The sequence below is a fragment of the Heptranchias perlo genome, chromosome 4, assembly GCF_035084215.1.
Source record: "Heptranchias perlo isolate sHepPer1 chromosome 4, sHepPer1.hap1, whole genome shotgun sequence".
NCBI lineage: Eukaryota > Metazoa > Chordata > Chondrichthyes > Hexanchiformes > Hexanchidae > Heptranchias > Heptranchias perlo.
Genome location: NC_090328.1, coordinates 83,342,114 through 83,414,202, shown reverse-complemented (window position 1 = coordinate 83,414,202; position 72,089 = coordinate 83,342,114).

Below are 72,089 nucleotides of genomic sequence, written 5' to 3'. Positions count from 1 at the left end.
ATTCTCAGCATGTTCCCGTGCTGTGGGAAACACTCCATGTTGCAACAGACGTGTTTCAGCCAGCAGCCAGTGAGACATTCAAATGCTTCTTTAACAGATGGGGAGAAAAGGTCACTTATTGCAGCAGAGCACTCAGTTCTTTCAGACAAAGTTTTGGCTGCGAGATCTTTGTGGTTTCACTGAAAATTCTTACTTTCCACTCAAAATTCTTCTGTTCACACATATTTAACTACTTTGCAAACCCCCTCAAACTCACACTGTCAGGATGGGGGGGCGCCATGGCTGCATTCACCACTACATCTGAGGACAAGCAAGATCACCAGCCTCGCCAGGCACGGTGTCCACCTCCGCCACTTGGAGCTCCACAACACAGTGCTGTGCCACAGGCACCTGCACAACAGCACAGAGGGCAACAACAGAGAGGGGTGCAGCTTGAGGAGGCCCCATCCACATGGAGGAGGAAGAGGAACCCATGGGCAGAGCAACGGCTCACCTGGCTGTTCGTGAGGCCATGGAGTCACTGATATGTGAACAGTTCTCCTAACATCAGAAAGTGTGAACAGTCCAGTCCTCACACCACCTGGATAGAGCAGCGCCCACACCAGGCCGCCCACCCCTCCCTGCCCAAAACAGTCCTGAAACTACACATACACCCACTGTAATGTGACCCAATGAGTGGCATCATGTGTCGTCATTCATATGAGCCTCATGAAAGGGCCCTATCACAAAATCCAGTCAAGAATGGGCCAGACGTGGCAGCAGTGGTGACAATCATAAAATTTAATGTCACTTTAACAAAAACTAAATATAAACGAAAAACATGACAGTCTGTCAAACACCCTTGTGCATACCCTTTGTGCTCACAAAACCTTCGCCTTTCTCTTCCGATACTTCGACGTGGTGCATCCCCTGTGGCTGTAGCAGAGGTAGTGGCAGGTGGCTCATGTTCATGCCCTGACTGCTTAGATGCTTTGGGCCTACGCCCTCTGGCTTTTGAGCCCATGAGGGCCTCTCCAAAGACTGCTCCACCTGCACCTGTGCAGGGGCAGACTCGGCCACCCGGAGAGGAGGCAGCATGTTGGGTACTGGTTGAGAGGGGGGCAACGGGCGAGACGCGGGACGCTTTGAGTGGCGTCCCCACTTCCATGTCCCCTTTCGCCATCATCCCTCCCTTGGGCCAGGGCCACATCACTCCTACCACTCTGCTGGACGACAGTTTGGAGGACATGTGTGATGCCTTGTAAGGCCAGTGCTAGTGTATCTGTCTGCCTGTTTAAGGCGGCAGAACGTTGTTCAGCCTGAGTCTGAACAGCCATTGTCAGGGCCTGAATGGACTCATTTGTGAGCCGTGCTTGAAGCTCAATGAAGGCTAGCCTTCTCTCCCGCACATACCTGTGACATTATCTCAGAGATTCCCTCATGTCCCTGTGACAGTATCTCAGAGATTCCCTCCCGTACCTGTGCCACCATTCCGCTCATGCAGGAGTTGGACTCCTCCATCCTCTGTGCTATTGTGGAGAGTGCACGTGGCACCTGTTCCAGCACCTCGCAAATGTTCTGCTGTCCCTCAATCATTCTCCTTTTAAAGAATGGCCCCCAGGGTTCCACATCTGCGTCCAGCTGAGCAGAGCCTGGAGAGGAGTGCTCCCACTGACGCGGACTCTCCGCAGCTGCCCCTGCCACCAGTGTTTGCTCGTGCTCGCATGTGTGTGGTAACTCACCAGGTGCCAACCCAACTAACTGAGGACTACGACCCACCGAGGTGTGAGTATCTGCGCTGGTGGATGGCTCACTAAGATGTGACGGTGCATCCTCAGAAGCCGGCAGGCCCTCTGAGGAATTGCCCTCTGCCATCACAGCGGTCGCTGAAGGCCCTCTAAGAGAACAGAAGGCAAGATTAAGCATCGTCAGAGATGTGTCATGTTGCGATGAGCATACTGAGGTGCTGAAGATGGCAAGGCATGTTAAAATCAATTCATATTGTGTGTGTGATGAATGTTAAAGTTGTGTCACCAGATGTCTGTGGGTTGCCGGTCTTGGCGTTCCCAACGGACAGGCACTCGAGGGTTTGGCTGAGCTCCAGCGCCTCCTGCTCCGCGTCTGTAAGGAAGACGATTTGATGCGCCCCCCCCCCCCCCTCCAGTCCTCGCCCTCTCCCGTGCATTTTGTGCTCTCTTCTCCTAGAAGGGGAGAAAGAACAGACGTGTGAGTGAGTGATGGTGACATGGCCAACCGATGAATGCATTGGTTTGGGTGCGGCTGACCGTGAAAGGGATGCATCAGAGGGTGAGTATGAGACAGAGCCATGACATTATATGAGGATTGGGTTGAGTGGTAGTGATGGGGTGAGTAATGGGGAGGTGAGGAAGTGCTGAGGAAGTGCAGGTAAGTTGAGGATGAGCCACAAGTGGGTGTGAGGAGTGATGTGATAGAGTAGTGTTGGCAGTGCAGAATGAGTTGGAGGGTGGGGGCGGTGCTGTGGAACATGGAATGTAGGAGAATCAATAAGTGTACTCACTTTGGCTGACCTAGTTAGGTCATTGAAGCGCTTCCTGCACTGGATCCAGGTGCGGGAGATGTTGCTGCTGCTGGTGACTTCCTCTGCCATCTCGAGCCAGGCCTTCTTGGTGGCAGAGGCAAGCCACTTCCTCCCGTCCGCCGGGTAAAACAGATCCCTCCTCCTCCTCACCCCATCCAGTATCACCTGGAGCGAGGCATCTTTGAATCTTGGAGCAGCCTTGCCCCTGTGCTGCTCCATTGTGGTGTGTGGGTGTTTGCTCCAGCCATTGGAGGACTGCCCCTTTAAATAGAGCTCCTCAAGCTGACAGCCTGTGATGCGGGTGCGCAGTCCGCCCTCTGCGCAGCTTTCGGACGGCAAACCCGGAAGCCACATTGAGTGGCACCAATTGAATCGCGATCGCATGAAAAATGGACATTTTTTTCTTGGGCGGGTTACCCACGCACCCATTCACCGCCCCACCTCCCCCCACCCCCGCAGCTATCCCGCTTCCACGCTAATATCGGGGCCATAATCTCTGGATTATTACCCCGAACCGGGTTGGGGATAAGCAGATTAGGGAGGTGAACATGTGACTGAAGGAGTGGTGTGGGATAGAGGGGAGGCATTTGAAAGGATGCTGGCACCAGCACTGGGCCAGGAAGGAACCGTACCGTTGGGATGGACTCCACCTGTACCGGGCTGGGACCAGGGTCCTAATCGGAAAGGATAAATAGGGCGGTCAAAAGGACTTTAAACTAATAAATGGGGGGGGAGGGCTCAGGTGGAAAAGGTAGTATAAATAATAATTCCAAAACAAACAAAAAGGAAGAGAGTAGAGTAATAGTCAGAAACAATGCTTTAGGCACTACAGGTAAAGGGGAAACTAAAAGATGTAAAGTAATTAAATCAGGAGAGAGAAATAAGAAATGTGTGAGAAAAACAATATTTAAGCAGAAGGACAGGTTAGGGTGTGTGGCCCAAATAAGCATCTTTATACAAATGCACTGAGTGTAAGGAACAAATTCAGGATGAAAGTACTTCAGTGATAAGAGAGGATATAACGAGAGGTAAGTAGACAGTGGAGACTTTATGGGTAGAATTAAAAAATAGAAAAGGATTTAAAACTGTAGTGGGAGTTGTGTATAAGCCCCCTGGTAGCAGCTGTGAAGTGCCAAAATGTATAAATGCAGAAATCAAACAAGCATGTAGCAAAGTCAGAGTGGTTTTAATGGGGGGGGGTTTAACTATCATATAGATTGGGATAAGCAGATGAGCTCATGTCAGAAAGGTAGTTAGTTTCTTGAGTGTTTTCAGGACAACTTTCTGCAATAATATGTCCTAGAACCAACAAGGGGGCAGGCCAAATTAGAGTTAATAATGAGTAACGAGCCAGATTTAGTAAACAGCCTAACGGTACCTGAACATTTATCTAATAGCGATCATAATATGGTCGAGTTCAACGTTGTGTTTGAAAGGGAGAAACCCGAATCAGCTACTAAGATTCTAAATTTAGGTAAGTCCGACTTCAAAGGGATGAGACAGAGATTGTCCACTGTAAATTGGGCAAATCTATTAATGGGTAAAACCTCAGAAGATCAATGGGAGGTGTTCAAAAAATAATTTAACGTGATACAGAACCAGTTTATACCCCGAAGCTCTACTTGCCAAAAAAAAAACAGCCATGGATGACAAAAGAGGTAAGGGACAATATAAAACTAAAAGAAAAAACATACAAAAATGCAAAACATAGCACAGATCCTGGTGACTGGGAGAGATATAAAGAATAGCAAAGGATGACAAAACAGACAATAAGAGCTAAAAAAAGGGAATATGAAAAGAAACTTGTAAGGGATCAAAATCAACACAAAAAATTTTACAATTATATTAGGAATAAGAAGGTGATCAAGAGCAAAGTAGGGCCCTTAAAAACTGATAATGGTGATAGTGTGAATGAAAATAAGAACATGTTAAATAATTACTTTGCATCAGTATTTACAGTAGAGGAAGAGGATAGCAGGCCGGAAGCCCCAAGGAAACTAATTTTGAATCAGGAATGGGGACTCACCATAATTAACGTAAGCAAATTAACAGTAATGAAGAAAATAATGGCATTAAAGAGTGACAAATCTCCAGGACCGTATGGTTTCCATCCCAGGATTTTAAAGGGAGTAGGTGAGAACATTGCGGATGCCCTAACTATAATCTTCCAAAGATCTCTCTATTTAGGAACTGTTCCTTTAGATTGGAAAATTGCACATTTCACTCCACTATTTAAGACAGGTGAGAGAGGAAAAACAGGGAATTATAGACCAGTTAGCCTAACATCTGTTATCAGGAAATTACTAGAGTCGATATTTAAGGATAGAGTGACTGAACACCTTGAAAATTTTCAGCTGATCAGAGAGAGTCAGCATGGATTTGCAAACTGTAGGTCATGCCTGATGAACCTGATTGAATTTTTTGAAGAAGTGACTAAAGTAGTGGACAGGGGAATGTCTATGGCTGTTGTTTATATGGACTTCCAGTAGGCATTCGATAAAATCCCTCATAAGAGATTGTTAGCTAAAGTTGAAGCTCATGGCATTGAGGGCAAATTATTGACCTGGTTAGGAAATTGGCTGAGCAGCAGGAGACAAAGAGTAGGGATAATAGGCAGGTACTCAAATTGGCAGGATGTGACTAGTGGTGTCCCACAGCGGTCTGTGTTGGGGTCTCAACTATTCACTGTATTTATTAATGAATTAGATGACGGGATAGAGAGCCACATATCCAAGTTTACAGATGACACAAAGATAGAACATAAGAACATAAGAAATAGGAGCAGGAGTAGGCCATATGGCCCCTCGAGCCTGCTCCGTCATTCATGGCTGATCGTCGACCTCAACTCCACTTTCCCTACCAATCCCCATATCCCTTGATTCCCCTACAGTCCAAAAATCTATCGATCTTTGCCTCAGAATATACTCAATGACTGAGCATCCACAGCCCTCTGGGGTAGAGAATTCCAAAGATTCACAACCCTCTGATTGAAGAAATTTCTCCTCATCTCAGTCCTAAATGGCTGATCCCCTATTCTGAGACTATGCCGCGTAGTTCTAGGCTCTCCAGCCAGGGGAAACAGCCTCTTAGCTTCTACCCTGTCAAGCCCTCTCAGAATCTTATATGTTTCAATGAGATCACCTCTCATTCTTTTAAACCCCAAAGAGTATAGGCTCATTCTACTCAATCTCTTCCTCATAGGACAACCCTCTCATCCCAGGAATCAATCTAGGGAACCTTCGTTTTTTGTTTATTCGTTCATGCGATGTGGGCATCACTGGCAAAGCCAACATTTATTGCCCATCCCTAATTGCCCTTGAGAAGGTGGTGGTGAGCCGCCTTCTTGAACCGCTGAAGTCCGTATGGTGACGGTTCTCCCACAGTGCTGTTAGGTAGGGAGTTCCAGGATTTTGACCCAGCGACGATGAAACATAGGCAATATATTTCCAGGTCGGTATGGTGTGTGACTTGGAGGTCACATACCATCCAAGAGCAGGTCAGAGGTTGCGTATTCTGCGGCGAGAGACTCACCTTCTGACTCCCCAAAGCCTTTCCACCATCTACAAGGCACTGTGCAGGTGGTGTTGTTCCATGTGCCTGCTGCCCTTGTCCTTCTAGGTGGTAGAGGTCGCGGGTTTGGGAGGTGCTGTCAAAGAAGCCTTGGCGAGTTGCTGCAGTGCATCCTGTGGATGGTCCACACTGCAGCCACGTTGCACTGGAGGTGAAGGGAGTGAATGTTTCGGGTGGTGGATGTGGTGCCAATCAAGCAGGCTGCTTTGTCCTGGATGGCGTCGAGCTTCTTAAGCGTTGTTGGAGCTGCACTCATCCAGGGAAGTGGAGAGTATTCCACCTCACCCCTGACTTGTGCCTTTAGATGGTGGAAAGGCTTTGGGGAGTCAGGAGGTGAGTCACTCGCCGCAGAATACACAGCCTCTGACTTGCTCTTGTAGCCACAATGTTTATGTGGCTGGTCCAATTAAGTTTTTGGTCAATAGTGGCCACCAGGATGTTGATGGTGGGGGATTCGGCGATGGTAATGCTGTTGAATGTCAAGGGAAGGTGGTTAAACTCTCTCTTGTTGGAGTTGGTCATTGCCTGGCACTTGTCTGGCACAAATGTTACTTGCCAATTATCAGCCCAAGCCTGGATGTTGTCCAGGTGTTGCTGCATGCGGGCATGGACTGCTTCATTATCTGAGGGATTGCGAATGGAATTGAACACTGTGCAATCATCAGCGAACATCCCCATTTCTGACCTTATAATGGAGGGAAGGTCATTGATGAAGCAGCTGAAGATGGTTGGGCCTTGGATACTGCCCTGAGGAACTCCTGCAGCAATGTCCTGGGGCTGAGATGCTTGGCCTCCAACAACCACTACCATCTTCCTTTGTGCTAGGTATGACTCCAGCCACTGGAGAGTTTTCCCCCTGATTCCCATTGACTTCGATTTCACTAGGGCTCCTTGGTGCCACACTTGGTCAAATGCTGCCTTGATGTCAAGGGCAGTCACTCTCACCTCACCTCTGGAATTCAGCTCTTTTGTCCATGTTTGGACCAAGGCTGTAATGAGGTCTGGAGCCGTGTGGTCCTGGTGGAATCCAAACTGAGCATTGGTGAGCAGGATATTGGTGAGTAAATGTCGCTTGATAGCACTGTCGACGACACCTTCCATCACTTTGCTGATGATGGAGAGTAGACTGATGTGGCGGTAATTGGCCGGATTGGATTTGTCCTGGTTTTTGTGGACAGGACATACCTGGGCAATTTTCCACATTGTCGGGTAGATGCCAGTGTTGTAGCTGTACTGGAACAGTTTGGCTCAAGGCGCGGCTAGTTCTGGAGCACAAGTCTTCAGCACTACAGCTGGGATGTTGTCGCGGCCCATAGCCTTTGCTGTATCCAGTGCACTCAGCCGTTTCTTCATACCATGTGGAGTGAATGGAATTGGCTGAACACTGGCTTCTGTGATGGTGGGGACATCGGGAGGAGGCTGAGATGGATCATCCACTCGGCACTTCTGGCTGAAGATGGTTGCAAATGCTTCAGCCTTGTCTTTTGCACTCACGTGCTGGACTCTGCCATCATTGAGGATGGGGATCTATTCAAAGCCTCCTCCTCCCGTTAGTTGTTCAATCGTCCACCGCCATTCACGACTGGATGTGGCAGGACTGCCTCTAAGACAAGTATATCCTTCCTTAGGTAAGGAGAGCAAAACTGTACTCGGTACTCCAGGTGAGGTCTCACCAAAGCCCTATACAATTGCAGCAAGACTTCCTTACTCGTGTACTCCAACCTCCTTGCAATTAAGGCCAACTTATCATTTACTTTCTTAATTGCTTGCTCTACCTGCATATTAACTTTCTGTGTTTTGTGTACAAGGACACCCAAATCCGTCTGAACACCAACATTTAATAGTTTCTCACCATTTAAAAAATATTCTGTTTTTCTGTTCTCCCTCCCAAAGTGAATAACCTCACATTTCCTCACATTATACTCCATCTGCCACCTTCTTGCCCACTCACTTAACCTGTCTATATCCCTTTGCAGACTCTTTGTGTCCTCCTCACAGCTTACTTTCCCACCTAGCTTTGTAACGTCAGCAAACTTGGATACATTGCACTCAGTCCCTCCATCTAAGTCATTAATACAGATTGTAAATATCTGAGGCCCCAGCACCGATCCTTGCGGCACCCCATTAGTTACTACCTGCCAACCTGAAAATGACTTGTTTATTCCTACTCTCTGTTTTCTGTCCCTTAACCAATCCTCTATCCATGCTAATATATTACCCATGAGCCCTTATCTTGTGTAACAACCTTTTGTGCGGCACCTTATCGAATACTTTTTGAAAATCCAAATGTACTACATCCAATGGCCCCCCTTTAAATACCCTGCTTGTCACATCCTCAAAAAACTCTAATAGGTTTGTCATACATGATTTCCCTTTCATAAAACGATGTTAACTCGTCCTAATCATATTATGATTTTCTAAGTGCCCTGTTACCGAGCCCTTAGTAATGGATTCCAGCATTTTCACAACAACTGATTTCGGGCTAACTGGTCTGTAGTTCCCTGTTTTCTCTCTCCCTCCTTTCTTGAATAGCGGTGTTACATTTGCCACCTTCCAATCCATTGGGACCATTCTAGAATCTAGGGAATTTTGGAAGATCATAACCAATGCATCCACTATCTCTGTAATCACGTCTTTTAGAACCCTAGGACATAGGCCATCAGGTCCAGGGGACTTGTCGGCTTTTAGTCCCTTTAATTTCTCGAGATCTTTTTCTTTACTAACATTAATTACTTTAAGTTCCTCACTCTCATTAGACCCTTGGTTCCCCACTATTTCTGGTAAATTTTTTGTGTCTTCTACTTTACTTTCGCTACTCTCTTTCTTTTTAGATACTTGTAGAAGCTCTTACAATCTGATTTTGTATTTCTTGCTACTTTACTCTCACATTCTATTTTCTCCCTCTTTATCAATGTTTTGGTCATCCTTTGCAGGTTTCTAAAACTCTCCCAATCCTCAGACTTACTACTCTTCTTGGCAACATTATAAGCCTCTTCTTTTAACCTAATACCATCCTTAACTTCTTTAGTTAGCCACAGGTGGATCACTTTTCCCATGGAGTTTTTATTTCTCAATGGAATGTATATTCATTGAAAATTATGAATTATTTCTTTAAATGTTTGCCATTGCTTATCTACCATCATATCTTTTAATCTAATTTCCCAATCTACCTTAGCCATCTTGCCCCTCATACCTATGTAATTGGCTTTGTTTAAGTTTAAGACTCTAGTTTCGGACTTAAGTACGTCACTGTCGTACTCAATGTGAAATTCTATCATATTATGATTACTCGTCCCCAGAGGATCCCTTACCATGAGATTACTAATTAACTCTGTCTCAATACAACAAGACAAGATCTAAAATAACCTGTTCCCTGGTTGGTTCCACAAAGTATTTGTTCTAGGAAACTGTCTCAAATGCATTCCATGAACTTGTCCTCCAAACTACCTTTGCCAATTTGATTTGCCCTATCTATATGAAGATTAAAGTACCCCACGATTACTACATTGCCTTTGTTACAAGCTCCTCTTATTTCTTGATTAATACACTGTCCAATAGTATAAATACTGTTAGGGGCCTATAAACTGCTCCCACCAGCGTTTTCTGCCCCTTGTTGTTTCTTACCTCCATCCCGACTGATTCTACTTCCTGATCTTCTGAGCCAAGATCCTTTCTCACTACTGTCCTTATGTCATCCTTTATTATCAGGGCTACCCCCACCCCTCTCCTTTTCCATTTTGTCTGTCTTTTTGAAAAGTCAAGTACTCTGGAATATTTGGTCACCTTGCAACCAAGTCTCAATAATGGCTGCTATAACAAATCCATTTATCTCTAGTTGAGCCATTAATTCATCTAGCTTGTTACTAATGCTTCATGATTCAGATAAAACACCTTTAATTTTAACTTTTTACTATCTTTCCTTGACTTAACCTTATTCACTGATGCACTATTACCATAAAACTCTCTGTCCCTTCCTGCCACACTTTGCTTACCTTTACCTAAATTGCTAACTGCTCTATTACTTTTCTCTTTAGGTTTATAAATTTCCCCTTACCATTAGATAAATTTAAAACAGAAATAGACAGTTTCCTAGAAGTAAAGGGAATTAGGGGTTATGGGGAGCGGGCAGGAAATTGGACATGAAGCTGAGTTCGGATCGGTCAATGCCCTGTGGGTGGCGGAGAGGGCCCAGGGGCTATGTGGCCGGGTCCTGCTCCGACTTCTTGTGTTCTTTAGATTTGTGGTTGGGATCAGATCAGCCATGATCTTATTGAATGGCGGAGCAGGCTCGAGGGGCCGATTGGCCTACTCCTGCTCCAATTTCTTATGTTCTTATGTTCTTAACCCTACCCCCGCCTTTTTAGTTTAAAGCCCTATCTACTTCCCTACTTCTTCAATTCGCCAAACACAGGTTCCAGCCCGGTTTAAGTGGAGCCTATCCCAACAGAACAGCTCCCTCTTTCCCCAGTACTGGTGCCAGTGCTAGGGAATCGAAACCCTGTCTCCCACATCACTCTTTGAGCCACGCATTTAACTCTCTGATCTGTTTGACCCTATGTCAATTTGCGCGTGGCTCAGCTGGTAATCCAGTGATTATTACCTTTGAGATTCTGCTTATTAATTTGGTCCCTAGCTCCTCAAATTCCCTCAGGAGAACCTCATTCCTTGTTCTATCTATGTCGTTGGTTCCTACGTAGGCCACGGCAACTGGATCCTCCCCCTTACATTCCAAGTTCTTTTCCAGCCGCGAGGAGATATCCTTAACCCTGGCACTGGGCAGGCAATACAGTCTTCGGGACTTCTGGGGGCGGCTGCAGGAAACAGTATCTATCCCTCTGACTATACTATCTCCTACCATTACCACATTCCTTTTTACTCCACCCACTTGAATGGTTTCCTGTACCACGGTGCCATGGTCAGTTTGCCCATCCTCCCTGCAGTCATTGTTCTTATCCATACAGGTAGCAAGTACCTCGTACCTGTTGGACAAAGTCCAGGGCTAAGGCTCCTCCATCACTGTATCCTGGATCCCCACACCTGCCTGTCTCGCAGTCACACTCTCCTGTCTCTGACCACTAACCAACTCTAAGCTACTATCTAACCTAAGGGGTGTGACTGCCTCCTGGGTATCGTCCCCCACCGCTCTCAGACGCTTCCTTGCCTTCCCCCTGATCTTCCCCACCCAGTGAGGATTGCTGCTGCAGCTGCTCTGCCTTCTGCAAATGCAGGCCTCTCTGCATGGCAAGGTTGTACATGATGCAGCACCACTATGATGCGGGACACTCTTTGTGGGGCATATTGGAGGGAGCCCCCAGACCTGTCAAGACACCTAAACCTCTGCTTCAGCGTCCCAATGGTGTGCTCAATAACGATCCTGGTCCCCGGCTTTGATTATACCTGCGCTGCTTAGTGTGGTGGGGTTGTGGAGGGGTTTCATGAGCCTCATGTGTAGCGGGTACCTCTTGTCCCCCAGCAGCCATCCTGCCACGTTCCTGGGAAGGTCGCATTTTGGGGGGATGGGAGAGCTTCTCAGGATAAATGCTGTCCAAAACCTGAATGTAATGTATAACGGCTTACAGAATCCAATAAGTCAGTGACGTAATGTCTGACAGAATGTAAGCTCACCAGCTTTAAAAAGTTACATAGTAGAGAAGATGTTGCCTCATTACTTTACAGATGTCTCTCTTCCTATGAAATGTTAATATAACCCTTAGACAGCAATAGAATTTCTCTCAGCATAAGTATTACCATTAAATTGTCAAAACAACGCCTTTTACATTTAATCCAACATGACTTGCACACAATTACTTAATGCTAATCAACACTGGAAGAACGCTGGGCTTCGGATTCCTAACAAATATATGCCAAGAAATCAGACAAATCCTTAACCTCCTCGCTTTACTCCTTACTAAGGAACCCTCGCCGAACTGTCCTTACATTAACCAGTTCAGATTGAAATGAGTTTATTTTAACAACCCTCAATTAAGATACCCACAAGCTATTGAGTGAATGATTTAACTCTTTCTTGCCAAATCATCGATAAGAGTCATCTAATGACTATTTATTGGTTACAATACAACTTAAAGTTGGGTACACGAGCACTTGAATAGATGTAGTCAGAGTTACTTAGCAGTTTGAACAGCAACTCATTAATGGACAGAGTTATGTAGCAAAAAAGTAACAGAGGTTACACAGGCAGCTCAGTGTATGGAGTGACACACTGAACTCTGTAATGGCTGGTATAGCCATACAATTTCTCTGTTACTCTCTGTTCTTAATATACTCATACTTGTAAAAGTGCCTTCGAAAATCTGCTAGGTAGAAGTTTTAAAGAAGAAAACAAGACAATCTTCTTCTAATTACAAATAGAACTTAAGAGAGTCTTACAAAGAGAAGCTACCCTTGTTATTCTACTGACTACAGACTATAGGCTGCTACTACTACTGGTACAATGTCTACTGACTAATAACTGACTACCACTGGAGGGGTGCAAAGCCCTCTATTTTTATATCTTAATTTCAAAGCAAAGCTTCTTACATTCAATGAACCAAACAGAGCAACACATGTGCAAGAAACTTTCGCACCCCTCCCTCCCCCCACAATCATCCCTGATAAATGTGGAGTTCTTGTGAATATCACTGATCCATTGGAGCATGGCCTTACACAAGCAGGACAAAGTTCATGTTTGCACTTTACAAGCACTCTCTCTATCCATCTTGTATTTCTTAAGAATTGTCCCACACAAATGGGGCAATGCGACATCTTTATGTCCCACTAGGTATTATTCCAAATGGTTTGAATTTTCTAAGTGGTTTTATGACACCATTAAGGAATGCTTTGTATATACACAAAGCTTCCTGGTGTCATTAACTTACAGATTTTAAGGCTTGATTACCTGGGAACATCCAATGCTTTAAACTAGCTGAAAAAGCTTGTTAGCTTAACCACTTTCCAGCATTGAGTACAATGGCTGAACTCCGTTTTAAGGGCCGCTTTCAACCTAAATCTCCATTTTAGGCACATTCTAGGCAGTTTGCAGGACATTTCCTCTACAAACTTCAAAGGCACCCTTCGGACAATTTACAGGCCATTATTTCTACAACATGGTCTTCATGCTGTTTCTTTTATTCTGTTAAGTTCAAAACCCATGACTTTGCAACGGGAATTCCCTGCCCCCTCCATCGCATTCTCTAACATTGGGCAGGATTTTAACTGCAAGGGTTCGGGGCAGGGGGGGAAACAAAATAGCATTTTTATGGAGCAGGAGAGAATCCCGGCTCCAACCCGCCGAAAAATGCGTACGACCCAGACGCATCTGGGTGTGCATGGATCAGGAAGCCGGAAGTCCAGCCGGCAATTAAAGCCGATATTTAAACAATGAATTAAAGTACTTTAACTAGTTTATATTTTGTGTATTGAGGCAGGGACATGATTTTAATACTGCCTCAACGTGTTTCCCATGGTGTCTGAAAGACGCCATGGAAACGAAGGCGGATTGCAGCCGGCAGCCATTTAGCCATTTAAATCACTGTTTGACAGATGGGGATAAAAGGTGAGTTTTTGCAATAGGGCAATCAGTTCTCTCAGACAAAACTTTGACTGGGAGTTCTTTGTGTTTGGACTGAGATTTCTTTGTTAACACTAAGAATTCTTGTGTTTAGACATATTTACCTACTTTTTGGACCCCTTCAAACTGACAACATCAGGATGGGGGGGGGCGCAATGGCTCATTCGCCAGTATATCTGAGGAGGAGGAACATCAGCATCCTCGCCAGGCAAGGCATGCAGTTCCAGCACTTGCAGCTCCACAAGACGTAGGTGTGCCACAGGGACCTGCACAAGAGCAGAGAGGGGAACAACCGAGGGCCCAAAGTCACAAGAGGCACTACCCACGTGAGAGGGTCTACAGACAGAGGCTCAGCTTCCTGGACCTCTCTGAGGAGCAGTGCCATTGAAGGCTCAGAGTGAGATGCCAGGTGGTTGCAGACATGTGCGCGCTTCTTCGTGGCAAGCTGCTCCTGGCTGGGCCTGGTGGCATCGCATTGCCCGTGGCAGTTAAATTCACCGCTGCCCTCAACTTCTTCACCTCCGGATCCTTCCAGGGCGCCACCGGTGACATCATTGGGGTCTCTCAGTTGTCTGCTCACAAGTGCATATGACAGGTGACGGATGGATTGTTTCACAGGGCATCCCAATATGTCAACTTCCCCATGGACAACACCAGCCAGACTGAGAGGGCAGTGGGGTTCCACTCTCTAGCTGGCTTCCCACAGGTACAGGGTGCAAGTGATTGCACACATGTGGCAATCTGAGAACCTCCACATGAGCCAGGACTGTTCATAAACCAAAAGAGATATCACGCCATCAATGTGCAACTCGTTTGTGACCACCAGAAAAGATTTCTGCGGGTGTGTGCCAGATTCCCTGGCAGCTGCCATGACTCCTTCATTCTGTGAGAATCCAACACCCTGGAATCCAACACCCTGGAATCCAACACCCTGGAATCCAACACCCTGGAATCCAACACCCTGGAATCCAACACCCTGGAATCCAACACCCTGGAATCCAACACCCTGGAATCCAACACCCTGGAATCCAACACCCTGGAATCCAACACCCTGGAATCCAACACCCTGGAATCCAACACCCTGGAATCCAACACCCTGGAATCCAACACCCTGGAATCCAACACCCTGGAATCCAACACCCTGGAATCCAACACCCTGGAATCCAACACCCTGGAATCCAACACCCTGGAATCCAACACCCTGGAATCCAACACCCTGGAATCCAACACCCTGGAATCCAACACCCTGGAATCCAACACCCTGGAATCCAACACCCTGGAATCCAACACCCTGGAATCCAACACCCTGGAATCCAACACCCTGGAATCCAACACCCTGGAATCCAACACCCTGGAATCCAACACCCTGGAATCCAACATCCTGGCCTTCTTCCACTCACCGAACAGACTTAAGGGCTGGCTCCTTGGAGACAAGAGATACCCCCTACAGATGTGGCTCATGACATCTCTGAGAAACCCCACCAGTGAGGCACAGCTGTGGTACAATGACAGTCATATCACCACCAGGTGTGTAATTGAACAAGCCATAGGAATGCTGAAGATGCTACTTCGGTGCCTGGATCGATCTGGGGGAGCCCTTCAGTATGCACCAGCTAGAGAGGGTACAATTATAGTCGTCTGTTAGGTCCTGCATAACATCGCTCAACAGAGCGGGTTACCAGTGCATGAGGGCCCATACCTTCATGAAGCATCCACATCTGCCATTAACATTGTGGAGGAGGCAAAGGACGAGGATGAGGGGGAGGAGGAGGAGGAGGACGAGGCAGAGGAGAAGGAAGAGGAAGAGGAGGAAAAGGAGGAACAACCCATCGGCAGAGCAGCGGCTCTGCTGGCTGCTCGTCATGCCAGGGAGGCACTAATATTTGATAGGTTCTCCTAAGGAGATATGCAAAGTGAGGATAGTTAAGTTTTATGATCACCTGGAATGAGCACGGCCAACACCAGATCCCACCCCCCCCCCCCTCCACTGCACAAAACATTCCTACAACCACACATACAGCTACTGTAAACACACCCATTGGATGGCATCAAGGTTCGTTGTTCACAATGAAGCACATGAAAATGCGTTATTACTAAATGGACTCAAGAATGGGCAAGACATGGCAGTGGTGGTGAGAATAATAAGATTTAATGTGCATGGAACAAAAAACAAAGGGAAATGAGAAACATGACGAGCAGTCAAACACCTTTGTGCGTACCCTTTGTGATTACAAAAACTTTGCCTTTCGATTCCTACTACTACTACTTCCTCTGTGGCTGCAGCAGAGGTAGTGTCAGGTTGCTCATGTTCATGCCCTGACTGTTGAGATGCTTTGGGCCTACCCCTGGGTTTTGGAGCCCATGAGGGCCCCTCCAAAAACTCCGCTCCACCTGCACCTGTGCAGAGCCAGACTCGGCCACCAGGAGAGGAGGCAGCGTTGCAGGTACTGGTTGGGGGGGTCAACTGGTGAGACATGGGAGAGCTTTGAGTGGCGTCCCCACTTATGTCCCCTTTCGCCATCATCCATCTCCTGGGCCAGGGCCACATCACTCCTACCATCCTGCTGGACAACAGTTTGGAGGACATGTGTGATGCCTTGGAAGGCCACTTCTAAAGTATCTGTCAGCCTGTTTAAGGCGGCAGAATGTTGTTCACCCTGAGTCCAAACGACTGTTGTCAGGGCCTGAATGGATTCATTTGTGAGCCATGCTTCAAGCTCAACGGAGGCTGTCATTTTCTCCATCGCAGACATTCCCACACTTACCTGCGCCACCAATCCACTAATGATGAAGGTAGACTCCTCCATGCTCTCCGCTATTGTGGATTGTGTGCGTGGCACCTGTTCCAGTACCTCGCAAATGTGCTGCTGTCCCTCGATCATTCTCCTTTTAAAGGATGGCCCCCGGAGTTCAGCATCTACATCCAGCTGAGCAGAGCCTGGAGAGGAGTGCGCCCACCGACGTGGACTCTCCACAGCTGCCCCGCCACCAGCGTCTGCTCGTGCTCACTTGTGTGTGGTGACTCATCAGGTGCTAACCCAACTAATGGACTAATATAGGACCCATCGAGGTGTGAGTATCTGCGCTGGTGAATGGCTCACTAAGATGTGACGGTGCGCCCTCAGAGGCCGGGAACTCCTCTGAGGAATCACCCTCTCCCATCACTTCAGGCCTTGAAGGCCCTGGAAGAGAACAGAAGGCAATATTAAGATTCATAAGCTGTAACTTTGCAATGAGCATACTGAGGTGTGCAACATGTCAATCATTAATAACGTCAATTCATGTTGTGAATGATGAATGTTAAAGTTCCGGCGACCCTGAGGGACAGGCACTCGACCCTGTGGGTAAGTTCCAAGGCCTCCTCCTCCACCTCTGTGAGGATCACTATTTGTTATGGCCCCCCCTTCCAGTCCTCGCACTCTCCCGTGCATTTTGAGCTCTCTTCTCCTACAAAGGAGAAAGTACAGAGGTGTGAGTGAGTGAGGGTGAAGTGGTCAGCTGATGGATGAATTGCTTTGGGCGAGGCTGACAATGAAAAAAAGATGCATCAGAAGGTGACTACAGACAGATTACATCACATTGCATCAGGATTGGGGTGAGTGGTAGTGGTGGGTGCACAAATGGGGAGGTGAGGAAGTGCTCAGAATGTGAAGGTAAGTTGATGATGAGCCTTAAGTGGGTGTGAGGCATGATGTGATGGAGTATGCTTCACAGGGCAGAATGTGAGGGGCGGTGGTGATATGCACCACAGAATGCAGGTGAATCAGTAAGTACTTACATTTGCTGACCTAGTTAGGTCATTGAAGTGCTTCCTGCACTGCACCCAACTGTGGGAGGCGTTGCCATTGCTGGTCGCCTCCTCTGCCACCTCGAGCCAGGCCCTCTTGGTGGCAGAGGCAGAGTGCTTCATCCTGTCCAACTCCTCAACCCGGCCAACAGCACCTCAAGTGAGGAGTCACTAAAATTGGGGGCAGGCTTGCTCCTTTAGGAACATAGGAACATAGGAACAGGAGTAGGCCATTCAGCCCCTCGTGCCTGCTCCGCCATTTGATAAGATCATGGCTGATCTGTGATCTAACTCCATATACCCACCTTTGGCCCATATCCCTTAATACCTTTGATTGCCAAAAAGCTATCTATCTCAGATTTAAATTTAGCAATTGAGCTAGTATCAATTGCCATTTGCGGAAGAGAGTTCCAAACTTCTACAACCCTTTGTGTGTAGAAATGTTTTCTAATCTCGCTCCTGAAAGATCTGGCTCTAATTTTTAGACTGTGCCCCCTACTCCTAGAATGCCCAACCAGCGGAAATAGTTTCTCTCTATCCACCCTATCCATTCCCCTTAATATCTTATAAACTTCGATCAGATCACCCCTTAACCTTCGAAACTCCAGAGAATACGATCCCAATTTGTGCAATCTCTCCTCGTAACTTTCCCTTGAAGTCCGGGTATCATTCTAGTAAACCTACGCTGCACTCCCTCCAAAGCCAATATGTCCTTCCGAAGGTGCGGTGCCCAGAACTGCTCACAGTACTCCAGGTGCGGTCTAACCAGGGTTTTGTATAGCTGCAGCATAACTTCTGCCCCCTTGTACTCCAGTCCTCTAGATATAAAGGCCAGCATTCCATTAGCCTAATTGATTATTATCTGCACCTGTTCATGACACTTCAACGATCTTTGAATCTGAACCCCAAAGTCCCTTTGGACATCCACTGTTTTTAACTTTTTACCATTTAGAAAGTACCCTGTTCTATCCTTTTTTGATCCAAAGTGGATGACCTCACACTTGTCTACATTGAATTCCATCTGCCACAGTTTTGCCCATTCACCTAATCTATCAATATCGCTTTGTAATTTTATGTTTTCATCTTCACTGCTTACAATGCCACCAATCTTTGTGTCATCGGCAAACTTAGATATGAGACTTTCTTTGCCTTCATCTAAGTCGTTAATAAATATTGTGAATAATTGAGGCCCCAAGACAGATCTCTGCGGGACTCAACTAGTCACATCCTGCCAATGTGAGTACCTTCCCATTATCCCTACTCTCTGTCACCTTTCGCTCAGCCAACTTCCTAACCAAGTCCGTACTTTTCCCTCGATTCCATGGGCTTCTATCTTAGCTAACAGTCTCTTATGTGGGACCTTATCAAATGCCTTCTGGAAGTCCATATAAATAACATTCATTGACATTCCCCTGTCCACTACTTTAGTCATCTCTTCAAAAAATTCAATCAGGTTTATCAGGCACGACCTACCTTTCACAAATCCATGCTGGCTCTCTCTGATTAACTGAAAATTCTCGAGGTGTTCAGTCACCTTATCCTTAATTATAGACTCCAGCATTTTCCCCACAACAGATGTTAGGCTAACTGGTCTATAATTCCTTGGTTTCCCTCTCTCTCCTTTCTTAAAAAGCGGAGTGACATGTGCAATTTTCCAATCCAGAGGGACAGTTCCTGATTCTAGAGAACTTTGAAAGATTATAGTTAGGGTATCTGCAATGTGCTCACCTACTTCCTTTAAAACCCTGGGATGGAAACCATCTTGTCCTGGGGATTTGTCACTCTTCAGTGCTATTATTTTCTTCTTTACTGTTGCTTTACTTATATTAATTTTATTGAGTCCCTGTCCCCGATTCAATATTAGTTTTCTTTGGATTTCCGGCATGCTATCCTCTTTTTCTACCGTAAATACTGATGCAAAGTAATTGTTCAACATGTCCTCCATTTCCCCATTGTCAATGACAATATCCCCACTTTCAGTTTTTAAGGGGCCAACACTGCTCCTGACCACTCTCTTTTTCCTAATGTAACTATAAAAGTTCTTCATATTGGTTTTGATATCCCTTGCAAGTTTCTTTTCATACTCTCTTTTTGTAGCTCTTACTATCTGTTTTGTGATCCTTTGTTGATCTTTGTATCTTTCCCATTTGCCAGGATATGTGCCATTTTTTGCCTTTTTGCATGCCCTTTCCTTATGTCTTGTACTGTCCCATACCTCTTTAGTTGTCCATGGCTGTTTCTTTTGGCAAGTAGAGTTCTTGCCCCTCAGGGGTATAAACCGATTCTGTATCACGTTAAATGTTTCTCTAAACATTTCCCACTGATCATCAGTCATTTTACCCATTAACAGATTTGCCCAGTTTACTGTGGACAGTCTCTGTCTCATCCCTTTGAAGTCGGCCTTACCCAAGTCTAGAATCTTAGCAGCTGACTCACTTTTTTCCCTTTCGAACACTACATTGAACTCGATCATGTTATGATCGCTATTGGATAGATGTTCACGTACAGTTAAGCCGTTAACTAAATCTGGTTCATTACTCATAACTAAATCTAATATGGCTTGCCCCCTTGCTGCCTCCAGGACATACTGCTGTAGAAAACTATCCTGAACACACTCAAGAAATTCACTACCTTCTGACAGTTGCTCGTCTGCTTTTCCCAATCTATGTGAAGGTCCCCCATTAAGAATACTATGCCTTTCTTACACGCTTGTCTAATCTCTGCATTTATACAATCGAGCACTTCAGAGCTGCTGTCCACTATAGTCTTAGATCCTTTCCTATTTTTCAATTCAACCCATAAGGTCTCTGTTGGCTGCTTACCTCTCGTTACATCCTCCTTTATTATTGGAGTGATTTCATCTCTAAGCATTAAGGCTACTCCTCCCCCTCTTCCATTTTCCCTGTCTCTCCTGTAGACCTTATAACTCGGTATATTTAGTTTCCAATCCTGACCATCCTGCAGCCATGCCTCAGTGATAGCTATCATGTCATACCCTCCAATTTGAATTTGAACCTGTTGTTCATTTAATTTATTCCTTATACTCCGTGCATTTGTATATAGAACTCTTAGTTGGGCCACACACCGTAGCCTGACCTTCAGCTTTGATGCTGGGTTAATCACCTTATGCCTTCTAGTGTTCACTTTATCTGTAGTGTCTAAAGTACACTTTCTTTCTGCTGCTCTACGCTTTTCCCTTTCACTTGTTCTTGAACAACTGTTTGTACTATTTGTATTGTAAATTTCCCCTGGGTCTTCCCCTCTCGTGCTGCTCTCAACTTTACTCCCTTCTGACTCCCCTCTCAGGTTCCTATCCCCCTGCCACTCTAGTTTAAACCTTCCCCAACAGCACTAGCAAACACCCCCACGAGGACATTGGTCCCGGTCCTGCTCGGGTGTAACCCGTCACGCTTGTACAGGTCCCACCTTCCCCAGAACCGGTCCCAATGTCCCAGGAATCTAAATCCCTCCCTCCTACACCATCCCTGCAGCCACGCATTCATCCGGTCTATTTTCCTGTTCCTATACTCACTAGCACGTGGCACTGGTAGTAATCCTGAGATCACTACCTTTGAAGTCCTGCTTTTTAATTTATCTCCTAACTCCTTAAATTCACTTTGCAGGACCTCATCCCTTTTTTTACCTATGTCATTGGTGCCGATATGGACCATGATGCTCCATTATTTGCAAATTCTTCTTTATCCAACAAAAGCCATTGCATTAATGGACCTTTAAATATTCCAGCTGACAGCAAGTCATGCGGGTGCGCAGTCTGCTCGCTGCGCAGCTTTCAGATGGCAAACCTGGAAGCCATGTTAAGGGCCACCAATTAACTCACGATCGCGTGGGGAAAGGTAGGGATTTTTTTCGGCTTTCCCACCTGCCCATTGACCCCCGCGCTGACATCCCGCCGGCATATTAAAATCCTGGTCATTGTATGAAGTGCATCCTAAAACTACAACTAAAGTGAAATAAGACCCTTTTCTAATGCATTATACTTGTCCAGACATTAAATCACCTTTTTACATATAGGAATTTTGCTGCCATGCTGAGTTTAAGCGATTGAAGGCACTCAGTAGTGTGGAAACACCAGAAGAAACAGCAAAGTTGTTTCAAACAGATGACTTTCTCAAAAATATATATTGCATTCTTACTCATGCTCGACACTGGCGCCGCTCCTGTTTATCACCAGGTTTCGTTGGCGATCCTAGCACTTAGTGCAACTTGCGCGATCCTTCAATAGCATCGCATCGGGGTCCTAATTGCGTCATTATACATATTAATGAAGCCGAGGCCTTCCTGCCACGAGTTCCTCCGATGCTTCACAAAACCCAGGGGTTAAAATGGCGGTGGGCTGGGGTGGGGCGAGAGAGGGGCAGTAAGTATTTTACCACCATTTTAACATTCCCACCTGTCCCATTCTCATTGGGTGCAGGAAGTTAAAATCAGAGCTTAAGTTTCTGCTTATTGTGGCTCACATCGTTTTGGTATCCATCTTTTAGTTATAGAGCTTTTTCTTATCTGCTGTCCACAAATATGCATGTGTAAACATACAACAGCCAATATTCTGATGGTGTTTGGTGGTTGTGTTAGCAAGGACCATGAAAAGATGAGGCAGGAGATCAGGCGTGTAGGCCTTAGGTTTTTTTCTCACCTGATGCAAAGTGCACATTATTTGAACATTAGGGTTATCTCACAAAATGTGCTAGAGGGCCAAAAATTATGCAAATCTGCTTAAATGGAGAGAATGCAAGATTTCCGAAAGCGCTCACTGGGAATGACCTGTCTGCTTTCTAATGTATGAAATCAGCGATGCTGAAAGATGCGTTCTGGACTTTGAGAGTTTGTGCTTTTAAAGTTATGTGCTGGTATTGGTAGCTGCAATTTTGATTCTTGGACCTGCATTTTCTGCATTACTTTTTCCAAATCATTTGCTGTCGACTTGTTTTTCATTTTGTTTTTCCTTTAGCTTTTGTTTGCCTCTGCATTTCCCATCTCTGGTTTTTTGGAGCTGTAAGAATTATAAATTATAATTGCCCGTAACTTGCTCTGAGCAGTGAAGCAACAGTGCTCGCCACTAATTAGATTTAAATTCATGCACTAAGTTACCGCATTCTTTTTGGCAGCAATTTCCTTGGAATGCGATTTCAAAAAACAGCAACGTTCTTTCCCGGGCTGTGTGAGCGGGGAAAGGATCTCTATGTCCCCTCAACCAATCAGCTTGAAGCAAGCTATGTTGTGAGAACCAGGAAGTGAAACTCATTGACAAACCGCGCAGACTAAAAATCAGGAAGTGCCCGATAAGGTCAGTAAATGTATTATAATATGAGGTAGAGAAAGCAAAATAAAGAGAGGGTAAGATTAAAAGACTGAGATCAAAGAGACAGAAAGAAACAGTAAAAAAATTAAAATTTCATAATATTTTTGAAAAATTATTTTAAAATTTAAATCCAAAAACTATTAAAATCTGTAGAAATGAGACTCCACATTTTTAAAAGTTAATTTTCAATGCCAGAGAGGTTGTTTGGCAGTCATTAATATTTACCACACCATTAAAACTTAGTTTAGACCTAAAAAACTCAGCATACCTTTTTTGTGGGGAGATTAGTTAGTTTCCAGCTGGGCAGGAGAGCAAGTTCGCACTGGTTCAGTGATTGCAGCCACGAGGTCCCTTTAACGTGAAGCTTTCAGATCACCAATGAGCCTGGAACAGCAAGTTCTGGGTTTCTGCTATTGACTTGCTCTTTGATTTGCCCATCAATGATGGAAAGTGCTGTTAGGCTCACTGTTATTTAACCAGCAATTTCCAGCCCATTATGATAACTCCTCTGGTTATTCTTTCAAAGGGGTCATTTCTGCTTTTTGTGGAGAAGAAAGAGAATGATCTGTGGAGAGACAAACAGTAGGAAGGTTTAAACCTGATGTTATTGACTGAACCCATAGTTAGCCAATTATCTATGTCTAAAGATCAAGGCACTGCTGCCTAAGGATATCTGAGGAAGTCTGCTGTCACCAGCTATGCTATGCCAAGGAGGCAGTCACGGAGTTATCAATTCCCCTCCAGCCTGACATTCAGACAGGATGAATGACAGCTCAGTTGGTGACTGCAAAGGTGACCGCAATGCTGAACTTTTATGCTACAGGGTCATTAGTCAAACAGCAGTGTACCATGCATACTGAAGATGATAGATGGCTTTTTTCAGGGTGAAATCTTTCATAATTTTTCCATACAAAGTCACCAGCAGCATGAGAGGTAACTGCATTTTTTTTTCAGCTGACAGGTTTCCTCAAAGTTCAGGGCATTCTAGAGCGTACACATTCGGCCCTGTGACCTCTCACCGTGAATCCCAAGGCTCTCAGGAACAGAAAAGAATTCCTTTAGATTAATGTGCAGATGACGTGTGACCATATGCACAAAATTCAGTAAGTGAATGCACGCCAGGCTAATAGCAGTGACAACGCCTTCCATTTACAGCAATCCATCATACCACAATATTTGTAGAAGGATACCATCCCTAGCCATCGCTCTTGACCCCTATGAAACAGCCATGAACAGCGATATAATGAGGGACATGTGGCCACCAGAATCATGGTGGAATTTATTACTGCATGTTGAAAGAGAGGTTCAAACAGCTGGCCAGAGATTGCGGGGGGAGGGGTCTTACAAATCATAGTAATGTGTTGCAAGTTGCACATTCAGCACAGAGGAAGACATTACTTTGGAGCAGCTGGACAAGGAGACCCAGCCTCATCCTTTTGCAGAGGAGGACACTGAGGCCAAGCTTCCTGCCTGCTGAGCCCCACATGCAGCCAGGATGTGTTGTACAGCAGGCTGTAATCAATGACACATCAGCTAAGTGCCTGATCTTCCCAATGCACAAACAATCCTGTCCACAATGAAGTGGTTCAATACACAACCATTGTCCTCCGGCCTACCTGAATTACCATGGATACCAATCCATTAATCCACTGCTACCTTTTTATGCCCCATCAGAATTGAACTTTCTGGACAGAGTTGAATTAAAGTACACCCAATTTATTTCCATTCAAGTGAGCAGTGTATGTAACATTCATGCTTTTGATTCTGGCGCCTTCTCTTGGTGTGGTGTGGTTCATCTAGAACCTGATCCACTGTTCCTCCCAAGTGCTTCCCCTGTGGGAGGAATAAGTGAGGCTACCAGGTGTCAGTCGCTGCCTCTTGGGACGGAGGTGGTCCAGTACCTCCTTGTGCTGGTTCAGTAGATGGACCTGAGACTTCTGGTGCCACATCTGGTGCTGCGGTGGGAGCTTGGTCTTGCCCATTGTTGGCACATCTTGGTGCTAAAAATCCCCTGGGCAGGATCCCAATAATTTTGCCAGGGTCACACGCACTGTGACCTCTGCTGTTGATCTCACTGCAGTATGTGGAGTCAGTAGGAGGTTACCTAATCTGCATACAGTTGTGGGGGGGTGGGGTGCACTAAGAACGCATTTTGGTGTTTACCTGCCCCCATAAACTGGAAGGTCTGGTGGAGTGTGTCAGGTCCTGAGGGCTGCTTGGGTACCTGCTGGAAAATTCCCACTTTGTCTAATCAGTTTACAGGTGGTGGTGGGAGTGGGGGGGCAAATAATTCTCCTCAGGCCTGGACCACCAACGTCTCCACTTCCACCAGGGAAGAAGTCGGTATGCCTATCCTCACTGGGCGTACTGGCCTCTGAAAATGACCCGACCTTCTGCAATACCAAGGGCACAGGGTCTCCATTGCAGGGAGTCCCTGTCACTGACCTCACCCCCTCTGTGCCATTGGCTTTGTTAGGGACAGGAGGAAGCATGGTGGCAGTGCACCAGAACAGCCAAGGACTTTTGGTCCTCTTTTATCTTTCAGCAGGGCAACTGGGTACAACAGATGTAATGTTGCCCTGAAATATAGCTTCCTCATTCATGCCAACTCCTGCCATTCCCCTGCTACTGGTCAGTCTTTTAGCATTTCCAGTGATTTGTGTGGGAACAGACCATTGGGTAGCAATGAAGTTTATGAAGCCCTACCTCAAGGTTCTATCAATCTGCTCCCCCAGTAAGTTGAATCTGGACAAGAGGAACTCCTGTACATTGAAGCTCAAGGTTTCTGTAACCGCAATTCAAGAGAGAAACTGCAACTGGGCTTAGGACCTTTATCACTGAGGGCTCCACTGCAGATGGCCTTGGAGTTGTCACACTCTCCATGGTGGACTGCAGTACCAACGCACACCAGTACACACTTGCAGCAGTGAACTCCTCAATAGTTGCCAACAAATCTTGCCAAATGCTTTTCACACTTTCTATTCCTTTCTGCTCCATTCCTACCTGAGTCCTGCTGCTAATGAAAGTGATTCAAACCACTGGATGTAGATGGAAATTCCAGCTCTCATGAGAATTCCTGCCTACAGAATGCAGAGCCCATTCACAGTCAGAGCTGGGGTGAAAGGGATCCAGTCAACACTGATTTCCATCAGCAAATGCTGACACATAACCCAGGTCCTCAAAACGCTGACCGCTGGCATCAAACACTGATGGTTAGCATGCATGATAATAAGCAAAGGATGATAGTAGTGCTGAGTTTGAGGGAGGCCTCCAAACTCTCCTTCCCCACTCCCCCTATTGATTCCAGCCCCTAGATTTTCTCCTTAAAGTAACTTATGGCCCAGAAATTATGATGTCCTCCTTCAGTACACCTCTTGCTCACATCTGTATGTGTCTCATTCTCTTGCAAGCGGATACAAAATAGAGAGTTGTTGGAGGTTTATGGTGAAACTAAAGCTTTTTGCCATGCTATTATGAATTTTATTTCATTTCCTTTTGTTCAGTTTCCAAGAACCAACAAAAAGCAGGTAACTTACTCCTTGGCCTCTGCTTACTCAGGTCAGTAATACGCTACTGGAAAATCTCTACAAGGGATCCAGGGTGACTGCCTTCCCTGTGGGGAAATGTTTGACTTTGGCTCAGTGCTTCCACCTGATGGTTTAGCTGACATTAGAAACTTGTTTAGTGGGAAGTTGTGAGCCTGAATCCATATCCTATCAATGTACTGCAGATGGAACTTGAGGAGCAATTACACCATGATGTTACTAATTGCTTCACTACATAATTTCTTTGACTACAACTTGGTAAAGTATCTGGCAGGACATTTTACCAAATGAAATTGCCCGTGGAAGTTTGACACTGGTTTGTATTTTTCTTTGCCATACATGCTCACTTGGGCCACTTACTTAGAGAATGAGGCCACAAAAATGTTTGTGCCGCGATCCCAGCAGCTGTACTGAGATCGCACCCTCTGTTTCCTCCCAGCGCTGATCCTGTTGGAGTTTGCAAAGTCAGTGGGAGGGCACCCCACTAGCATGGCGCCGGTGGGCACAAGCACCACTGTGGGCACAGCTCAAGCACCTGCTATGCTGCCAGAAACTCCAGCACCTGATTGTCATGGGGTGGATCAGCACCCCTCTCCCCAGCAACCTCATGCATTGCACCCCCTCAAGTCCCTGTGTAAGAGGCTGGTCCATAATTTTTTTAAAGCAATTACATGATCTTCAAGGGACCAGGCCACTTCTCTGGCCTGGCCTTAGATATTCTAATGTAACATCTTTGAAATCTACATATTCTCTCCCTATCGTCCTAAAGGCTCTTGTGGCAAAGCCACTACCATTCATCTGTAATTTCCAATGTGAATAATTTGTATTTTCAGTTCCCATGCCAATTTTGTTTCCTTTATCCTCATACTGCAATTTCATGACTACAAAGTACTAATTGTGCTCACTCTAATGTTAATAATATCATGTAGCTATTAGTATTTTTTCTGTCGGACGTCCTGAAAGCTCTAGTCTGTAACAACTTGAAATGGCATTGGGTATGTGAAAATCCTGACATTTGACTAGAACTGTTTAGACTTGACTGTTGAGTCAAGTATCTAGACCAGAAATTCAACTGTAATAAAAACAGAAAATCCTAGAAACACTCAGCAGATCAGGCAGCAGGTGTGCAGAAAGGAAGTTGGGGTTAACGTTTCAGGTCTATAACCTTTCATCAGGAGATTTTGCAGATGAACAGCTTATGAGGAGGAACAGAGGGGGTTGGGGAGAAAAAGAGAGAATGGTCTGTGCTTGAAGTCGAGGACAGGAGATGATTAAATGTAGAACGGTGTGAAAAATGAGGCAATAACAATATTGTCTCCTTTTTTTTCTCCCGCCCCCTTTTCCCTGGCTCTGTTCCTCTGTTCATGCCACCCTGATCCCTAGTAACCTGATTTGAATAACTAATTAACATGTGATTCATCTCTTTAGGGCATTTCAAGCTCAGAATTTAGTTCAGTTTTTACTCCCACCAATTACAGAATTAAAAGATTGGAACCTTGCTGCCTACTTCAATTGGAAGAATTTCACATGGCTTCAGCCAGCCAATTAGATTTATCACTGCAAGGCACAATCATGTTCCATTGCAAGGCCTCACAGAAGCTTACCTCAGCTAATTAACTATGAGAGAATTGTTGCAGCAAAGATCCAGCATACCTTGAAACTGAGGAACGAGGGAGGCAGACATAAGGGAACCTAGATGAAGGAAATATAAATTCAAAAATAATTAGTTCATGTCCAAATTTTTTGCAACTTCATTGTCTATTTGTTTTTCACTTGTGTAGGTATTTACATGACTTGGCCTATGTTTAAAGTGGGTGCTTGCCAAAGAATGTGCCTAGTATAGCTGTACGGTTCTGGTTCTGTTTTCATTTCTTTCTACAAGAACTGTATGGGGGTTAAGAATTTAAAATCCCTGTATTCCATGTGACTATTATAACTTTTTCTTATTTTTAATTCCTAATTTTTTCATTGAAATTTTGAGAGTATATCAACTTGTGATGTTGTTGCATGCGATGCATACAGCCCTGTTATTCTCCTATCGTACTACCTCACTTGCAAAACTCTCTTAACTATTGCGTTTGTCAAACTGTTCTGTCTTTCTAATTTCATAAAATTAATTATACTAAGCATCTTATTGTTGTCTTGTTAATTTACTTCTAAACATACCTGCAGACAATTGTGATATATAAGTTCTAATCCTGATCCCTTTCTACAGAAATCTGACATTTTCAGAAGGTATGTGATATCTCATCACCTTCACCTGTTCCAAGTAGCAAATCATAGCATTTAATACAGCATTAAGTAATTTTCTGCTGACTTGCTGGTTCATGCCTGGCCACAGACAGCTATTTCTCACTTTTGCCTATCTCCTACGGTTAGGACATGTGATTGGCCTCTTGATGAGGAAAATAAAAGTATGAAGGAGATGGGAAGCATATGAAGCTTGGACAGATGTGTAACTTAGCTGAACGTCTCATCTATGACATCCTGCCTTATAGCTTTTGCTGCCCACAACAGGGTTTCGGCAGAAATGTCTTCTGGCTGATTGACAGAGTCCTTCTTTGCATTTTGTTGTGGGTTGGACTCAACCTTCACCACTTGCTCCATGATTAGGCCTCGCTCGATGACAAAATTATGTAGTCTACAGCAGATTACGATAATATTGGAGACTGCATTGTAAGACACCCCCTTAAAGGTCCAAACATAACAGCAACAAATTGCATTTATATAGCACCTTTAATGTAGAAAAATGTTCAAACGCACTTCATACAGTCATAATCAGACACAAATGTACTCAAGACACAAAGGTGATGATATTAGGAAGGGATACCAAATGCTTGGTCAAAGAAGTGCATTTTAAGGAGGGCCTTAAAGGAGGAGAGGGAGGTGGAGAGGCAGAGTGGTTTAGAGAGGGAATACCAGAGCATGGGGCTTAGATAGCTGAAGGCATGACTGACAATGGTGACGCAAAGGGCGGAGGGGTTGCACAAAAGGACAGAATTAGAGGAATGGACAGTTTGGGTGGGGTTGTGGGGCTAGACCGGGATGCCTGAAAAATGAGCACCATGAATTTAGCAGTAGGACCAATGTCTGCGCAGATTGGGCGCAGCACATCCCACTGCTAAATTGGTATGTTTTGCACCCGTTTTAAGCCAGAAATACGGGTGCAATGCATACCAATTTCTACCCCTTTCTCTCGAGTGCTAAACTGTGTTCTTTCTCAGGATAAAGATGCAGGTGCTCTTCTTAAATAAGGCTCCAAGGCCTTTCTTCTAATGAAGGAGTCTTACTCTCTCTACCTCTCTAGTTTTGGTGCAAAGGGTGCTTTCCTGCCTGTCCTGTATCTGTGCGCTGAAGTTAGTAATCCTTTCTTACCCATGTCTCCTTACAGAAGGATGCAAAGAAGAGTCAGAAGATCAGAGGGAAAAGGAAGAGATGTAAGGCTGGAGAATGTTGCTGAGGTAGAATGGATGGGATGAGGCCATGGATGGAGTCGAAGACATGGATGAGGATTTTAAATTCAATACTTTGGGGACCAAGGAGCCATTATAGGTCAGAAAGGACTGGCTGATGGGCAAAAAGGGCTTGTTGCAGAACAGGATGTGGCTGTTGGATAGATTGTTTGTGGAGGATGGAGGCCAGGAAATCAACAAGAAGAAAATGGACAGAAAATTACAGGATGTGAAATGAAAGTGACCATTGTGGAAGCACCTCCCACATTTTTTCATGAAAACTTTTATTTTTCAGACACAAAAAAAGTAAAACTGAAAGGTATATTTTGCTCTCGATATAACATTCATTGGAGTATACAGAAATTTAATTTATTTCATTCATATCTAAAATATGCCAAAACACAAGTTCATCAGTCCTAGATGCCAAGAGACTTCATGTTAAGAGTGGCACAGATTTCAGCTGTAGGTTCATTCAGTTCAGTGCGAACTGACATCGGGAGTTGACTTGGCTGTGAATGGCTGACAACGGGAGTGGTTGAGGTCCGAAAGGCTGACATCAAGAGTTTGGGTTGACATGTGAAGTCAGTGAGGAGGGCTGAGGTCAGGAGTTGGGTCATGTCAGAAAGGCTGATATCAGAAGTTGGATTTGAGACAGCAGGGCTGACTTTGAAAATCCGAACAAGTCAGAAGTGCAGCTCACTAGCTTTAGGTGAGTTAATTCAAAAACGGGAAAGCACTATGCATACAAACAAAGCTCCACTTATTCAAAGTTTAATCCACCAAATAAGGTGAAATACTTACAAAACCAAGCAAACTTGATTCTGGGAAACGAGGTCTATCAAGTATATAACGCTTTCAGCTCAAACTTCCCGGGTCGCATCCAAAGTCACATTATAATTCGCCACTTTTTGTATCTTTCTGAGCTACGAATCACTAATCTAAATGTCCTTATAAGGCATGCAACTACCTCTCTAAACTATATATATAAAACCAATGGTTAAAGTTATACCATTGATTGATATGGGTGCGATGATTTCATCTTATAATGCTTTGCTTAACTTTCCCATAACATCTTAACTTCCTCCTTCGAGGTCACTGGACCCACTGCAGTGGGTTTTTTTTTATTCGTCCACGGGATGTGGGCGTCGCTGGCGAGGCCGGCATTTATTGCCCATCCCTAATTGCCCTTGAGAAGGTGGTGGTGAGCCGCCTTCTTGAACCGCTGCAGTCCGTGTGGTGAAGGTTCTCCCACAGTGCTGTCAGGAAGGGAGTTCCAGGATTTTGACCCAGCGACGATGAAGGAACGGCGATATATTTCCAAGTCGGGATGGTGTGTGACTTGGAGGGGAACGTGCAGGTGGTGTTGTTCCCATGTACCTGCTGCCCTTGTCCTTCTAGATGGTAGAGGTCGCGGGTTTGGGAGGTGCTGTCGAAGAAGTCTTGGCGAGTTGCTGCAGTGCACCCTGTGGATGGTATACACTGCAGCCACTGTGCGCCGGTGGTGAAGGGAGTGAATGTTTAGGGTGGTGGATGGGGTGCCAATCAAGCGGGGTGCTTTGTCCTGAATGGTGTTAAGCTTCTTGAGTGTTGTTGGAGCTGCACTCATCCAGGCAAGTGGAGAGTATTCCATCACACTCCTGACTTGTGCCTTGTAGATGGTGGAAAGGCTTTGGGGAGTCAGGAGGTGAGTCACTCGCCACAGAATACCCAGCCTCTGACCTGCTCTCATAGCCACATTATTTATGTGGCTGGTCCAGTTAAATTTCTGGTCAATGGTGACCCCCAGGATGTTGATGGTGGGGGATTCGGCGATGGTAATGCAGTTGAATGTCAAGGGGAGGTGGTTAGACTCTCTCTTGTTGGAGATAGTCATTGCCTGGCACTTGTCTGGCGCGAATGTTACTTGCCACTTATCAGCCCAAGTCTGGATGCTGTCTGGGTCTTGCTGCATGCGGGCTCGGACTGCTTCATTATTTGAAGGGTTGTGAATGGAACTGAACACTGTGCAATCTTCAGCGAACATCCCCATTTCTGACCTTATGAAGGAGGGAAGGTTATTGATGAAGCAGCTGAAGATGATTGGGCCTAGGACACTGCCCTGAGGAACTCCTGCAGCAATGTCCTGGGGCTGAGATGATTGGCCTCCAACAACCACTACCATCTTCCTTTGTGCTAGGTATGACTCCAGCCACTGGAGAGTTTTCCCCCTGATTCCCATTGACTTCAATTTTACTAGGGCTCCTTGGTGCCACACTCGGTCAAATGCTGCCTTGATGTCAAGGGCAGTCATTCTCACCTCACCTCTGGAATTCACCTCTTTTGTCCATGTTTGGACCAATGTTGTAATGAGGTCTGGAGCCGAGTGGTCCTAGCGGAACCCAAACTGAACATTGGTGAGCAGGTTATTGGTGAGTAAGTGCCGCTTGATAGCACTGTCGACGACACCTTCCATAACTTTGCTGATGATTGAGAGTAGACTGATGGGGCGGTAATTGGCCGAATTGGATTTGTCCTGCTTTTTGTGGACAGGACATACCTGGGCAATTTTCCACATTGTCGGGTAGATGCCAGTGTTGTAGCTGTACTGGAACAGCTTGGCCAGAGGCGCAGCTAGTTCTGGAGCACAAGTCTTCAGCACTACAGCCGGGATGTTTTCGGGGCACATAGCCTTTTCTGTATCCAGTGCACTCAGCCGTTTCTTGATATCACGTGGAGTGAATCGAATTGGCTGAAGACTGGCTTCTGTGATGGTGGGGATATAGGGAGGAGGCCGAGATGGATCATCCACTCAGCACTTCTGGCTGAAGATGGTTGCAAACACTTCAGCCTTGTCTTTTGCACTCACGTGCTGGACTCCGCCATCGTTGAGGATGAGGATGTTTGCAGAGCCCCCTCCTCCCGTTAGTTGTTTAATTGTCCACCACCATTCACGACTGGATGTGGCAGGACTGCAGAGCTTTAATCTGATCCGTTGGTTGTGGAATCGCTTAGCTCTGTCTATAGCATGTTGCTTCCACTGTTTAGCATGCATATAGTCCTGAATTGTAGCTTCACCAGGTTGGCACTTCATTTTTAGGTACACCTGTTGCTGCTCCTGGCATGCTCTTCTACACTCCTCATTGAACCAGGGTTGATCCCCTAGCTTGTTGGTAATGGTAGAGTGAGGAATATGCCAGGGCTATGAGGTTACAGATTGTGCTGGAATACAATTCTGCTGTTGCTGATGGCCCACAGCACCTCATGGATGCCCAGTTTTGAGCTGCTAGATCTGTACTGAATCTATCCCATTTAGCACGGTGGTAGTGCCACACAACACGTTGGATGGTGTCCTCAGTATGAAGCCGGGACTTCATCTCCACGAGGACTGAGCGGTGGTCACTCCTACCAATACCATCATGGACAGATGCATTTGTGACAGGTAGATTGGTGAGGACAAAGTCAAGTAGGTTTTTCCCTCGTGTTGGTTCGCTCACCACCTGCTGCAGGCCCAGTCTGGCAGCTGTTTCCTTCAGGACTCAGCCAGCTCAGTCAGTAGTGGTGCTACCGAGCCACTCTTGGTGATGGACATTGAAGTCCCCCACCCAGAGTACATTCTGTGCCCTTGCTACCCTCAGTGCTTCCTCCAAGTGGTGTTCAACATGGAGGAGGACTGATTCATCAGCTGAGGGAGGACGGTAGGTGGTAATCAGCAGGAGGTTTCCTTGCCCATGTTTGACCTGATGCCATGAGATTTCATGGGGTCCAGAGTCAATGTTGAGGACTCCCAGGGCCACTCCCTCCTTACTGTATATCACTGTACCGCCACCTCTGGTCGGTCTGTCCTGCCGGTGGGACAGGACATACCCAGGGATGGTGATGGAAGATTCTGGGACATTGGCTGAAAGGTATGATTCTGTGAGTATGGCTATGTCAGACTTTTGCTTGACTAGTCTGTGGGACAGCTCTCCCAATTTTGGCACAAATCCCCAGATGTTAGTGAGGAGGACTTTGCAGAGTCGACTGGGCTTGGTTTGCTTTTGTCGTGTCCGGTGCCTAGTGGTCCGATGCCGGGTGGTCCGTCCAGTTTTATTCTTCTTATGACTTTTTTTAGCGAGATTTTACAACTGAGTGGCTTGCTAGGCCTTTTCAGAGGGCAATTAAGAATCAACCACATTGCTGTGTGTCTGGAGTCACAGGTTTTCACAGTATGATGTCGTATCATGTATGGACCCTTTCATACCAGACAAGATAAGCATGCAGGTGTTTATCTCTTTCTTGAGGTCCATTCCAGAGGAAAATTAAAGCTTGAAATTCTCTGTTCACTTCTTATGTACTTTTGAAAAATACATTTAAAAATGCATTTAACCCTTTTTCTGCCCATGTCTGCTAACAGAAGCACGAACATCAGGAGTTGGTTGAGTCAGGAGAGCTGACAGTAGGAGTCAGTTCGATTGAACAGGGCTGATGTTGGGATTCAACATCAGCCCATGGGAAGATGTGGGCAGTGTGCCCATGATTTGCTGAAATGCACTTGCGGTAGGCCAGGCACCTTGCTGTCGACAAGGATGTGAAAAATCTACCCTCAGCAGTCAGTTTGAGTCAGGACAGTTGACACTGGGAGTAAGTCAAGCCTGCTATCATAAGTCGGATCGGGTGACTTCAGGATTCAGATTAGGTTGCAACTTTACAAAATCTTTGCTTGGCCATTCCCAAGTGTTTTGCTCATTCCACGGCCTATAATTTTATCAGTTTTATCATTTATTACAATTTTAGCAGTTTTCCCAGTTAAGTGCCAATTTAAGTGCTTAAGAAACCTAGAAACAGCAGTACTTCTGGAGAACGGTTGGCTTGTTTTTTGCTATCACCGCTATCAAACTTATATTTTATAAATTCATTGGGAGCGAAATGCCGTTTTGATTGCCAGCTGTTAAAATGTCAAAATAATCACATTAGGAAACTTTTCTTTCTAAAATATACCCTTTAAATATTTACCCTAAAAATGTATTACATCAAGGGACAATGGAGATAAATGATCTGCTTTGTGTTTTTATAACACAAGGGAATTCAGGATGTATTTATCATTCAGTTTCCTCTCAGGGCAGAGTTAGTCATTCAATTTTTATGCTTAAAATTTTACAACTTGCTATGATGATGCTGCAGAACAAGCTGCAGTTGACTGTAGAAATACTTTTCCAGCATGCAGCCATTTGTTTTATTTTTGTATGACCCCTGGCGGTGGAGCTCATGCAGAAATGCTGCCTATGTATTAAACCAGACTGGTATGGGAGATCTGAGGCACCATTTGACATTCTTTTCCTCTTTACATATTATTCCTAAAGATCATTTTTTATTGAGTGTGTTCAGCAGAACCATTGTTTTGTCATTGTCCGACAGACCCTACAACTAACGTGTAGTGTTGGAAGAGCAGAGCCAAAGTGGCTCATTCCATCTGCATTGCCTCCGAAGCTGTCACATGATTACATCAACATTAGACATTTGCACAAAAAGTTTATTAAATATTTTATTCTCTGAAAGTAAATAGGTATAAATGAAGATCAATTGATATTCTTCAAGCATAATATTCAAAATAATATTTTCACTGATGGGTTGACTAATATAATAATGCAAACTCAAGTTTCAGTTAATGATGCAACCTTACTTGACTTTTCATGAAGTACTTGTTGTTATTCACTTATGAAACGAAAGTCAGGATTCTCTAAGCTATCTTAGCCATGAAAGCCTCATAGTACAGAAACCTGGCTGTATAGGCAGAGATCCATATCAGCTGAACATGCAGCAGTGACAGAACCATAGCCACAGTTGTCCAATAATGGGGAAAATGACCCATAACACAGGCTTGCCTGTACCTGCAGCAGAGTGGGATGGCCTGGCCCAATTTTCTTATGGGAGTCCCTCCCTCTAATTTGAATAGGCTACAGGCACAGAAAAAGCTTGCCCAAAGCGCATTCTGCACCACACACGGCTGTCGAATGGAAAATCCATTAAAACTGCAGCCCTTAAAAGGGCTAAAGCTAGTCATTGAAGGGACAGTTATGACTGACAACAAAATAGAGCAATTAACCACAATGACACAGTCGAGACATGTGGGCATTGCTCCCTTTGATACCAAAGAGTTGGAGGTCCTGCTGCAGGAGATGCACCACTGGAGGATGGGCCTATTTGGGGCTGAAGGCCACCCTTCAGTAAAAGCACAGGTGGAATCTGCATGGAGGGAAATTGCTGACCAAGTTCATTTAGTCACCAGGTCCCTTGCACTTGTGTGCAACTGAGGAAGAAGCTTGCTGGTATTTGGAGGAAGACAATGGTAAGTGTATTTCTCACTGTTTCTTGTGAGGCACATCAAGCAAGCCGTGAATCTAGGTGGAGAACTACCACACCCTCTGTGAGGTAGCATTTCAAACATTGTACACAATCATTGCCCTTTTGCACATACTCCTTCATTCTACCAGTTAATGGCAAACTTGGTGTTAGGTAAGGAATTCCAGGATATTGGCCCAGCAATGACAAAGGAACAGGATGGTGTGTAACTTGGAAGGGAACTTGGAGGTGACGTCTGTGTACAAGTTGCTGAATTTCACGAAAACAGACGTATCTCCTTGCTATAATTGGGACTTTGCTGTGTGCAATTTGGCTGCCGTGTTTCCCTATATTACAACAATGACTACACTTCAAAAACTACTTCATTGGTTGTAAAGTGCTTTCGGATGCCCTGAAGTTGTGAAAGGTGATTTATAAATGGAAGTCCTTTCCTTTTCCTTGCCACTTGTCAACCCAAAGCCTGAATGTTGTCCAGATCCTGCGGTTGGCCAATAAAAGCTGCTTCATTATCAGAAGAGTTGTGAATTGAGCTGAACATTGTAGAATCATCAAATAACAGCCCAACTCCTTCTGATAGAGGGACGGTCATTGATAAAGTAATAACAATTACTGGTCATCACTGCAGCTCATGGTGGACATTTCATGTTAGATATTACATAAAGTCATAGATGTAAAAAAAATGCAAAAAATCAGTACAGAGAAACATTGACAACCATGTAGCAAGAAACTTAATAGAGGTGAAAACAGCAGGCATTGTTGCTTCTGAACACTGAAAATCTCCTCCACTTGGCACATAACTTGGTTCTGCATGTCAGCACATAAAATATAAGTCCATGTCTTACACTTTTTAACGGGTGGAAATTGAGGAATTGTGACGGGGCAGGACTTCCGCCTGCCGGTTTCTCTAGAGTTGACCCTTTCCCAAATCCCAGGGATGGGTAATTAGTATAAAGGAGGAGGATGCCCATACCATTTACAACACTGTCTGGGCGTCTGCCCCATGTCCGGGGTGGGGGGAGGGCATGAGGAATTTTGGAGCACACCCTGCCATTCTGTGAGGGCGGAGCCATATTTTTTGTTAAAGATCCTGGACATGAGATTTAATGGTATATGAACGGCAATCACTTGCTCTGTAATGTGGGCCCCAGTTCTGCTTTTTGGCTTTTATCCTGTCATCCTGGCAAGTAATGTACACCCACTTCATGCAGATGTACATTATGCTGGGAGCAAAGGAGGCGGAACGGGGATATTCTGGCGATTATGTCATCTTGCAAGTTCCGACTCCTCTTATGATGTGAGCATGGAGTGGGACAGACACAAGAAGTACTCATCCTCCTCCCATCCCTTCATGATTTCAAAATCAGTTAAAAAAAGTGGCAAAAATTTAGCGGAAACCAGTCCTGTTGGAAATTGCTTCCCTGCCCGTTCAAGTAACAGTTACTTTATGTTGCCAGAGGGCAGAAATTTCTAACCCTAAAACTTTAGTTTTAAAAACAGTTTTCCGGATCCTACTGGCTCTACAGGCCTCTGCCCTGAAAAAATAATTAGCAATGCCACTCCACTCTTCAGTCTCTGGCCTTGAATACAAAAATTTTCATGCAGCCCTGGTTCCTGACCTTCTCCCAGCTATTCAAGACACTTGCCCAGAAAAACAAATTAAAATGTGGCCCAATTCCCCGCTTTTTAGCCTTGGGCCACATTGCCAGCTGCAAAATTAATTTTAAAATCTTCCCTTCTCTGCTATTAGGCCTCATACTCTACTCCAGGCTGCAGCAAATTTAACTTTTAAAGGATCTTACAAACCCAGCTCTGCCCCAGTAAATAAAAATATCCATCTGCCTTGCCCCAAACTTTAAATGTATGCCAGCCTGCACCTGGATTCTCCTCTTGACTCTGCTCTGGACTCTAACCCCATTCCTCTCCCAGATCTGCCTGTGACTAGACTGACATTAGGTCCGACCATGCCTCCTCTTAGACCCGATAGGCCTTGACCCCCGCCTCACCTGTGTGCAATGTCATGGGAGATCAACTCGTAATATATTAAAAATGTTACTTCATTTGTCACCTTTTTCGAGAAATGTTTTTAACGTCAACACTTGCAATGGAAAGCTACTACTTCAAAATTTTATAATGGATAGACACTGGGGTAAATTTTAACTTGGGCCACCCGGTGTAAACGGGGCAGTAGCGGCCCGAAAATGGCTTACCGCCCGCTTACGCCAGCGCTCAAGCTGCCGCCATCCACAAGGGGGCCTTCCGCTAGGCGACCAGTGCACCCACCTGATTCAGGCAGTAGTCCCTTTTAATATGCAAATCGGGGACCTATGACGTACATAGGACCCCGATTGCAATTTTTTGACAGACAACTGGGCGGAGCTTGCAGTGTGCACAGTCCGCCCAGTTTTACTTGGTGGTACCGCAGAAGCAGCAGCAAAAAGGTACGTTTAAAATTATTTTTGTGGGGCCAGGAGGAGCAGGAATGAAAATCAGGTGGGTTGTAGAAAGGACGATCCACTGTTTAAAATCAATAGATTTATGCTTCCATTAACCTGCTAAAGAGAGGAATGTCATACGAATGCATTAAGTGTTGGCTATTATTACCAATGGTAATTTCTAACCTATTATACAGGAGGAAATTGCATTCTATCCAACTATTTTGGAAAATTAACTGGCACAAGGCAAGTCAACTTTTACATGTACAGATTAAGGAAATGAGGACCCAGACTATAAAGGCACAACGCAATTACCAGAGTAACAACCACAACAACTTGCATTTATATAGCACCTTTAACATACTAAAACGTCCCAAGGTGCTTCACAGGAGCGTTACCAAACAAAATTTGACACCAAGCCTCATAAGGAGATATTAGGACAGGTGACCAAAAGCTTGGTCAAAGGACTAGGTTTTAAAGGAGCATCTTAAAGGAGGAGAAAGAGGTAGAGAGGTGGAGAGGAGTATGGAGGGAATTCCAGTGCTTAGGGCCTAGGCAACTGAAGGGACGGCCACCAATGGTGGAGTGATTAAAATTGGGGATGTGCAAGAGGCAAGAATTGGAGGAGCACAGAGATCTTGGAGGGTTTTTGGGGCTGGAGGAGGATTACAGAGATAGGGAGGGGTGAGGCCGTGGAAGGATTTAAAACAAGGATGAGAATTTTAAAATTGAGGTGTTCCCGGACCAGGAGCCAATGTAGGTCAACGGGCACAGGGGTGATGGGAGAACGGGACTTGGTGCGAGTTAAGAGACAGGCAGCAGAGTTTTGGATGAGTTCAAGTTTATGGAGGGTGGTAGATGGGAGGCCAGACAGGAGAGCATTGGAATAGTCGAATAGTCGAGTCTAGAGGCAACAAAGGTATTGATGAGGGTTTCAGCAGCAGATGAGCTGAGGCAGGGGTGAAGACAGGTAATGTTATGGAGGTGAAAGTAGGCACTCTTGGTGATGGAGCAGATATGTGGTCAGAAGCTCATCTCAGGGTCAAGTAGGACGCCAAGGTTGCAAACAGTCTGGTTCAGCCTCAGACCGTGATCAGTGAGAGGGATGGAGTCAGTGGCTAGGGAATGGAGTTTGTGGTGGGGATGGAAGACAATGGCTTCGGTCTTCCCAATATTTAGTTGGAGAAATTTTTTGCTCATCCAGTATCGGACAAGCAGTGTGACAAACGAGAGGTGGTGGTGAGGTAGAGCTGGGTGTCGTCAGTTTACACGTGGAATCCGACGTCGTGTTTTCGGATGATGTCACCAAGGCACAGCATGTAGATGAGAAATAGGAGGGGCCAAGGATAGATCCTTGGGGGACTCCAGAGTAACAGTGCAGGAGCGGGAAGAGAAGCCATTGAAGGTGATTCTCTGGCTACGACTAGATAGCTAAGAATGGAACCAGGTGAGCGCAGTCCCACCCAGCTGGACGACGGAGGAGAGTCTTTGGAGGAGGATGGTGTGGACAACCAAGTCAAAGGCTGCAGACAGGTCGAAAAGGATGAGGAGGGTTAGTTTACCACGGTTACAGTCACATAGGATGTCAGTTGTAACTATGATAAGGGCCGTTTCAGTACTGTGGTTGGGGCAGAAACCTGATTGGAGGGATTCAAACATGGAATTGAGGGAAAGATGGGCAGGGATTTGGGAGGCGACAACACGTTCAAAGACTTTGGAGAGGAAAGGGAGGTTGGAGATGGGGTGGTAGTTTGCAAGGACAGAGGGGTCAAGGGTGGTTTTTTTTGAGGAGGGGTGTGATGACGACAGATTTGAAGGGGAGGGGGACAGTACCTGAGGACAGGGAACTGTTAATATCAGCTAACATGGGGGCCAGGAAGGGAAGTTGGGTGGTCAGCAATTTGGTGGGAATAGGGTCGAGGGAGCAGGAGGTGGGTCTCATGGTCAAGATGAGCTCGGAGAGGGCATTGGGGAGGTAGAGGAGAAGCTAGAGAAAGATATGAGTTCAGGACTAAGGCAGGGGGTACATTAGAGGAATTTTGGCTTGGTCGGCTAGGGGAAGGGATGGAAGTAGCAAAGCCGGCTGAACGGATGGTCTCAATCTTAGTGACAAAGAAGTCCATGAGCTCCTCGCACGTGTTGGGGGTGAGGGTGGAGGAGGCAGGGGAGAGGGGTTTAAGGAGACAGTGTGTGGTGGAGGAGAGAAGCCGCAGGTTATCTTTACATTCCAGAATGACCCTGGAATAGTAAGCCGTTTTGACAAAGGAGAGCAGGACCCGATAGTGCTTTATGTGGTCCAGCCAGATCTGGCGATGAATGACTAAACCAGTTGACCGCCATAAACGTTCAAGTCTGCGTCCCTTGGACTTAAGGGAGCAGAGATGAGGGTCGTACCAGGGGGAATGACCAGTGTGAGAGAGAGTAATGTTTTTAAAGGGGACAAAGGGATCAAAGGTGGAGGTGAGGGTGTGATTAAGCATATTAGTAGCTGCAGAAATGTCGTGGTGATTGGTGGGCCAAAGGCTAGACAGTTGGGAATTTGAAAGTGCAGTTGCAAGTGACTTAGGGAAGAGTTTTTTTTTACAGGGGCAGACCCAGAAGGAAGTGGGGTTGGGAGGGGGAAGGGGGATATGGGTGGAGATGGATACAAGGAAGTGACCAGAGATGGCCGCAGAACATGAAAGTAACACCTTGCACAACTGCTTCTGTAATATTTAATAGAATTGATAGCCAGCTTTGTGGCATTAAAGAAAAAGCATTTGGGCAGAGAAGTATTAAAAAGGTTTTGTTAAAAAAAAAGTAAAAAAGTTAGCAGTTGATTATATAAGCCAGATTTATAGAAAATCTGAACACATTTCTAAAGTTGAACTTTTTAGCAGGAGGAACTTATCAATTAAGACTGTTGTTTTATGGGAACATGAAGGAATGCCTTAGCCACAATGGTATTCAAAGACTACTCAACGATATTGCTATATTGGACATCAGGCAACTAAAAGTGGCCGGACTGGTAATCCCCGAATTGAACAGAGGAGAATGCCAGGTGATGGCAAATTAATGAGCGAGCCAGGTTGTTGAACTGATTATATCCAGGCAATTTTTACAATATGATGCGAGGATGTAATGTTCTAATACAACAGGTGTAAGTCAGTCTGTACAATATCCAAATACTTTGTCTTCTATTGTTTTGAGGATTGAGGGGACAATTGTTAATCCCTGTGCTTCCTTTTCAATTGGAACCAAAAATGGCTTAATCCTTTTGCAGTGTAGCCTTACAGCTAATGCTAGCAATAAGGTTACAGGCTTCCTGTGTTACAAGCCTTTGAAATTGGGTGGTATTCCTGTTGTCATTGGCGTTCACCCTTTCCACTCCCACTGTGTCTCTTCTTGTTGCTCAGACCTGATGATGTCAGCTTCTTCAGAGGGAACGGCTTTGTTGTGAGACGTAGACGAAACACCTGTAAAAGGAATAAAAGGAGGAGTTCTGAATGTGTTACTTTGGACTCTGGGCCACCTGAGGAGGTGTTTTTAATCACTGCTCCATAAGACCTTGCACTTAAGAAATATTAGTGGACAACAAATCTTATTTGTCCTGTTTTTGTAATTCTACTTTTTGGATGTATGGTAGCCTAAATTATGTGAGATTTATATTTTAAACACCAAATAGCACAATATTAGGACTCAGTGGATGTGCTGTTCTCCTTGCTCATGAGGTGGAAAAGTATGACCGTTTTTCTTTCTATCAAGAAAGTAATTATCTCCCCTGGCACGGCTTCCCATTTGCCCTTGTATTGTGCACATTATGGCTCACTTTACCTTGCCAACTGTTAGAGATCATTAAGCCACTTTGTACACTCTTCTACTAGAAGTTGCTAAATTATAAGTATTTTATGGGGACAGGGGCCCCAACCACATAAGCATTGACTTGCTGTAGCCGTATGGCTCTTGAGTCAATATGAGTTTCTTCAATAACATCCTTAACTAAAACAAAACTGAGGATCTCTGATTTGTTGCTTGCATCTCAGTGGGGTTTTTGCAGCCATTTTTTCCTGCTGTCACCAGCAGAAATTAGATTTGCCTTGCTAACTAGGGTCATGTGGTTCAAGTCCAGTTTTTAAACAGTTTAATTCACATAATTACATCCACCATTCAAATGGATGACTGAAGTCACAGTCTGTGTATAAAAAAGTGGTAAATCGTATTTTAGCACAGGGGCAGTAATTGCAGCTAGTTATTTGCATTTAATGCACAAATTGCCTTAATGATTGCAGACTACATCACAGCTGTTTTTTGGCAGTCACTTGTATGATTCCAGGAGTCCAGGCAAACAGTACTTATCCCATGTGAACTCTAATCATTAACTTCACTCAAAAATGGATGTTCTTTGAGATTGTAAAAACAGTTTAGAAATTAGAAAAGTCTGCTTCTAAGCGTATCATTACATAAGACATTAAGTATTGACGGAAGCCACAGATTAGCCTATTGAATTTACAGACCTTTGGTATCACTCTAACGCAATTGTTTACATAAATGGAAACTGTAGAATAAATCAGGTGAAATTGAGCTCTTCATGGACTTGTCAAAAATATTAAGTATTTCCCTTGTTACAATTTATACATCCTTGACCTAGTCAAGTTTGATTGTGTTCTTGGCAATTTGCCACAGGCCTTGCTGACTACAGTGAGAGTGATCAGAGGACCTCATTAAATCATCTCGTCAGTAATATTGATGGGCCTTTTGTGTGAACTTCAGAGACTTAATCAACTTGAGCTTCTGATCCAATTCACTGGGAACTCCTCATTTACAGGAAATAGTTCCAATCAATAATCCTTCTCACTTCTCACAATCGCTTTTCAACAAACCTTTTTAATGGGTGCCTTTTTAAAGAAAAAAGTTTAATTTCTGCAGAGCCGTCACAATACTCTTGTAGACCCGCTGGGATGGATTATCCGGGTGGGAGGCCCGGTCCATTTTGAGCACTGGGCCTCATTACCATCTGGCCAGCAGGTTATGGCCAGAGATTAAGCACCCCTGGGCAGCCCACCGACTCTGGGCCATCATAATATCAGGTGGCCTGTCTGGCCTCTGAGCCGCAAGAAGGTAGGTCTTCTAGGGTGGGATCCCGATCTCTGCCAGGGGAAAGGTCGAGAAACAGCAGCTCAAGCGTTCCTGCTCCTCCCGGCTTCACGACAATGAAGAGGAACTTAGCTTTGGAATCCCCTTTGGCAGGACTGTCAGCTGATACTGGTCAGAGCCGGATTACCATTTAAATGGGCCTACCGTCTGACTGAGAGGGTCACTCCGGCCACCCACTGGTAGGTCCCAGTGAACATTGCCATAGCCACAGTGACACTGGCAATGGAGCAGTAGGTCATAGCACCCTGATGATGGTGGGCAATCTGTCCATTTCCGCCGGGCTTGAAAATTCAGCCCATTCTTCTAAATCCACTAGGGAAGAAAAAATACATCAGGAGTGTCTCAGTTTCTTGTCATCATGGCCACTTAGGTGCATATTACGGAGCCCTGTGAGTCCTATGTAAAGGCCAATTTTATCAACGCACACTGCCAGTGGGGAGCTGAACCTACTGCATATCAGAGAACCACTAGGAGCGCAGCCACAATTACACAATATGCATTCCCAGCAGGCACGGCTCCCTGCCGGCAGGACAATATCAAAGTATCATAGTAGGTACAGAACAGGAGGTGGCTATTCAGCCCATTGTGCCTGTGCCAGCTCTTTGAATGAGCTATCCAATTAATCCCATTCCCTTGCTCTTTCCCCATAGACCTGTACATCTTTTCCCTTCAAATCCCTTTTGAAAGATACTACTGAATCTGCTGCAACACCCTTTCAGACAGTGCATTCCAGATCATTACAACTTGCTGCATAAAAAAATATTTCCTCATATCACCTCTGGCTCTTTTGCCGATCACCTTAAATCTGTGTCCTCTGGTTACCAATCCTTCTGCCACTGGAAACAGTTTCTCCTTATTTACTCTATCAAAACCGTTCATGATTTTGAACACCTCTATCAAATCTCCCCTAACCTTCTCTGTTCTAAGAAGAATAACCCCAGCTTCTCCAATCTCTCCACATAATTGAAGTCCCTCATCCCTGGTACCATTCTAGTAAATCTCTTTTGCACCCTCTCCAAGGTCTCGATATTCTTCCTAAAGTGTGGTGCCCAGAATTGAACACAATACTCCAGCTGAGGCCTATCCAGCGTTTTATAAAGATTTAGCATAACTTCCTTGCTTTTGTACACTATGCCTCTATTAGTAATGCCCAGGATCCCATATACTTTTTAAAAAAAAAACAGCCTTCTCAACTTGCCCTGCCACCTTCAAAGATTTGTGTATGTGCACTCCCAGGTCTCTCTGTTCCTGTACCCCCTTTAAAATTGTACCATTTAGTTTATATTCCCTCTCCTCATTCTTCCTACCAAAATGTATCACTTCACACTTCTCTGCGTTAAATTTTAATTGCCATGTGTCTGCCCATTTCACCAGTCTGTCTACGTCCTCCTGAAGTCTGTTCCTATCCTCCAAATTGTTTACTACATTTCTGAGTTTTGTGTCATCTGCAAACTTTGAAATTATACCCTCGATACCCAAGTCCAAGTCATTAATATATGTCAAAAAGAGCAGAGGCCCTAATACTGACCCTTGGGGAACACCACTGTATACTTCCCTCCAGTCTGAGAAACAACCATTCACCACGACTCTCTGCTTTCTGTCCCCAAGCCAATTTTGTATGCCACTGTCCCTTTAATCCCATGGGCATTAATTTTGCTAACATGCCTATTATGTGGTACTTTATCAAATGCCCTTTGAAAGTCCACATACACCACATCAACTGCACCACCCTCATCAACCATCTCCGTTACTTCATCAAAGAACCCAATCAAGTTAGTCGAACACGATTTTCCTTTAACAAATCTGTGCTGACTTTCATTTATTAGCCTATACTTTTCCAAGTGCCAATTAATTTTGTCCTGGATTATTGTCTCTAAAAGTTTCCCCACCACTGACAGGCTGACTGGCCTGTAATTGCCGGGTTTATCCCTCTCCCCTTTTGTGAACAGGGATGTGACATTTGCAATCCTCCAGTCCTCTGGCACCATCCCCATATCAAAAGAGGATTGGAAGATTGTGGCCAGAGCCTCCGCAATTTCCACCCTTACTTCCCTCAGTAACCAAGGATGCATCCCATCTGGACTGGGTGAATTTTGAACTGTGAATACTGCTAATCTTTTAAGTACCTCCTCTTAAAGGTTTAAACCAAGGCTCTAAAAGGTTTAAACCAATGCTTCCATCATTTACATCTACCTCAAACTGCAGATACTAACAAATTTCAGTCTTCTAACTCAGCAGGGGAAACTCAGCGCTCCTGCCCTCACAGCAGGGAGCTATGCTCAAAGCGATCGTGGGTCAGAGAATTAGGCCTATGCTGTTGCAACCCCATCTCTGACCCACATTCCCTTCGAGTGCAGCTCCCTACTGGGAGTGCAGGTACAATGGATTTACCCCACAATTTCTCCACCAATAAAGCAAGGACGTTAAGGAACATCGGGCTAGAAATTCGGCCATGTAGCGCCCGTTGTTACGTGGCCTCCCAAAGTTCCAAAATGGCATCCGGGATGCACGTCCGTGCACCGGACGCCATCTTGGTAAAGGGGTTTGCGCAGGTGCAGATAATGAACGCCGGCAGCATGTAAAGTAGAGAATATGCATTAGATCAGTGTGCAATGCTGATTTAAAGGCATAGACACCATTTTGGCACTTAACGCTGCAGCCAACACACTGTCTTAACCACAACCAGCTAAACATGTCCTAGAGGGTCTGTAGGCCCCCCCACCACTGCTGTTTAAAGGTACTTTGGAGGATTTACAGGTTAGTTGCTGGATTATTGCTTCTGGCTGCTGATGCATTTGTACCTGTTTTGGAGGTCTCCTATACTTGAATACTAGGACAAGGGAACATAGCTTAACATTTAGAGCCAGGCCGTGCAGGAGTGAAGTTAGAAAACGCTTCTACGCACAAAGGGTGGTAGAAGTTTGGAACACTCTTCTGCAAACAGTAGGTGATGCTAGCTCAATTGTTAATTTTAAGTCTGTGATTGATGGATCTTTGTTAACCAAGGGTATTAAGGGGTATGGGGCTAAAGCGTGTATATGGAATTAGGTCACAGACCATGATCATATTGAATAGCGGAACAGGCTCAAGGGGCTAAATGCCACTGACAGTCGCTGCCTCCAGTTATGCGCCACCTTCTCCTGCAAGAAAGCGGGACATGTGTCGATGAGTATCCTGAAGGATGTTTGGGTGATATGCCTGTCACGGTTGAATAGCTGCCAGTGTGTCTGAACTGTAACTTGTGGGTGTGCGGCTTGTAACAGTGGTAATGTGTGAGGGTGAGAGGAAGCATCTGATTGGAATATTTGAGTACTGATTGAAAGAGTTTGTTGGTAGATGGGTGATGGGGGGGGGTGGGGGGGTGGTGGTGTAGTGTGTGGAGCAGTGGATGCGGCTAGTGGTGCAGTTGGTAGGAGATACCACCTGACAGTTGACCTCACTCACCTTGACCACTCATGTCAAAGCATTGAACTTCTCCCTGTACTGCATCCATGTTTGTGCTGCTATGCGCCTGGCATTGATTTTGCCCCCTACTGCCTCGGGATCATATGTCTGGAGGGCCTCTTGCCCTCCTGTGGATATAGGATGCCCCTCCTGCTGTCCAAGAGCACCAAGGACTCTAGTGCATCAGCAGAGAACCTTGGTGCACGCTCTCTCGCAGGCCTGGTACAAACTCAGATCGGCAGATTGGGGAGGTCTGGCATGCAGATTGGAGGATGAGGGATTTAGTATTGCGTAACCTTTATTCAATGTTTTAACATAACTCAACAGTTTGTAAACATAGGGACAGGACCTGCATCTGTGTTTTACATGTGCGATGTCTGATCTCCGTTCAGACTCCATGCGGACCCGTATCTTATATTTTGCAAATAAGAGTTGCAGGCTGTCATTAAGAGGTGCGAGCCACTCACCTGAGATTTGCCCCCCCCCCCCCCCCCCTTGCTGGTGAGAAATGGCGAAAATGGAGAGACGAACGCAGTTAGGGCTCCACGCTGCGCATCTATCAGGTAAATGAAGTTGCAGCACCGATTGAACGTGCTGGTTGCATACATACCCCCGGGCACGGGCTAATTGTTCACCGCAATGCCCATGCCCGGATTCGGGGATTCACCAATTTAACCCCCATCTTTTCCATACCTCGAGGCCCACAAAATTCAAAGGACAAAAAAGAAATATAAGCACAAGCAGAAAATGAGCTGCTAGACTAAGTGGGCTTGGTTGCCAAGGCTCGTGAGCTGCAAATGACTCGAGCCATGGCTTGAATTCGCTCGACTAGATTGTTCATGTAAATTGAAGTTGGATTCTCTCCGAGTTTCTCCTTGCACATATTTAAACTGTATTCTAAAACATCTCTGCCAAAACAGTTACAATGCAAAGTTTACCCATAAAATATGAAAATGCAGATCCTTCCCAGTCTCATATATACAACCCTGATTATCCTGGAATTTGCCCAGCCAATGACTGTCAGACTGGAGTCAAGTAAATAAACTTGGATAATGTTGAATTGAATTAATTTGATGTGCGGCTCATAGGCAAATCTTGTACTCCAATGAGTTTCATTGGAGTACAAACCATTTCATTGTTCAGGAGAAATCTGAATTCTTAGTTCTCTTCCTCATCCTTTTAAATCTATGAGCTTTTTATAATCAAATGACAGAGCATATTTATGCCCTGCTGGTTAAATGCTCCTTCTCAATATATTGCTAAGACTTCACAAAGCATTTTGCACTTAGCAGCCCCTCAGTGTGTTGTGGGTTCCAGTACAGTACAAGGGAATTTTAAATTCTCAACTTCTTGTTTGTTGTTTACAGGTGAAAACCTACCATGTGGGACTATTTTTGGATAATCAGATGTTAAGACACTTTAGACAGTTTTGCAGCAGTAAACTCATGCACTTACCATCCAGCTACTAATACTGCACATTCCAATATACAGCCGGGCAGATAATCTAATCCTGCTGCAGTACTGCAAGGACCATGCTCCTCATGTATTGCATTTGCACACACCGCACTGAGCTAAACACTCCCAATATTACGAAGTCAGCTCTTTAGCACGTTTTATGCCCCACCTAATGTATAGTGCATGAAGCGCTGGGAGAATCCCGAAGTCTTGGGCAAGTCTCTTGCTGCAATGAACTGAGGCCAAATTGAATCAGCATTATGTAAGCTAGGTGGCCTATTAGAAGATCGGGGCCACCTAGAAAATAATATTTAACTATACAATACAGCCCTCTCTTGCTGCACTCATTTGTAATGGCTGCTGAGCAACTGGGGCAGCCACATTATGGGGAGCAGGCCTCATTTAAATTTATAAATAGTGCTTAATGAGTTTTGCACACTTTTACTGCACTGGCTCCATGCAGCGACTATGCAGTTGGCATGCATTATGAAGCACTGAGCACATCGATTGTTGAACAGGCCTCAAGCATCAGTGTCTGATATTACTGGCATCCAAAGCAAGTTAATGATCACATTATTAACTTCAGCATCTTCACTTGAAATTGCCAGTAAGTTAAGATACCAGTCAGATCGTAGTTGAAATTATTCAAATTTGCCACCTCAATGAGTTTGAACTATGTCATTGAACATGATGTGTTATGGTAAAGGCCTGAAAATGGAGGCTCAAGTAAAAGTCCAAAGCTATTCATTAGCTGAACTTTCTATACAAGTCAAACAATTTATTAAATATAAAGATTACGTCTCGAGTTCAAAACTGCATTGCAATTCACAAAACACAAGATGCAGTGGGGTACGATTACAAACAGTTAACAAAACTAAAAACATTTCATGTGCTCAGAATTACTGAAATGTACACCAATGTTTGCAACTCAAAGTCTCCAAAATGCAATAATAATCCATATCAGACAAAATAATCCACAAAGCCAGGAAAAATGGCTTATTTGGCCAAAGCAGATAATCAGAAAACACTTCCAAATATTAAACAAGACAGCGTCTCCTCACATTCAGAACAATCTGCGAAGTGTGAAATACATTTTTAACTTTTGTTCCATACTATAGTAGTACGGTTTAATATCTTTTATAATCAGCTGGTTAACAGCATTTTGTAAAGTTCTGAAACTACATGTAGATTGTGGTCATATTGCTCTTTGCCACTTGACTAAAGTAAATAATTGTATGCATCTCTGGCATCTGCAGTATTCCTTCAGCGTTTCCAAAGCATGATTAGTCCAACGTACCTAAAAGGGAAGAAATATCTAGGAGAAGTATTTTTGTTCAAAGCACTCTTCCTTGATATAGAAGAAAATGACTCTTACCTCATTTTTAAAAAATGTTAATTTTGTTGCTAACATGGAGACACTGGGCTAGAATCTCCTTCCCTTCTAGGCCATTCTAGTGACCTTAATTACAGGGAGAGAAAAGGATGGGGCAGTTAGGGTTGCTGTTCATAAGGAGGCAGTGACGGGGGCCTCGATGGACCCTTCGGAGAATGCAGAGAGGCACTGATAGCAGCTGTGGGCTTATTCAAGGGAAATGGCGGCAGAAGAATAGGAAGCCAGAGGAATAGTGAAAGGTTGGATTTGGGATGGCTGTAAGTCTTGGAGCGGCTCCATAGCAAACAGCAAAGAAGTTTTCTTATGGACTGCAAATTGTTCCAGAGTTTTCCAGGAGCTAAGCCTGCCTTAATACAGCTGTACGGATTTTTTTAATATCAGGCCATTAACGGGTGGATTATTTGGTACAAGTAACAAGAAGAAATCAAACCTAAATCTCCAGATGAACGATTTCAATATTGCATTCCAAGCAAAATTGTTTCTTGGCAAACTCCTGAGAAGGTTTTTACTCTTATATTTATGGTGAGAATGCCATCAGGAAAATAGCTGATTAGTAGGTTGCAGTCAATTACATTATTTAAAATCTTAATTACACAATGTTTAATTATTCATTAAGAAAGAGATTTATGCAATGTGTTTTCTGATTCTTTTTCACTTTCCTGCAGTACAATATGCTGGTTTTCAGGCAACCTGTGTACATAAATACAATATACAGAAATATGTAACTGTTATTTTTAACTATATTAACTTGCAAATCCTACAATGATGGTATTGTTCAATATTCATTTTAGTCGTGTTGACGTCTTGAATTTCAATAAATAGAAACAGTGCATTACTTTATATTTTTACATAAATTATGTAGTGCAAAAAAACAGCCCGTCAGTTCCAACAATTTCTGTTTTGCAAACCGTCTGTTCCCAGGCAACAGCAAATCAGTTAATTGAAGCTCTGAGGTAACTAGGTGACATTCTAGCATATAGCTCTAACCCATACGTTTAAATGCAGTATTCTAATTAATGAGAATTGGCAAAGTGGATATTTGACACGTAATAGTTAATATCGTGAAAATACTGCAGAATGCAGCCTGATACAGCAGATTATGTCAGTGTTTTTATCTTAGTTCAGTTGAATAGCAGACTGCCAATCTGGGACGATTAACTGTTAGTACAAATGGACCCTCTATTTGGACTGGCAAGCGTAAGGGTACTTTGGACAGCTTTGTGGCAATAAGGCAAACATTCTCTGATGAGTCATTAATGCTGTAGAGCCCAGTCAACTGCCCTTGGCAGTAAGTTAAAACATGAATCAGTAGCATTTCTCAAAAAATATTCAAGTTTAATGCTCTAATAAATGGAAACAAGAACAAAAGGAAAATCGAGGATGAGAAAAGGCCACTGGTCAGATCTAGTGATGGATGGCTAAACCAGTTGTACAACAGGTACATTCAAGTCTCCAACCCTTGGTCTTGAGAGAGTGAAGATAGGGATAGGGAATGACAAGGGTGGGAGCGAGTAAAGGTATTGCTGGGGACAAAGGCATCAAAGGCAGATGTCAGGGAATGACTGAGCAGATGGACAGCTGCAGAATTATCACAGTGACTGAAGGGCTAAAAGTAGACAGTTGCAAGTTTGGAAGTGTAGTTGTGACGTGGGGGAGTTTTTTCCAGGGATAGCTGCAGAAGAAAGTGGGGTTGGAAGGGGTAGGGGGATGTGAGTGGTGAAGTGATACAAAAGTGATCAGAGATGCCTTGTCTGTGATCGAGACAATGGGAGTAGAGAGGCCATATGAGATGGCAAGGTCAAGGGGGTGGCTGAGACTATGGGTAAGACAGCTTATATGGAGAGAAAAGTTAAGAGAGGACAGAAGGGCAGTGAAATCACAGGAGAGAGGGCAAGATGAGTTGAAATAGAGATCAAGATCACTAAGGATGAGGAGTCATGAGTGCAGAGGGTAAGGGAGGAAAGGAGTGAAGATATTTCAGTGAGAAACTTGGGGTGGGGCTTGGGGGATGGTAGAGAATGAGGATGTTAAAGGAGAGGCGAGAGATGTGGAACAAGGTGAAGTGTTTAAAGGAAGTGAAAGTGCCAGAGGAGTAGTGGGAGAGACCAAGGTGAAATTTGGTGATGCGGCCACACCGCCACCACAATGGTTTGGGCGGGGCAAGTAGTGGAAGATATAGCAAGAGAGGCTTCAGTAAGGGGATAGGTATCACCGAACCGGAGCCAAATTTCAGCCAAAGCCATAATGTCAATGCAATTATCCACAATAAGGTCATGGATGGCAAGGGCCTTGTTTGCCATTGCAATTGAATGGACATTCTGGAGGGAAATGCTGAGAGGGGGAATGATTGTTGAACCACTGGTGGGGTCCAAGGGGACAATAGTGGGAGGGGTAAGCAGGATGGAAGCAGGTTGGTGAGATTAGTCCCCAGCAGGCTTGCTGGGCAGGAAGGTCGGCGAGAGAAGAGGATGGGGCATTTAGGCTTCCTGCTCATAAGGAGGTAGTGACGGGGGCCTCAATGGACCCTTAGAAGAATGCCAAGAGGCACAGATGGTAGCTATGCAAATTCAAGGGAAATGGGGGCAGGAGAGTAGGAAGGCAGAGGAATAGTGAAAGGTTGGAGTTGGGATTGGGAGAACAAAGTACCCAAGAGGGGAACAATGAAAGGTGGCCTGATTGGGTTGACAGGAAGATGAAGAGACAGGAGAGAAGGGCTCAAGAAGAATCAAGAGAAGAGAAAGAAATGGATCTAGAAGTAATGGTCGTGGGCCTGAAGCAGCAGCCAAAATGCATACACGAATGGATACAGAAGGAATTCAGGTTACATAGGCATGGCAAAAATTAGGATAGTCATGTCCTGATTATAAATAGAGGATAGGGAGGAGATGATATGAGAGGGTCCAAAGTGAAAGTCAAAGGTCCTGTGGTGGGATGAAGTTGGCCTGTAGGCAAAGTGGAGAGTGTTTCCTGATCATCACCTTACAAGTTTTAGAATAATCTCTCACACATGGTACGCTCGTTCGTACCTGTGGGTCTTACGGTTATGATATTGTGTGGATGGTTTGGTTTATGCCAGCTGCAGCATTTAAATCACATCCTCCATATGTATGTTACGCTTTTATAATGTGTCCTTTCAGAATAATGCATCTATATAATGTAAATAGGTTAGCTGGTATATGTTGGAACAGGGAAAACTGATTAGTAGTGTTACATAATGACATAGTGCATCAGTATGGTTTAAATACCCTGTGTTATATTGCAAATTGTCAGGTGGTTTAGGTCTGCCAGATGACTTTGGTCTACAATCTTTCAAAGTTCAGATTGCGCAACATTATACGTTAATTGGATCTGTTCCGTAATAAATGATTCATTGTTGTTTTCAGTTCATCAAACATCATTTACCTCCATGTCAAACACTTGGGGCCTGATATTTATGGGGAGGCGGGAGGAAGCAGAGTGAGGGAGGGGGTCATAACGGCCGGGAAACCCGGAAATCCGGGTAATGCGGAGGTCCTGCCGAATTTAACAGCAGGATCTCATTTACATTTTTTTTCTCCGTTTCCCAGATTGAGAGGCTGGCTGGCTGGCTAGACCTGCGCTGGTAGGCCGCAGCCGGGGAGAGTGGAGAGGAGGGAGAGATCGTAGAGACTGGGTGGGAAATTGGAAGTCGGGGGTAAATTGGAAAGGCCAGAGGTGAGATCAGAAAGGCCGGGGTGTGGGGGGGGTGGGGTGCAGATCGGAAAGGCCGGGGGGATATGGTTGTCAATTCTAGTTGGAGGCCTTCCCGGAGGTTTGATCATGTGACATTTGATCACATGATGTTTGATCACATGACTCCTATAAATGTTATTGCACTTACCTTATAAAGGTTGGGTTCTCTGTAGTTGACTATTTTTGGTCGTGGGTTTTGCGCCAGCACCAGTGGTGCGAGAAGTTCCAAGAGCCACTAGGCCACCCACGAGGTGGGGAGGAGGGCGAACCAAGGACCCCCCCTCCATTTCATGGAACCCCTCCATTTCAGAGACCATCTCCATTTCAGAAAACCCTCCGTTTCAGAGACCACCCCCATTTAGGACCCGCCCCTCTTGTCGAGACTCCCCATTTGCCGAGACTCGCCGCCCGATTGCCGAGACTCCCCAAATGCCGAGCCCTCCTGATTCCCGACTCTCCAGCCCCATCCTGATGGCCCTCTATGCGGTCGAGGCTCTCTGCGGGTGACGTCACTGAGCCCGAAGCCTTCTCCAACAGCAGCCGGTGATGTCACAGAGCGGGGTGCGGGGGGGGGGGGGGGGCACTGCAGTGGGAAATTTAAATCGCTGATCTCCCGGGCTGCACTCGGGGGAGGAACCCCCGATCCAGGAAACTTCCGGTCATTCCGGGATGGTTGGGAACCCCACAGGGGGAGAGCGAGAAAGCCATGGGGAGATTGAGAAAGCCATGGGGAGATCCGAAAGGCCGGGTGGGGGCGTTCGGAAAGGCTGGGGGGGAGGGGCGAGACCCAAAAGGCCGGGGGGAGATCGGAGAGGTCAGGAGTGAGATCGTAGATGCATGGGTGGGGCTGAGATTGTGGGTCGGGGGTGGGGCGCATCGGATCGCAGGGAGGGGTGGGTCCGATCATGGTGGGGGGGGGGGGGGGGGGTCCGATTGCAGGAAGCGAGGCAGGTTCGCTTGAGGTCGGGGGGGGAAGCACTCCTGCACCTCCTGGCCCACAATCAGTGCTGAAAAAACACTTACCTGCTGGATCCAGCCGTTCTCGCCTCCCTTCAGCTGCCGGGCTTCCCGAGCCCCGGCCCACAGCCACTACATTTAAAACCGTGCTAAAATTTGAGGCATACAGCCTCATTACAATCTTTAAATTTCAGAACCGTCTCTGGAGAGCAGGTTAGTCACCTGCCCCCAACCCGCCTCTGTTAAAACTGGAAGTGGGCGCGTTGGAGGCGGATTGAGGTCGGGTTTCCGATTTTTGGAAATTTTAACAACCACCCCACTCCTCTCCTGTCCGTTCTGGGGGGTTAGAATTCCCCTCAGAGCAATCAAAACGCCCTTAACCCACTTGCTGCTAATTAAATGCCAAAGTTATCAACATCCTCAATATCTGAACTACACAAGCTAATGGGTGGAACAAATGGTAAGAAAAGAGCAGAATAAGAACCTATAAAAATTCATTGCACTGTAGCCCAATGATTGTGGGCTTTATATTTAAAAAATCAATATATAACAATTAAAATCACTAAAAGTTTAACTGTTAAGGAGCTGAAATATTACCATCCAATTACTGAGAGGCAGAATAATGCTAACTATGTGATAAAAGGACTTTAGTGGTGTTTACTTCACACTGCAATTTCTGATTTAGGTTTAACACAGCAATAACTGGTTATCCTCAATAAAGTAAAAACACCACATCAGCCAATTATTAGGGCACAGATCCAATTAACTTAAGTACGTCTTAAGTATAAATATATTGAAATATATTCCAATATTTCAGGCCTCGTACACCACCAGCGCTATAAGTCACAGCTGGAATGAATCTTATTACTGCTGAGACCTAGGGCAATGCATTTAAAGACTTTTTTAAAACATGGCAGAATTTTCATTATTAAAAAATCATTATTTAAACCCTACTGTCACGATATGACTCATGAAGCAATGCTAATGAGTTTCCCAATATTACTATTTAGCCCATCATAAATCCATTAGCATAACGTTGTACTACAGCTAAGTTCTGAAGGGACACTTAAGAAGATTTTCCAACTGCAATATATTTATGAAGAAAATAATGTATACGTTTCAAATGGCAAGACTCGAGTCGTGTGTGACCCTGAAATAGTCTATTTTTGGGCTAGGCTCAGATCGTTTTCCCAAAGCTTCCTTTTATGTCTGAGGAGGCCTACGTGCACCAGGTGGGTCTCCTGGGAAAACTTAAAAGTGCTCTTGGCCAGGGAATATGGGGTAGACTTTTGTCTTTACCACCTGGACATTAAGAATCACCTGGCTCAGCAAAGCTCAGAGAGGAAAATCAGAGAGGATAGGATGCCCTTTTAGGAACTCGCCTAATTTTCCTCACATTTAAATTCATGAAAGGAAAATCGAGCAGGCTCCATTACAGGGGTGCTATTCTCCCTACCCAATTTCCTCCCTGCATTCCATCCAGGCGATGCTTAATACCAGACAGTATTCAGTGCCACTCAAATGGTAATCAGGAAGTATTCTAGTGGGACACTGACACTTAACAGCCTTGCAATCAAACTAGGCTGCATATAGTGACACCACTATTCCCAGCCAGAATGGAAATGATTGGGTAATTCCCCCATCAATCAAGCCCGGAGACCGCACTGCTGTAAGAGATTGGGATTGATTTTATGGACATAATTTGTATGTAACTATCCTCCACTCACTAAATCAGAAGCAAAATACTGTGGATGCTGGAACTCTGAAATAAAAACAGAAAATGCTGGAGAAGCTCAGCAAATGAGGCAGCATCTGTGGAGGAAGAAACAGAGTTAATGTTTCAGGTCGATGACCTTTCGTCAGAATTGGAAGATGTTAAAGAGTTAACGTTTTTTAACAAATACAGAGCCAGGGAAAGGCGGGAGGAGGGTGGGGAGGGGAGGAGAGGAAAGAACAAAAGGGAAGGTCTGTGATAGGGTAGAGGGCAGGAGTGATCAAATGACAAAAGGGATGATGGTGCAAGGAAAGGAGGGTGGTAATGGGACAAGTAAAGAAACAAAAGATGGGTCAGGAGTGGCTGTAAATGACAACAGCTGAACCATTACCAGCACTCGCTCACTGCTCACAATGCGATCTCCTCTCCATTGGGAGACCAAACAGAGTGGGTGATCGCTTTGCTGAACATCTCCGCTCTGTCCACAACTGTGACCCTAACCTGCCGGTCGCTTGCCATTTTAATTCCCCGTCCCACCCCCACTCTGACCTCTGTCTTCGGCCTCTTACACTGTTCCAATGAAGCTCAACGGAAGCTCGAGGAACAGCACCTCATCTTTAAATTAGGCACTTTACAACCTTCCAGACTCAACGTTGATTTCAATAACTTCAGACCATAACCACTACTCCCATTTTTTCGGACAGTTAGTGCTGGTAATGGTTCTGCTGTTGCTATTTACAGCTACTCCTGACCAATCTTTTGTTTCTTTACTTGTCCCATTACCACCCTCCTTGCCCTGAACCATCATCCCTTTTGTCATTTAATCTCTTTTGCCTTCTACCCTAACACAGATCTTCCCTTTTGTTCCTTCCTCCCCTCCCCTCCCCCACCTTTCCCTGGCTCTGTACTTGCTTTAAAACTTTAACTCTTTAATATCTTCCAGTTCTGATGAAAGGTCTTTGACCTGAAATGTTAACTCTGCTTCTTTCTCCACAGATGCTGCATCACTTGCAGGGCTTCTCCAGCATTTTCTGTTTTTATCCTCCACTCACTGTAATTTACTGAAGAAATCATTATGCTTTTATTGGGAGAAGAGGCTGCAAGTTTCAGTCATGAGTTCTGTTTGCTGTGTTTTGTAGAAACTCTTTTTAAATAGACTCTGTAGACTGTTTGCTGTAGCACTGTTTGAACAGACTGTTTGCCGAGTAAATAGACTTGTTTGAGTCCTGCCATAAGTCCCACCCAACCTCCAACTCATTTCACTGACGCAGTGGTGTCAGTAGACCTTCTGATCAAACTATTAGCATATTAAAGATGCTTTGTTCCTTCAAAGGGTTACTGCAGATCTTTTATCTTTCTCAATAGGTTGCCTTATAAATGAATGAAAATCCCCATCTTCAGTGTGGCATTTTCAAAACCTATTTTAAACTAAGAAATACAAGGGTAGAAATTGCACCTCTTTGCACCCGTTTTTCTGGCAAGAAATGGGGACAAAAATATCCAATTTTGTGAGGCTATGCCATGCTATCCAAGGGTGCCTGAATTATGTCCAACCCCATATTGGGTTGGGCGATATTCAGGCATCCCTGGCGGCCACCTAAAACAGGCATTAGGTCCATTGAATATGTTAATGAGAGGCCTAATGCTTGTTTAAGGATCTTTCCTGAAGATTTGGTTTTGGGCTCCTAAAGAGGCCTACCCAGTGGTCTTTAAAGGGACCGCTGAAGACTGCCACCAAAAAGGTAAGTATTTTTTTTAAACTTACCTTTATCTGGAGCCGGAGTGCTCCTCCCAGCTCTACACAACTATAGAACTGCTGTCAGCCCATGCTCGACGGCTCCCATTCTCTTCCCCCTCCCATGACCCACATGAGGGGTGCTGCCAATAGGTATCCTGCTCAGAAGCTGGTATTGTATCAATATTTATATCTGTGACATGAAAGGCTTTTTCTAACAAAGGCTTTGCAATGCCTGCTAATCTTTAGTTCACTCATTATTACAGTCTGAAAACAATGAGTAATCTCAAGAATCTAAAGGTACTGCACCTGTAAGCAGCCCTGTGAACATAACATTATGTGACTATTAATAAAATGGCACTCCCCTTATTGTTACATGAGAGGCTACTTTACTGTCCCTCTAAATATTCAGAAGTGCCCTGTATCCTCATTATTTTCACGAACCTTTCCCCAAATGAGCTCTCAGATGCATTCATCAGTTCAAACTTAGAAACATAGAAAATAGGAGCAGGAGTAGGCCATTCGGCCCTTTGAGCCTGCTTCGCCATTCAATGTGATAATGGCTGATCCTTTATCTCAATACCACATTCCCGTTCTCTCCCCATACCCCTTGATGCCAAGCTATGTCAAATCGGCAAAAATGAAATCCCATGTATCCCAAAAGACAATTATTTAGCTGAAGCAACAAGCGGCAACACTAAGAACCATTAGTAGCAGACTCGCTTTTAAATGGCCCCCCACATGAACCTCATCGTACTGTGAACTGATCTTTGAAATTGGCCCTACTAAAATGAGATGGTACCTTCATAAAACATTCCCTGTCTCATCACTCGCATTTGCCAAAAAGATCCACTCAGCTGAAGAGCTTGTTGACAACGTAGACATCAAATGAACTTGGTAAACGGCCAGTTGCACATCCACATTTAAATCCCCCCCATCCGCTGTGAACAGAAGTATTAAGTAAATAGATCGTCCCTTCGGCAAGCAACAAGCAGAATCCGTTCGTCATCCACACTCCCAGCAAATGCCATCCCTGAAATCCCTGTTTCCCCCCACTTAGGAGACGTTTGCCCCCCTCCCCCCGGGAAGAAATACAGGTATTACCACCACTGCCATGAGAAGAAACAGGGCTTCCCCTCCCAGACCCTGGGAGAGAAAACTTGGACCTCCTACCTGAATCCCTCCCCAAATAAAAAGAAACTTAGGAACCCCCCCCGCAGATAGATAATTCACCAGCCTCACCACTGAAGAAATTCCCCTCCCCACCCACTGAAGGAAACGGGGAGCTCCTCCAAACCCCGATCCAGAAGCAACTCTGGCCTTCCCCCTCCCCACACTGAGAGGGGAATCTCTACCTAGCATCATTTCACACAGAGGAAATTGGGGCATGTTCCCCTCCCAATACTGAGCTGAAAACCTATCCCCTCAAACATTCCCCTCCCCTGCTAAGAGAATCACTCCTCCCCTCCTTCCTTCCCCCAGATGGAAATGGACCCTGGCCCAATGCAGCTCTCTTTCTCCCCCCCCCCCCCCCACTGAGAAGAAAATTGGCCCTGGCCCATTGCACCCAGCCTTTCCTCATCTCCTGCTTTCCCCTTTCCTCCACCCCTCCATTTTCCCCATCCCCTCTGCCTCTTCCCATCCACCTCCCATCCCGTCTCTCCCTCCACTGTGAAAAAAGTGGACCCTGGCCTATTACACCTCCTCTACCCACCGAGAAGATCATCTCTGTCCCTTTCCTTCTCCGTTCCCCCATTTCCCCCTCTCCTCTAACCCCCTCTGCTATTTGCATTCTCATCCCCCTTCGCTTGTCCCATTCCCCATCCACCTCCCCATTCCCCATCCTCCTCTCCCCTTCTCCCATGTCTCCCTCCCCTCCTCTCCTCTCCTCTCCTTCTACCATATGCCTTCTCCCTGACACCCTTGCCCTGCCTGGCTCCAGTTCTCCTCCCACCTTCTAACCCTACTTGACCGGAATACTGCACTTGACCTTGACTCCCTGTACAATGCCACAGGAAATCGGCTATATAAAAATTAATTTAGATTCGTCAACTAACTACGAGCAACACCACCGGCAACTTACTAGTATCTATTATATTTCAGGTCTTTGCAGTGAAAAATAACTGCATGAGTGCCAAGGTGTGCGCTTATATAGGACTAGGCGGGCGATTTTGCTGGGAGAATGAGGTAGGTGTGTTGGGCTGGGCCTGAGACAAGCAGCAAGTTCGCATGCCAGTGCCGCCTGAGGCCAGGAGAGATTTTAGCTCTCAAGCCTCATTTCCATAAGTTATTGAATAGAATGGGCCTATACTTTCTGGAGTTCAGATGAACGGGAGGTGATCTCATTGAAACATATAAGATTCTGAGAGGGCTTGACAGGGTAGATGCTGAGAGACTGTTTCTCCTGGCTGGAGAGTCGAGGACTAGGGGTCACAGTCTCAGGATAAGGGGTCGGCCATTTAAGACTGAGATGAGGTGGAATTTCTTCACTCAGAGCGTTGTGAGTCTTTAGAATTCTCTACCCCAGAGGGCTGTGGATGCTCAGTCATTGAGTAGATTCAAGGCGGAGATCAATAGATTTTTGGACTGTAAGGAATCAAGGAATATGAGGATCGGGCGGGAAAGTGGTGTTGAGGTCAGCCATGATCTTATTGAATGGTGGAGCAGGCTCGAGGGACCGTATGGCTTACTCATGCTCCTAGTTCTTATGTTCTTAGATTGGACTTCCGTCCGAACCCGGTGGAAATTACTGCTTGGCCTGTGGGCCTGAGTAGGAATTCGGGTGGCAGGAAGCCATCGCCACGGTAAGTGGATCGCTGGGGCGGGGGGGGGGGGGGGGGGGGGCGATCAGGGAGAGATCATTGGAGGTTGGGGAGAACCAAGATTTCCTTGCAGCTTCCGGCAGGTATCCTTGCTGCCTGCAATTTAAAATTGCAGTAGGCCAGATCAGGGCAGGAAGTGGGAAGTCTCCAGTTTCATTTTAACCCATAGCCTGGTTTCCACCGGGTGAGGGGAGTTAATGCATAAAACTAAGGGAGCAACATTAACACCATTAATTTCCACTGAGGTTGTCCCAATCTTTCACCATAGCTGCAGTGGAAGATACTATGGAAACCCCAGAGAAGCCTTGTTTAGATTGAAGTTCTTATGCTGAAGATGCTGCAGACAGTCAGCAGAACCCCCGTGGAAATTCTATCCCTAAGAATCTCAAAAAGATCTGACATGTTATGTGAAGGAAGCCGCTTACTATCCTGATTACCATGGTATGTTACAGCGCAGGAGAAGGCCATTCGGCCCATTGTGTCCATGCCTGCTCTTTGAAAGAGCTATCCAATTAGCCCCACTCCCCTGCTCTTTCCCCATAGACCTGTAATTTGTTTCCCTTCAAGTATTTATCCAATTCCCTTTTGAAAGTTATTATTGAACCTGCTTCCACCACCCTTTCAGACAGTGCATTCCAGATCATTACAACTCGCTGCTCAAAAAATTGTTTCCTCATGTCGCCTCTGGCTCCTTTGCCTTAAAATTTGAGTACTGTATTGCTATTTTATCTGTTGATTTCACTTAGTCTGTGTATATTTCTTTCTTATAATGAACATGTTTAACGTGGCGTGTCAGTGTGTTGCATTTCTGCTTACAAGCAAGATCAGAAGGATATGATGTAGATGTAGTCCGTACTATATTGGGCATAACGTGCCAATAAAAGGATGGATTGTTAGCTCTGAGGCACTACATCCCATTCATGACACGCATACGGCTCAGTCTCGGTTCAGATGAGGTGCAGACCTGGTTATGGAAGCTGCTTTTTGCAGTGACTACAAGTACAGAGTGCTGGGAGATGACCTGAATTATAATATCAACAAAGCCAGCAGGCTAAGTTTCTAGGGCTGGAGTTAACAGGGGTACAACTGCTAATCAATCCCTCAAATGGGCAGAGGGCATACCTGTTTGGTCTCAGAGTGTCTGCTCTATGATGTATTCAAGTCAGCCCTTGCCACATGGGACAGGAATTTCTGCAGCTTTGTTTGCTGTGCTAGTGATCTGTCAAAGTGATGAATGAGAATATAGCTACCAAGTTGAAAAATAATCGGCAATCCCAGATTCTGTTTCTTGTACGATGAAACATCAGTTCTGACAGCTTTGTGTCAATCTGTAAATCCTCTGTGCCCCTTTACACATCTCTCAAGGAGGACTATTGCCCTGACATTGGTTTCTCTGTTCAGCAGAGTTCATATTAATGTGCTCATCACCACTGCTAGCTTAGAATGTTAGAGCAATCCACAATAACTATAACCCTAAGGCACCTACATACAAAAACTGTTTCCAATTATAACCAGTATGGATCACTGAGAATTGTGGAAAGTATTATAATGAAGGAATTCATTTTTCATTGACAGTTTGCAGCCAAAGGCAAAGGCATTTACATTCTCTCTCAATCTTGTTAATAATCTGCTCAGATCATTCCATTTCACTCTATGCCTTCTTCCCCCTCCCCCGTCCCATTTATATTTCTTTTAAAATTGAATTTGTTCCTATAAATTTCTGACAACTATTTGTGACCTGGAATAACAAAGTGGGGGTAATTTTGACTTTTTTCGATATTGTAAAACAGGTGATATTGGCTCAGCCACCCGTTAAACATCTCTCCCATTTAAGTCAATGGGAACAAAAATCGGAGAGGTGTTTAATGGGTGTTCGAGCTGACATCGCCCGTTTTACACTATCGCCAAGAGTCAAAATCATCCAAATGTGTATCAATGCTTGCAGTAGATGACCAAAAAACTAAAATGGTGCATATGGTCTTCTCATAGAATCATAGAAATTTACGACACAGAAAAAGGCCATTCGGCCCATAACGTCTGTGCCGGTCGAAAAAGAGCTATCCAGCCAAATCCCACTTTCCAGGTCTTGGTCCATAGCCTTGTAGGTTGCGGCACCTCAAATGCACATCCAAGCACCCTTTAAATGCGATGAGTTCCAGATCCCCACCACCCTCTGGATGAAAAAAATTCTCCTCAACTCCCCTCTTATCCTGCTACGAATCACTTTAAATCTATGCCCGCTGATTATTGACCTCTTTGCTAAGGGAAATAGGTCCTTCCTGTCCACTCTATCTAGGCCCCTCATAATTTTATACACCTCGATTAAATCACAGCTCAGCCTCCAAAGAAAACAACCCCAGCCTATCCATTCTTTCCTCATAGCTAAAATTCTTCAGTCCTAGCAACATCCTCATAAATCTCCTCTGTACCTTCTCTAGTGCAATCACATCTTTCCTGTAATGTGGTGACCAGAACTGTATGCAGTACTTTAGCTGTGGTTTAACTAGTGTTTTATACAGTTCTGGCATAGCCTCCCTGCTCTTATATTCTGTGCCTCAGCTAATAAAGGAAAGTATCCCATATGCCTTCTTAACCACCTTATCTACCTGTCCTGCTACCTTCAGGGATCTGTGGACATGCACTCCAAGGTCCCCCTGTTCCCCTACACCTCTCAGTATTCTCCCATTTATTGTGTGTTCCCTTGCCTTGTTTGCCCTCCCCAAATGCATTACGTCACACTTCTCCAGATTGAATTCCATTTGCCACTTTTCTGCCCACCTGACTAGTCCATTGATATCTTCCTGCAGGCTACAGCTTCCTTCCTCACTATCAACCACACGGCCAATTTTTGTTTCATCTGCAAACTTCTTAATCATGCCCCCTATATTGAAGTCTAAATCATTGATATATATCACAAAAATCAAGGGATCTAATACTGGGCCCTGCAGAACCCCACTGGAAACAGCCTTCCAGTCACAGAAACACCAATCGACCATTACCCTTTGCTTCCTGCCACTAAGTCAATTTTGGATCCAACTAGCCACTTTCCCTTGGATCCCATGGGCTTTTACTTTCCTGACCAGTCTGCCATGTGGGACCTTGTCAAAAGCCTTGCTAAAATCCACGTAGACTACATCAAACACGTTACCCTCCTTGTTACCGCCACAAAAATTCAATCAAATTAGTCAGACATGACCTTCCCCTAAATCCATGCTGACTGTCCTTGATTAATCTGTGCCTTTCTAAATGACGATTAATACTGTCCCTCAGAATTTTTTCAATAATTCGCCCATCACCGAGGTTAGGCTGACTGGCCTGTAATTATTCAGTCTCTCCCTTTCTCCCTTCTTAAACAACGGTACAACGTTAGCACTCCTCCAATCCTCCAGCAACACGCATGTAGCCAGAGAGGCTTGGAAAATGATGGTCGGAGCCTCTGCTATTTCCTCCCTTGCTTCTCTTAACAGCCGGGGATACATTTCACCCGGGCCTGGCGATTTATCTACTTTCAAAGATGCTAAACCCCTTAATACTGCCTCTCTCACTTTGTTTATCCCATTCAATATTTCACACTCCTCCTCCTCAACTACAATCTCTGCATCGCCTCCCTCTTTTGTGAAGACAGACGCAAAGTATTTATTAAGAACCATACCCAGGTCTTCTGCCTCCTGCACTGGAGTACTGTTAAATTTAATTTTAACATTGAACTCAAGGATTCTTTCCAGTATGTTTATTTGATGACTATAGTGAAGGTAACCTATTGCATTAAGTAAAACCTTTATAAAACCTATGACCATAAATTCCTGCTGCTGATATTAACAGGTGAACATTCAACAAGTTTGTATGTCATTCCTCTGTTCACAATTTTAGTAGAGGCATTAAAATAAACAGCTAATGTCTCCATTAAAATTTTGAATGGAGGTATGAGTCCTGATTTTAACTCAGGGAACGAGTGTGGCGTGGGGGAGGGGGCTGGGTGAGTGAGAAACTCGCACGGCTGCAACAGTGAGAGTCTCGGGCTATTTTAACTCCAGGCCTCATTACCATCTTCAAGGACCAACTCCCGCCCGAACCCGGTGGGAATGACAAGGTGAATGCGGGCGGGAGCGGGCTTTCTGGAAGCAGGAGGTTGCGGCTGTGGAACCAAGGGAGCAGTTCCCGGCACGAAGACAAGTCGTCAGGGTTGCATTTGGAGGCAATCACGAATGGAGGAAGGCGGGAAGCCCAGGACAGGGGAGGCCAGAGATTTCCTTGTAGGGTCCGGATGAGCACTGCTGCTCCTCCTGGACCACAAGGAACCAGTAAAACTTTTTTAAAAATACTTTGCCTGGCACCTTCTGACCCTGATTCTGTCGGCCGGCAGCTTTCCCCATTGGGTGTGGCACTGTGCGCTGCTCGCACGGCCCGGAGTTAAAATTGCATCAGGATCGGAATTATATCATCGGACCCTGACTTCTGAATATTTAGGAGGCCCTGGCCTGCCTGTGCAACTCCCAAAACCCAAGAGTTAAGTTGGCCATGAACGGGAGTACAAAGCAACAGAAAGGGAATTCAGTGTACTATAATGTAGTAGAGTCATCGATATAAACTGGAAACAAGTGGTCAAATAACATTTAGGACAAGGTATTTGGATGGTGGAAAATGAAAAACAAATTACATTGTGCCTTTCCACCATACTATTTTTGTTTGATCTGGAAGGCATTTACAGGAAAATTCCTTGGAGCTGCTCCCACTCCGCCATCGTAACATTGCCCTAATTGTGGTGGAAATCCCATTTATTTCTGGCAAAGTTACGGTGGCTGAGCAGGAGCCGCTCCGAGGAAATTTCTGGCTATTAAGTATACAAATAATTAGTAGCTAGGGTTAAATAATGACATAAATAAGTGATTACAAATCGTTTAGTTATATCACAGTAATTCAACATTAACTGCTTGTTGATTAGAAATTTACAGTTGAGATCGGGTCTGAGATTAATATAAATTGGTGAGATTAGTTTAGGATTCGTCTCCTTAGATAGCTAACAAGTTAACGGCTTTAGACGGCCAGTCTTTTGAATAGATTAAAGTCTATATGCTTGTAGTTAGCAATGTTTTCACAATGTATGGATGAACTGGTTCCCTCAGCTTCCTCCGGAAGGATGGTATTCACCTTCTGAGACATCAGTGATGAAACTCCCTCTGTAGAGGTCCTATCTATTCCTCCTGGATCCTCTGCTACAAAGTAAATTCTTCTTCCACACTGGTAACTGTATCTGGACTAACTGGCTTAAATCTCTTTTCCCTTGATCTCAGAGAAGCTTGTACATCTAAGTGACACACTTATATCTGTTTGTATCTGACTGATATAGCTGTACAATCTTAACTTCTATAACCTTTATTTCTGTCGGAGATGCACTTCCTAATTTTACAAATACACCCATCTACATATACTCGACAAAGAACTCCTACACCTCTACCAGAAAGACTGCAACAAGAACTACTAAAAGACAGGTACAAATTAAGAATTCTTAGGGCCCTGGGATCCAAGTACATTCAGGGCAGTTTGGCACTCTAACCCCCAATCCATGAAAACACAAAAAGAAATAGGTCCATGGAATGTATATACACTGCAATAAATAATAATAGTAAATCATATCACAATATACTATACTTAACTGTTTTATGTGTGTGATGGTTAGTTTTACCAGGAGCCCACATTTGGCTGGGGTCCCTGGACATGGTTCTGAAGGCCACAACTATGCATGACACATGATCCGAAAACACGTTGGATTCCATATGTACACTTACGACACCCTGCTCCACCTCACCACCACCTCTCTCGACCCCTTCACTGCCTTTGATTTGTCACGCTGCTTGTCCGCCATCCAGTACTAAATGAGCAGAAATTTCCTCCGACTAAATATCGGGAACACCGAAGCCATTGTCTTCAGTCCCCACCACAAACTCCATTCCCTAGCCACCGATTCCATCCCTCTTCCTGGCCATTGCCTGAGGCTGAATTTTGTGAAATTTGCAATTTTGGCGACCTATTTGACCCTGAGATGAGCTTCCGAGCCCATATCTGCTCCATCACCAAGATCACTACTTTCACCTCCGTAACATCACCCGTCTCTGCCCCGCCTCAGCTTATCTGCGACTGAAACCCTCATCTATGCCTTTATTACCTCTAGACTTGTCTATTCCAATGTTCTCCTGGCCAGCCTCCCATAAACTTGAACTCATGCAAAATTCTGCTGCCTGTATCCTAACTCGCACCAAGTCCCGTTCACTCATCACACCTGTGCTCACTGACCCACACTGGCTCCTGGTCCGGGAACGCCTTGATTTTAAAATTCTCATCCTTGTGTTCAAATCCCTCGATGGCCTTGCCCCTCCCAATCTCTGCAACCTCCTCCAGCCCTACAACCCTCTGAGATCTCTGCGTTCTTCCAATTCTGGCCTCTTGCGCATCCCAGATTTTAATCGCTCCACCATGCCTTCAATTGCCTAGGCCCTAAGCTCTGGAATTCCCTCCATAGACCTCTCCTTCTCCCTCTCCTCCTTTAAGACGCTCCTTAAAACCTACCTTTTTGACCAAGCTTTTGACGACCTGTCCTAATATCTCCTTGTGTGGCTCGGTGTCAAATTTTGTTTGATAATGCTCCTGTGAAGCGTCTTGGGACAGGGGAATGTCAATGGATGTTATTTATATGGACTTCCAGAAGGCATTTGATAAGGTCCCACATAACAGACTGTTAGCTAAGATAGAAGCCCATGGAATCGAGGGAAAAGTACGGACTTGGTTAGGAAGTTGGCTGAGCGAAAGGCGACAGAGAGTAGGGATAATGGGTAGGTACTCACATTGGCAGGATGTGATTAGTGGAGTCCCGCAGGGATCTGTCTTGGGGCCTCAATTATTCACAATATTTATTAACGACTTAGATGAAGGCACAGAAAGTCTCATATCTAAGTTTGCCGATGACACAAAGATTGGTGGCATTGTAAGCAGTGAAGATGAAAACATAAAATTACAAAGGGATATTGACAGATTAGGTGAATGGGCAAAACTGTGGCAGATGGAATTCAATGTAGATAAATGTGAGGTCATCCACTTTGGATCAAGAAAGGATATAAAAGGGTACTTTCTAAATGGTAAAAAGTTAAAAACAGTGGATGTCCAAAGGGACTTAGGGGTTCAGGTACATAGATCATTGAAGTGTCATGAACAGGTGCAAAAAATAATTAATAAGGCTAATGGAATGTGGCCTTTATATCTAGAGGACTGGAGTACAAAGGGGCAGAAGTTATGCTGCAGCTATACAAAACCCTGGTTAGACCGCACCTGGAGTACTCTGAGCAGTTCTGGGCACCGCACCTTCGGAAGGATATATTGGCCTTGGAGGGAGTGCAGCGTAGGTTTACTAGAATGATACCCGGACTTCAAGGGTTAAGTTACGAGGAGAGATTACACAAATTGGGGTTGTATTCTCTAGAGTTTAGAAGGTTAAGGGGTGATCTGATCGAAGTTTCTAAGATATTAAGGGGAACGGAGAGGGTGGATAGAGAGAAACTATTTCCACTGGTTGGGGATTCTAGGAGTAGGGGGCACAGTCTAAAAATTAGAGCCAGACCTTTCAGGAGCAAGATTAGAAAACATTTCTACACACAAAGGGTGGTAGAAGTTTGGAACTCTCTTCTGCAAACGGCAATTGATACTAGCTCAATTGCTAAATTTAAATCTGAGATAGATAGCTTTTTGGCAACCAAAGGTATTAAGGGATATGAGTCAAAGGCGGGTATATGGAGTTAGATCACAGATCAGCCATGATCTTATCAAATGGCGGAGCAGGCACGAGGGGCTGAATGGCCTACTCCTGTTCCTATGTTCCTATGTACATTAAAGGCACTATATAAATGCAAGTTGCTGCTGTTGATGATGATGATCTGGAACATACTGCAGAGCCCCTCCCAACCTGTCTAGGCAGCAAATGCGTCCCTTTAAGCTTTGAATGATCCTTTCAATGACCAATCTTGTAGAAGCATGTGCCTTGTTGTAGGTTAGAAAACCAACAGAAACAGCCCCACCCCATTTTGCCACCAGAAAAGTTACTTGCCCTGACTATATAGTGAAATTATGCCAAAAAAAGGCATTCCAGCAAGACAGTGCATCAACTGTCCCCAATTTTCCATAGTCACTTATTTCTGCAGCCTTCTCCAGAGAATCAGCTTATGGGGATGTGGGAAAATCAGGCCAACAGGTCCAAATTAAAGTGCTGTGTGTACTTAAAGATAAATGGCTGCATATGGGAACAAATATTGTTTCATCCTTTATGAAACTTCAAAATTAATTTTAAATATTTGTCAACCTTTGCCAAAGCCGTGGGAAAGAACAGAGGGGTGAGACGCCAAGCAAAAATTAAATGAAAGGAAACCCAATGTGTAGGCATGAAACAGATTTTGTGGCATGGTAACGGAGTGTTAGAGCAGGCACTGTTTGATGGCTGGCAGAATGGATAAGCAGCTGCAGGAAGTGGGTTGCCCTGCTGGCATTTCAGGCAATCTCTTCAGAAGCCAGCACTGCACCATTGTGCCCTGCATTCTCCTTTCTCCCACCCACTTGCATGTGCCACTAATGCCATGAAATGGAACATCTCCCCTTATGTCTGCCAAACAACATTTTTCAATGGAGTTTTTCTTTTTCTTTTGTAAAAATGAATACATTTTTCAGCACAGATGTAATACTATTGCTCATGTTTTAAGCACGAGTCTCAACTTGCATTGTGAGTGGAATATGGGCAGAGCTTGGGGCAGGAGAATAATTTTTTGTAAAACTGGCAAATCAGCTGGTTTTGCCAGTTGGGAGTCATGTGTACCAATTCTGTTTTTCTCAGATGTGCTGTTTAATATTAATTATGAGGCACCATATCGATACAAAGGACTCTAGCTACAAGCTTACCATTAAAATCCAGGAAATAGTATCATAATGAGATGTCTCTGCATAGGTGTTTAGCAAGTTGTGATTGGCATTGTATCCAATTACCTTTTCAGGAAAGAAAACAAGGATTTGGAAGCCAGTTCACTGTATTCATTAAAATAACTTGAATTTTTTCCTTTGTGTGTACAAGATGGCCAATTTTCTTTTCCAGAATGTTCAGTCGAGTGAGGTAGTCAGCATAACTGTACAATAGCTTCACCATGTGACCTGGAGCAGGCCTTTGGCTTTGTGGTAACATTTCTGCTTCTGAGTCAGAAGGTGCAATGGTCAAACCCCATTCCAGAGCACTGACCCTCAACACTGGGTTAACATCCAGTGGAATACTTGTGTTTGGTGGGTGTGGGAGCCCATGAAACCCTCCTGCCAGATAGGACTTCGTTCATGGGATGTGGGCATCGCTGGCAAGGCCAGCATTTATTGCCCATCCCTAATTGCCCTCGAGAAGGTGGTGGAGAGCCGCCTTTTTGAACCGCTGCAGTCTGTGTGGTGAAGGTTCTTCCATGTGCCTCCTGCTCTTGTCCTTCTAGGTGGTAGAGGTCACGGGTTTGGGAGGTGCTGTTGGAGAAGCCTTGGCGAGTTACTGCAGTGCATCCTGTGGATGGTACACACTGCAGCCACAGTGCGCCGGTGGTGAAGGAAGTGAATGTTTAGGGTGGTGGATGGGGTGCCAATCAACCAGGCTGCTTTGTCCAGGATGGTGTCGAGCTTCTTGAGTGTTGTTGGAGCAGCAGTCATCCAGGCAAGTGGAGAGTATTCCATCACACTCCTGACTTGTGCCTTGTAGATGGTGAAAAAGCTTTGGGGAGTCAGGAGGTGAGTCACTCGCCACAGAATACCCAGCCTCTGACCTGCTCTTGTAGCCACAGTATTTATGTGGCTGGTCCAGTTAAGTTTCTGGTCAATGGTGACCCCCAGGATGTTGATGGTGGGGGATTCGGTGATGGTAATGCCGTTGAATGTCAATGGGAGGTGGTTAGACTCTCTCTTGTTGGAGATGATCATTGCCTGGCACTTGTCTGGTGCGAATGTTACCAGCCCAAGCCTGGATGTTGTCCAGGTCTTGCTGCATGCGGGCTCGGACTGCTTCATTATCTGAGGGGTTGAGAATGGAGCTGAACACTGTGCAATCATCAGCGAACATCCCCATTTCTGACCTTATGATGGAGGGAAGGTCATTGATGAAGCAGCTGAAGATGGTTGGGCCTAGGGCACTGCCCTGAGGAACTCCTGCAGCAATGTCCTGGGGCTGAGAAGATTGACCTCCAACGACCACTACCATCTTCCTTTGGGCTAGGTATGATTCCAGCCACTGGAGAGTTTTCCCCCTGATTCCCATTGACTTCAGTTTTACTAGGGCTCCTTGGTGCCACACTCGGTCAAATGCTGCCCTGATGTCAAGGGCAGTCACTCTCACCTCACCTCTGGAATTCAGCTCTTTTGTCCATGTTTGGACCAAGGCTGTAATGAGGTCTGGAGCCGAGTGGTCCTGGCAGAACCCAAACTGAGCATCAGTGAGCAGGTTATTGGTGAGTAAGTGCCGCTTGATAGCACTGTCGACGACACCTTCCATCACTTTGCTGATGATTGAGAGTAGACTGATGGGGCGGTAATTGGCCGGATTGGATTTGTCCTGCTTTTTGTGGACAGGACATACCTGGGCAATTTTCACATTGTCGGGTAGATGCCAGTGTTGTAGCTGTACTGGAACAGCTTGGCTGGAGGCGCAGCTAGTTCTGGAGCACAAGTCACCCTATTGGCCGTACTAGCCACCCTATTGGCTGGGATAAAGATGGTTACTGTCATGGAAGGAGTGTTCATGTTGGGGTCTGTCAGACTGTTAATCAGCCAACAAATCCATCCACTACTTATGAAAAGATAGGAACATTTTTGACTGACATGTATTCAGCATTGTCAGTTTAGGCTCCTTTGTATAGATATGGTGGTTATGCTGGAGGTGGCTAAATAATATACAGTTCAGTTGTGCCTTCTCATGAAGGTATTCTGTATTTGGAAACATTAACTAACAGTGGTGACATATGCCATAAAATCCCCACTGGGCCGTTTGTCATATGTGGAGCATATTGGGACAGCTTGGGGATTTAATAATATTCTATGGTAACTTTTTCAATACCCTTAACAATCATATATATCTCTATAAGATCGCCTCTCAGACAGCTCCTTTCCAGTCTGAAAAGCCCAAGTTTCTCCAGTCTTTTCTTGTA